Below are 72,089 nucleotides of genomic sequence, written 5' to 3'. Positions count from 1 at the left end.
GCCACAGTTTCTCAAGTGGGTGGTTTGCCCACTGCTTGGTCCTGGGGAGTGCAAGGTCACAGTCTCTCAAGTGGGTGGTTTGCCCACTGCTTAGTCCTTGGGAGTGCAAAGCCACAGTCTCTCAATTGGGTGGTTTGCCCACTGCTTGGTCCTGGGGAGTGCAAAGCCACAGTCTCTCAAGTAGGTGGTTTGCCCACTGCTTGGTCCTGGGGAGTGCAAAGCCACAGTCTCTCAAGTGGGTGGTTTGCACACTGCTTGGTCCTGGGGTGTGCAAAGCCGCAGTCTTTCAAGTGGATGCCTTTCTTCACTGGTTCTGGAGGGGGCTTTGTGCCCAGTCTGCTTCATCCTGCCAAGGATTGGGTGAGTGGATGCCTTTCCCCACTGGTTCTGGAGGGGGCTTTGTACCCAGTCTGCTTCATCCTGCCAATGATTGTGTGAGTGGATGCCTTTCTCCTCTGGTTCTGGAGGGGGTTTTGTGCCCAATCTGCTTCATCCTATCAAGGATTGGGTGAGTGGATGCATATCTCCAATGGTTCTGGAGGGGGCCTTGTGCCCAGTGATGCAACACTTGGGGTGTAGCAGTTTACAGTCCCTTACATGGGTGTCTGAGGCACAAGATTTGCAGGTACCAGGTTGCATGACAGTCCATGGAGGCGGCGACTAAGGCTGCAAACTGGTGGTAGTGCCGGTGCTGGTGGGGGTGCTGCCAGTGGTGGTGGGAGGCTCCAGCCCTCCTCCTGCAGCCTCGGACAGCTACCCATTTGGGCTGCTGCTGCTGGTACTGGTGCTACTGTCAGTGATGCAGGTGGCGGTGCTAGCGGCGGTGCCTGTGGCGGTGCCTGTGGCGGTTCTAGCAGCGGTGCAGGTGGCGGTGCTGCTGGCAGTGGTGCAGGTGCCGGTGCTGCCAGTGGTGGGTGGAGGCCCCAGCCCTTCTCCTGAAGCCTCGGATGGCTGCCCACTGGGGCTGCTGCTGCTGAAAGTAGTGGTGCTTGCAGCGGTGCAGGTGGCAGTGCAAGTGGCGGTGCTTGCGGCGGCGCTAGCGGCGGGGCTGCTGCCGGTGCTGGCCGCGGTGGCGGTGCTGGTGGTTGTGCTGGTAGCCACCAGGCCTTCACCTACAGCCTCGAACGGCTGAAGTGCCTTGCTTGGTGTTTTGTGCCCCTTCCTCACCTTGGCAGATGGTGGTGTCACCTTAGGTCTGTCAGCTGGAGTTTTTGAGGTGGCCTTGCTGGGTGGTTGGTGCTCCTTCCCCTTGCTGCATGCTGTCCTCCTCGTCACCTTGGCAGGTGGTGGGATGGTTGTGTCCTTGGCAGGTGTTTGTGGCACACTGGCTGGGCTGACGGGTGCCCCCTTTGAGCCTCTGTTAGCTGCAGGAACCACAGCGGAAGTCGACTTGGTGGCTGAGGCGCTGGGCTGGGTTCTGGACACCCTGGCCCAAGGGGAAGGACGGAGGGGAGGATTAGGGAAGAGGTTAATGTTTGCCAGGAAAATATTCTTAGAGACACTGGGGCGGGAAGAGGAAGAAGGTTTGGGAGTGGAGGAAGAGGGAGTGGTTGTAGGAGGTGTCTGTCTGCTGTGATTGGGTGCAGATGCATGGGCTGGATGCTGTTGTGAGGTGGATGGCTGTTGGTTGTGTGGGTGCTTGTGTTTGTGTACTTTTGGAGGAAGGGTCACAGACACACTGGGAGAGGACACAGGGGACATGTGCATGGATGTGGGGGTGGTGACTGCGAGTGAGGGGTGTGTTGTGATGGGCATGATGGTGATGGGGGTAGTGGATGAGGATGTAGTGCATGTAAACTGTAAAAACTGTCAAATGGGAGGTGTGAGTGGAGACACTACTGGGAGGGAGGTGGATGATGAGGAGGAGGGGGACACAGTGGAGGCAGTGGATGTTGGTGTGTCTGCATGTGGATGGTGCTTGTGTGAGTGCCTCTGAGATGAAGTGTGGTGCTTGTCTTTGCCTGAGCCACTTTTGTGTGTTGATTTGGGTGAATGCTGGTCTGAAGGTGTGCTTGGGATAGGCTGGGGTTGAGGAGATTGGGACTGGGTAGAGGAAGTTGGAGGGGGGAGCCTAGAGACCCGGACAAGGGCTGCCATCAGTGCTGAGGCCAGAGCCTGAAATGCTCTCTGTTGGGCCGCCTCGCCAGAGTGAATGCCCTCCAGGTATGCAAGTGTTTGTTGCAAATGCCTATCGACACCCTGGATGGCATTCAGAATGGTTGACTGCCCAACAGTGAGGGATCTCAGGAGGTCAACAGCCTCCTCACTGAGGGCAGCAGGGCAGACTGGGGCAGGGCCTGACGTGCCTGGGGTGAAGGAGATGCCCACCCTCCTGGGTGAGCGGACACAGGAAACACGCTGAGGGGCTGCTAGGAGGGAGGTGCTGGTAGGGGGGTGGCGGCTGTACCTGTTGTTGCGGTGGGCACAGAGATGTGTGTCACCACCAGGGAGCTTCCATTGCAGGTGGAGTTGCTGTCTTTGGTCTCCCCTCCTGTCCCCATCGTGGTGCTCCCCTAGCCCTCCATCCGACTGGTGCCCTCACCATCAGTGGATTCGGTCTCCAGGCCCATGTGGGATTCAGCTCCCTCCGTCGTTGGTGCCTCTGCTCCTCCACCAGATGATGCTAATGCACACATGGACAGGGTGACAAAACAAAAAGGGGTGGAGAGACAGAGGATACACTTGGTCAATGGCAGCAACACCACTACCGTTGGCTACACAACACACAGGGAGCATCCCTATGCACTAGGCCATGCACTGCCAGTTACTAAGATAGTCACCAGCCCATGGGGTACAAGGCCTACCGCCATTAGCTGCACAACTGAAGCCCACAGGATCCTGCCCAGTAGTAGATGCCCACTAACACCATTCAGAGCCTGCACAACAAGGGACCTACCCTGCCATCTTCGCCCTGGTTTAGGGGTACCCACAGCCCACATCCCCCTCCCAGGTAACCCTTAACATGCGCGAAGTCAGGATTCTGAATATGTACTCACCCCCTTGTGGCTGCTGTGATGCCTTCAAGCGCCCATCCAACTCCGGATAGGCCACCGCCAGGATGCAAAACTTCAGGGGGGTCATGATGCGACGGGCACCCCTTCCTCGTTGGGAGGTCAGCCCCAGCTGGACCTCTGCCATCTTCTTTGCCCAGCGGCGCAGGTCCTCCCACCATTTGCGGCAGTGGGTGCGCCGCCTGTCAAAGACCCCCAGGGTCCTCACCTCCTTGGCGATGGCACAACAAATACCCTTTTTCTGGTGGGCACTGACCTGCATGGAAAAGACAGCAGATAAGGGAATTCGTCAACCGTCCAGACTGTCACACTTATGGCCCACCATATCCCACCCATCTCCTGACGCACATACACTGACAACCATACATGCAGCACTCTGGCCAGGACGCCATGGCCCACGCATCATGCTCACAGTGTACTCACCTGTTTGTCTGGAGGACCGTAGAGTAACGTGTACTGGGGTGAGACCCCATCCACCAGTTTCTCCAACTCCTCCGCAGTAAAGGCAGGGACCCTTTCCCCAGACACATAAGCCATTGTCGCTTCCAGACTCAGGTCACAGCAGCATTTGCAGTGTAGGTCCTTTCGTGTTGAAGATCAGGTAGCAAGTGAGTAAACAGATAGAAAATGGTGGTCACGTCCACTGTGGTGCGTACCGTCACCTCTGGCGTACATCGCCATTGGCTCCTGGAACCCCAAGGGCCCAATGATAACCAATGCAAAGTTGCGCAGTGGTCTTTGACCGCCTACCGCAATGACGCACAACGCCAGTGCAATTACCTCATTTCCACTTGTCCCTCCTCACAGGTCAGGCAGCCGCCATTTCAGAGGGACATAAGGCATGGCACCTAACTGCGTCACAGCAGACATTGGCACAGCAACTGATTTTCAGATTCACATACTGGTTCTGTAAAGGAAACAATTCATCATTACTGCAATAGATGTGTGAATATGACCCTCTGATCACCATTTTCTTCCATAGGCTTCAACCGCTGAGGTTGAATATGAGATAGCGACATCCTGCAGTGTACAAACCCCTGGTGGACCCTCCGACAATGGAGGACAGACACATTATCATAACATACAGATTTGATCGGGCCACAATCCAAGAACTGTGTGCCCAATTGGAGCCAGACCTGATGTCAGCTATCCGTCAGGCCACAGGTATCCCCCCTCTAGTGCAGGTCCTGTCAGTGCTCCATTTCCTGGCAAGTGGTTCTTTTACAAACAACAGTGGCCATGGCGTCAGGGATGTCTCAGCCAATGTTCTCCAACCTGTTGACCAGAGTGTTGCCAGCCCTGCTGAAACACATGCGCAGCTACATCGTATTCCCCCAGGTGGAGGATTTCACCACAGTTATAGTTGACTTTTATGCCCTGGGACATATTCCCAACTTCATTGGTGCCATTGATGGTACACATATGGCATTTGTCCCTCCCCCACGGGAGAAATGAACAAGTTTTTAGGAATAGAAAAAGCTATCACTTTATGAATGTGCAGATGGTGTGTTTGGTGGACCAGTATATCTCCCATGTGAATGCAAAGTATCCTGGCTCCGTGCATGATGCCTTTATCTTGAGGAATAGAAGCATCCCATATGTGATGGGCCAACTCCAGAGGCACCGGGTGTGACTAATAGGTGAGCCCAAGGTACCCACCCAGTATAAGTAGGTGTCTGGTATGGGGTTGTCCCTAGGGGTTAGTGTGTGTCTAACAGTTGTCCCTCGATATTTACAGGTGACTTTGGTTATCCCAACCTCTCATGGCTACTGACCCCAGTGAGGAATCCCAGGACAAGGGCAGAGGAACATTACAATGAGGCACATGGGTGAACAAAGCAGATAATTGAAAGGGCCTTCGGCCTCCTGAAGGCCAGGTTCAGGTGCCTCCATCTGACTGGTGGATCCCTGTACTACTCACCCAAGAAGGTGTGCCAGATCATCTTTGCACATTGCATGTTGCACAACCGGGCCTTGAGACGCCAGGTGACTTTTCTGCAGGGGATGAGCCTGGAGATGGTCTTGTGGCAGCAGTGGAGCCTGTGGACAGTGAGGAAGAGGAGGCAGAGGAAGAAGATGTGGACAACAGAAGTAATATATTACAGCAGTACTTCCAGTGACACACAGGTAAGACACTGTACCTTCACTTTAATTTTCATTTTTCTGTTGGGTATTGTAAATGGCAGCATGATTTCCCTATGTCCATGGCCACTTACTGTACCCTTTGGCATCTCTATTTCAGATCTCTGTGGCCCACTCCGGCTCCTGGTGTGTTTACTGCTGCCCTCTAAATGTCATTCCAATGTAAATTTGACTGTACATATGACTTGCTATGCTTTGATGATGTTGTACTAATACATATTTGAATCATTTGACAGACTCCAGATTTGTATTTGTTCCAAGGCTGTTTATTTCAGTGCTTATAAGTAGAGGAGGATGTGCAATGGGCTGGAGTGATGGTGGAGGAAAGTCTAGGGTAGAGTCCAGTCTCTTGGTATCACAGGTCCAAGGGGGCATAGGAAGTGGAGCAATGGCAGTTCAAGGTGGACAGGGTGACAGAGCGGGACAGAAGGGTGACAATCAGGAGAGTCTTATTTCCTGGCAGGGGTCTTGGCAATGTTCTCTGGCTTCTGCCTGGATCGCAGGGACCGTTTGCAGGGTGGTTCTCCGTCTGCAGGGGGTAGGGTGCTGGTGGCATGTTGTTCCAGTGGTGGGGCCTCCTGTCCACTAGCACCGGCAGAGGTGGAAGGCTGTTCATCGGTGTGGCTAGTGTCAGGGGACCTTTGGTGTGCCACTGCCTCCCTCATGGTCTTGACCATGTCTGCCAGCACCCCTGCAATGGTGACCAGGATGGTGTAGATGTTTTTGAGGTCCTCCCTGAACCCCTGGTACTGTCCCTCCTGCATCCGATGGGTCTCCTGCAACTTGTACAGTATATGGCCCTTGGTCTTTTAGGAATGGTGGTATGCCCCCAGGATACTAGAGAGTGCCTCTTGGAGAGTGGGTTCCCTTGGCCTGTCCTCCCCCAGTCGCACAGCAGTCCTCCTAGTTTCCCTGTTGTCCTGTGCCTCTGTCCCCTGAACCGTGTGCCTACTGCCACTGACCCCAGGTCCCTGATCGTCCTGTGTTTGTGGGGTTGCCTGGTGTCCCTGTAGTGGTGGACACACTGCTGATTGACGTGTCCTGGGGACAGTGGCATGGGCCTGCTGGGTGGGTGCTGTGCTGGTGTTTCCTGAGGTCTGGCGGACTTGTGTGGGTGTCGGTATAGTGGCGGATTTCTCAGTGTGGGTCATAATACCCGTAGCGGAATACTGCTGCGGTCACTGTATGTTGGCGGCCGTCAGCACTGCAGTAGGCAGCATTTACCACCAGGGTTGTAATGAGGGCCTAAGAGTCTTAAATTCTTTAGAAAACAGTGAGAACTTTTAGTGTGCAAAGGTACCTGGGTAGCGTCAAAATAACACCGCAGGGGTGATTGTGCGTCGGAAAAGGCCAGTGATGCATCGATTTCTCACTGGCAAGCAAGACCGTGCATCGTTCCTTCTGCGGTCGGGTTGGCGTGCATCGTTTCTCATCCCCCACAAGAGAGCGAATGTTTTTCTGTGCCCAGTTATGTTGGGTTGAAAATCCAGTCGCACGGAATCACAAAACCGCGTGGATTTCTCACGCATCGTCCATTGAATTTCCGCCAAGTAGGCATTTTCTTACCTAAACCATTATGTGACTCTGTCTGTTTGTGGATTTCCTGTCTGGGTCAGACTGACAGTTGGGCTGTTTATGAATCTCCTCTAGACAGTGACACAAAACGAGCTGGGGTGTAGCCTGGATATCCTGATGAGTCATCTAGGCTAGAGTGGAGGGAGGAGTGGTCACTTACACCTGAATGGGCTGTGTCTGCCCTCACAGAATGCAGTCTCCAACCACCTGGTGTGTGTCTGGAGCCTGGCCTGGGCAAGGCAGGATATTTGTAAACAACAGTGACTTTCCAGTGAAGTTTGCCAACTTCGAAGGCAGAAAGGTGTATAAGTATTGGACCCAGAACCCCAGACTTTAGATCACTTCTAGAACCTTGACGAACTTCTGCCAAGGAGAAGAGCTGAAGAGTTGAGCAGAAGTGCTGCCCCTGCCTGTGACTGTGCTTTCTTGGGCTATACTTCAGTTGCTGCTTCTGCCTGTGAAAGGGGACAAAGACCGGACTTTGTTGTGCATTTCTGCTTGAAGATGAATCTCCAAGCACTTGAACTGAGCTTGCCTCCTGTTATGAAGTCTCAGGGCCATCAAAAATTTCCTCTGGCAGCACCTGGACTCTCTGCTGAGACTCCTACCCTGCCAAGCGGTGCCCTTTCCAGTCCCTGGGCCCTTGAAAGGTGAAGCTGGCAGAACAAGAGCTGAAATCCATGCACAGAACACTGTGTGGGGACATTTTCAACGCACCATGTGCAATGTAGCTGATAAAAGATGTGCCACCAGCTTCGCAGCTGACATCGACGTTCCATCTGCATCGTGGCTGGGAGATCGATGCATCACAGCTGGAGAAACATCACAACACCTGCTTGCGGCTGCTGATAATGACGCAAACAGCATGCAATGCGGTTTCCTAACACCGTGCAACCCTATTTCTCACCCTGGTCACCATTGCAGGGGTGCTGGCAGACATGGCCAGCACTATGAGGGAGGCAGTGACACACCAACGAGCCCCTGACACTAGCCACACCAATGAACAACTTTCCACCTCTGCTATCGCTCGTGGACAGGAGGCCCCGCCACAGGAACAACATGCCACCAGCACTCCACCCCCTGCAGAAGGAGAACCACCCCGCAAATGGTCCCTGCGATACAGGCATAAGGCAGAGAACATTGCCAAGACCCCCGCCAGGAAATTAGACTCCCCTGATTGTCACCCTTGTGTCCCACTCTGTCACTATGTCCACCTTGAACTGACATTGCTCCCCTTCCTATGCCCCCTTGGACAATGCACCTGTGATACCAAGAGGCTCGACTCTACCATGGACTTTTCTCCCCCATCACCCAGCCCATTGCACATTCCCATTTACTTCTCAGCACTGAAATAAACACCCTTGGAAAAAACAAGTATGGAATATGTCAAATGATTTAAGGATATAGTTGTTTAACAATCAGTAGACATTGCAATTAGACTGTACAGTGACGTATACATAGTTATGACCTGTAATGTGCTGCAGTGAACACACCAGGAGCCACAGGAGGGCATCAATATCTGCAAATAGACATGTTAAATGGTACAATAAGTGGCCTTTGTGGTGGGAACAGCAGTCAGCCAGAGAAAATTAATTTCACAAAACAGCAATGGAAGGTGAGGTTACAGTGTCTTCCCTGTGTGTCAATGGAAGTACTGTTGTATTATAGTTGTTCTGTTGTCCACATCCTCTTCCTCTGCCTCCTCTCCGTCACTGTCCACAGGCTCCACCGCTGTCATACAACCATCTCCAGCCTCATCCTCCTGCAGAAAAGGCACCTGGCATCTCAAGGCCAGGTTGTGCAACATGCAACATGCAACAATGATCTGGCAGACCTTCTTGGGTGAGTAGCGCTGTAATCCCCCTATCAGATGGAGGCACCTGAACCTGGCCTTCAGAAGGCCAAAGGTGCGCTCAGTGATCCTCCTTGTTTGCCCATGTATCTCATTGTAATGTTCCTCTGCCCTTGTCCTCGCATTCCTCACTGGGGTTAGTAGCCATGAGAGGTTGGGGTAACCAGAGTCACCTGTAAATATCGAGGGATACCTGTTAGCCAGACAATCACCCTTAGGGCCAACCCCACACCCATATACCAAACAAACACTGGGTGGGGACCTTGGGCTCACCTATTAGACACACCCTGTGCCTCTGGAGTTGAGCCATCACATATGGGATGCTGCTATTCCTCAGGTTAAAGGCATCATGCACAGACCCAGGATACTTTGCATTGACATGGGAGATGTACTGGTCCTCCAGGCACACTATCTGCACATTCTTCGTGTGAAAGCTCTTTCAATTTCTGAACACTTGTTCATTTCTCCGGGGGCTGACAAAGGCAATCTGTGTCCCATCAATAGCACCAAGGACGTTGGGGATATGTCCCAGTGCATAGAAGTCAGCCGTCACTGTGGCCAAATCCTCCACCTGGGAAATACAATGTAGCTGCATATGTGTTTTATCAGGGCAGACAACACTCTGGTCAGCACGTTTGAGAACATAGGCTGTGACATCCCTCCTGCCATGGCCACTGTCGCTTGGAAGGAGCCACTTGCCAAGAATTGAGCACTGATAGGACTTGCACAAGAGGGGGGATCCCAGTGGGGTGACGGATAGCTGAGATCAGGTGTGGCTTCAATTGGGCACACAGCTCTTGGACTGTGGCCCTATCTGTAGGTGAGGATAATGTGCCTGTCCTCCATTGTTGCCAGGTCCACCAGCGGTCTGTACATAGGGGTATGTCTCCATCTCCTATTCATCCTCAGCGGTTGAACTCTAGGGTGAAAAATGGTGAGCAAATGGTCATAGTCAAACCTATCCTCAGAGTAAAATGCCTTGCATGTTGTGACAGAAACAGTATGTGCAGTTCCGTAAATGTGCCTATGTCTGCTGTGACGCAGTTAGGTGCCATGGCTGTTCCCCCCTGAAATGGTGGCCTCCTGACCTGTGTGGAGGGACAAGTGGAAATTAGGTAATTCTGCTGACGTTGTGCGACGTTGTGGGAGGCAGTCGATGACCGCCGTGCAACACCTCATTGGTTATCATCGGGCAATATTGGTTCCTGGACCCAATGGTGATGTACACTGGTGGTGACGGTACCTACCGCCACAGATGTGACCGCCATTTTCAATCTGTTCACTAACTTGCTACCTGAGCTTCAACAGGAGAGGACCTACACTGCAAGTGCTGCTGTGACCTGTGTCTGGAAGCGACCATGGCTCGAGTGTCTGGGGAAAGGGCCCCTGCCTTCACTTCAGAGGAGTTGGAGAGATTGGTGGATGGGGTCCTACCCCAGTACCGTTTACCTTATAGTCCTCCAGACCAACAGGTGAGTACACTGTGAGCACGATGCATGGGGCATGAATGTATGGAGTGCTGTGTGTGTAAGCCTCGTGTAGGGGGGATGGCTGAGGGGTTTTGGGCAGAGTGCTGCATGGATGGTGGTCAATATCTGTGCGTAAGGGGATGGGAGGGATATGGTGGGCCGTGAGAGTAACAGGCCGGACAGTATGACTAATACCTTTCTCTATGTATCTTTTTCTGCAGGTCAGCGCCCATCAGAAAAAGGGTATTTGGCGTGCCATCGCAAAGGATGTGCAGACCCTGGAGGTCTTTGAAAGACGGAGCACCCACTGTTGAAAACAGTGGGAGGACCTGCACTGCAGGGCAAGGAAGACGGCAGAGGCCCAGCTGGGGATGGCCTCCCAAGGAGGAAGGGGTGCCCGTCGTACCCTGACCCCCCCTGAAGTTCTGCATCCTGGCAGTGGGCTATCCAGAGTTGGATGGGCGTTTGAAGGCATTACAACAGCCACAATTGAGCGTGTTGAGGTGTTATCTGGGTGGGGGATGTGGGTCTGTGGGTGCCCCTAGGCCAGGACGAACATGGCAGGGTAGGTTCCATGATGGGCAGGGTCTGATGCATTCCAACCCCAAATATGCTAGTGAGCATCTACTACTGGGCAGGTTCCTGTGGGTTTCAGCTGTGCTGCTATTGGCATTAGGCATTGTACTCCATGGCCTGGTGACTGGCATTGTGACTGGTTGTGTATGGCCTAGTGCATAGGGCTGTTCCCTGTGTGTTGTGTATGCCAACGGTGGTGTGGTTGCTGGCATTGACCAAGTGTATCCTCGGTCTCTTCCACCCCCCCTTTTTGTTTTGTCACCCTGTCCTTGTGTGCACTAGCATCATCTGGCAGAGGAGCAGAGGCACCGGCGATGGAGGGAGCTGCGTCCCACATGGCCCATGAGGCCGAATCCACCGATGGTGAGGGCACCAGTGGGACAGAGGGCGAGGGGAGCACCATGGTGGAGACTGGAGGGGACAGTTCAGACAGTGAAACGTCCTCCGATGGAGCTTCCTGGTGGTGGCGGATACCTCTGTGGCCACCCCAACGACAGGTACAGCTGCCACCCCCCATACCAGCACCACCCTCCCAGCAGCCCCTCAGCGTGTTTCCCATGCCCGCTCACCCAGGAGGGTGGGCATCCCCTTTGCCCAAGGCACCCCAGGCCCTGCCCCAGTCAGCCCTGCTGCCCTCAGTGAATAGTCTATTGACCTCCTGCGATCCATCTCTGTTGGGCAGTCAGCCATACTGAACGCCATCCAGGGGCTGGCAGGGCATTTGCAACAAACAAATGCATTACTGGAGGGCATTCACTCTGGTGTGGCGGCCCAACAGAGATAATTCCAGGCTCTGGCCAACTCCCTGATGGCAGCCATTGTCCCTGTCTCTAGCTTCCCCCTCCAACTTCCTCTATCCAGTCCCATTCCCCTCAACCCCACCCTATCCCAAGCACACCTTCAGACCAGCATGCACCCAGATCAACACACAGAAGTGGCTCAGGCAAACACAAGCACCACACTTCATCCCACAGGCACTCACACAAACACCATCCAGATGCAGACACACCAACATCCCCTGCCTCCACTGTGTCCCCCTCCTCCTTGTCATTTACCTCCCTCCCAGTAGTGTCTCCCCTCACACCTGCATACACTACATCCTCATCCACAACCTCCATCACCATTACGCCTATCACTACACACCCCTCACTGGAGGTCACCACCCCCACATCCATGCACACATCCCGTGTCCTCTCCAACTGTGTCTGTGCCCTCTCCTCCCAAAGTACACAAACGCAAGCACTCAGACACACAACAGCCATCCACCTCACAACAGCATCCAGCCCGTGCACCTGCACCCAAACACAGCAGACACCTCCTACCACCACTCCCTCTTCCTCCACTCCCAAACCTTCACCCTTCCAGCCCCAGTGCCCCTAAAAATCTTTTCCTCTCCACCCTTGACCTATTCCCTGCCCCTCCCCCCGTCCTTCACTTCGGGCCAGGGTGGTCAGGACCCAGGCTAGCACCTCAGCCACCCAGTACACGTCCACTGTTGCTTCTGCTGCCACTGCAGTTCTGAGAGGCACAGTGAAGACACCCGTCCACACAGCCAGTGTGCCTGCACCAGCTGCCAAGGGCAAAAAGGGAGCACCAGCTGGCAAATGTAAGGAGGTACCACCAGCTGGCAGACGCAAGGAGGCACCACCAGCTGGCAAACGCAAGGAGGCACCACAAGCTGGCAGAAGCAAGGAGGCACCACCAGCTGCCAAGGGCAGGCCGGGAACACCAGCTGCCAAGGGCAATTACAAAGGCACAGATGCCACAGGCAGGATGGATATGGAGCCTGGTGCTGGAGCAGAATCTGGGCAAACAACACCAGCCATGCCACTTCAGCCATCCAAGGCTGCAGGGGAAGGGCTGGAGCCTCCCCCCACCACAGGCAGCACTGGCACCAGCACCACCACCAGCACTGCCACCTGCACTTCCACCAGCACCACTGCCACCACCACTGTCAGCAGGAGCAGCCCCAGTGGGCAGCTGTCCGAGACTGCAGGGGAATGGCTGGAGCCTCCCCCCACCGCAGACAGCACCTCCACCAACACTGCCACCTACACCGCCACCAGCACCACTGCCAGCACCACTGCCAGCAGCAGCAGCCACAGTGGGCAGCTGTCTGAGGCTGCTGGGGAAGGGCTAGAGCCTCCCCCCAGCACGGGCAGCACCGCCGCCAGCACTGCCACTGCCACCACTGAGCAGCCGTCACCGCCGGCGGGCAATGTGTAGTCAAGCCTCCATGGGCTGTACTTCGTCCTGGCCCCTGCAAAAACTGTAGGTGTGACACCCAGGTGAGAGACTGTGACCTTGCACCCTCCAAGATCTGCATCACAGGCCACAAGGACCCCTCCAGAACCAGTGGACGAAGGCATCCACTCACCCACTCCTTGCCAGGATGAAGCACACTGGGCACAAGGCCACCTCCAGAACCAGTGGAAGAAGGCATCCATTCATCCCCTCCTTGCCAGGATGAAGCACACTGGGCACACGCGCCCTCCAGAGCAGTGGAAGAAGGCATCCACTCACCCCCTCCTTGCCAGGATGAAGCACACTGGGCACAAGGTCCCCTCCAGAACCAGTGGAAGAAGGCATCCACTCACCCCCTCATTGCCAGGATGAAGCACACTGGGCACAAGGCCCCCTCCAGAACCAGTGGAAGAAGGCATCCATTAGAGAGACGGTGGCCTTGCTCTCCCCAAGACCAAGCAGGGGGCAAACCACCCACTTGAGAGACTCTGGCTTTGCACTCCCCAGGAACAAGCAGTGGGCAAACCACCCACTTGAGAAACTGTGGCCTTGCACTCCCCAGGACCAAGCAGTGGGCAAACCACCCACTTGAGAGACTGTGGCTTTGCACTCCCAAACTACCCACTTGAGGAACTATGGCTTTGCACTCCCCAGGACCAAGCAGTTGGCAACCCACCCACATGAGAGACTGTGGCCTTGCACTCTACAGGACCAAGCAATGGGCAAACCACCCACTTGAGAGACTGTGGCTTTGCACTCCCCAGGATCAAGCAGTGGGCAAACCACTCACTTGAGAGACTGTGGCTTTGTACTCCCCAAGACACCGCAGAGGGCACGTAGCCCCCTCCAGGAGCAGTGGCGTTGTGCCATCTTCTGGCTGAAGTGCCCCCCCTTCCCCTTCCCCCTGAGGTACCTGTGTATTTTCGACCAGAGGTCCCAGCAGTGTTCTCGCCGAATTTAGGCAGGAGTCAAGTGGGGCCTTGGCCAATGTGATAAGGCCCTTTGGGCCACGGACATTTGTCCCTCCATTTGTATATATTGTAGATACTGTTTTGTGCTTTGAGGATGTATTCCTCAAAATTTATATTATTATACTGACTTTACTCACTTCCTGTTGTCCTTGCGTTATTCCTGAGGGGTATTGGGTGGATATGTAATGTTGCATCTGTTTGTGTGTATGGTGTTGGGGTGGGGGTAGGGGTGTTGCATGTTGCGTATGTGTGTCACTCTCTTTTTCCTCCCACCCTCCCTTGTGTGCTAGGTGCGGTACTCACTGTGGTTGTCTTTGCCGTTGTTCGTGTTCCTGGTGTAGGAGGAGGTATACCAACATGGGTAACACCTGTAGTTCATTCTCCATGGCGTTGTGGTTCTTCCTTGAGTGTCCAGAGGTGAGTAGTTTCCCTGCTGTGTACTGTTTGTGCTGCGCTTTTGATGGCATTGGTATTGCCCCAGAAAAGCTGGCGGATTGCCTTGTTGTAATAGGGTGGGCGGTACATTGTTTTCCGCCTGGCTGTTGGCGGTTACCGCTGCAGTGCTTGTTGCGACCACCGAGGCGGTCGGTGTGTTAAAGTGGCTGTCTGTGTGGGCTGTTTCTGCTATGGTCATAATTCAATTTTTTTTACAGCTGGCCTGTTAGCGGTATTACCGCCACTTAATCACCGGCCGCCAGGGTTGGAATGAGGGCCTTATTCTTTGAACAATTCATATCTTGACTTGTGTATGTTGGATTTTTGTTGGTTTGGTCTTGTTTGATATACATAAATATTACCTTTTTTTCTAAACTGGTGTGATGTCCATTTTGCAGTGTTTTCACTGTATTACTGTGTGTGTTGGTACAAATACTTTACACACTGCTTCTGAGATAAGCCTGACTGCTTGTGCTAAGCTTTCAAATGGGTAAACAGCAGTTATATAAGCATGTTTCTCCATTGGCCTGACTAGAGTGAGCATCCCTGTTTGAACAGAGTGCAAAGTGACTGCCAACCAGAGACCACATTTCAAACAGTCTTTGTAACCTTTGGCTTTTTAGTGAATTTGTATGTTTTTTTAGATCTATTTCCTAACTATGGCATCTCTATAACCTTTGTTTTCAGTGAATTTGTATTCTTTTTTAAATTGATGCCCCAACTATAACATCCCTGCAACCTTTTATTTTTCCTATTGGAAATCCTACTTTTTTCCATTCCAGTTTCTTTATGTTACGATCTGTTGATGCAAAGACAGTTGTGACTTGGGTTATTAGGTCTGCTGCACTGAATGTCACCATAAGGAGTATAGTAACCAAAGAATGTTGTGAAACATTGGTGGCATGTACCTCTGTACTGTTATAGATACCCATTTTGACTAATACATTGAGTGCAGAGCTATACTTTTAAAATACGGCAAGCTAGGTGTGTGCAGGCCTTTTATTTCATTGAGCAACATTTCTGCATTCTTTACCATCTCCCATGTAAAGTACCGATTGAAATACAATTTGCACAACATAAACTAAGTGACAAATGATATATGAAAGGGGAGATTAGAGCAATGAGTAATAATTCGGTGTTACTCTGTCCTACATGATATAGGAAATATTCTGAATGTTATGTTAGTGCCATATGCTCAGTTAATAGTTTTTTCCTCTACTATTGATAATATTTTAAGCATTTAAAATATATATATATATTTAAGAGTTGTGTACCATGTGCGAACCTTTGCGCATAGTACAAGACTCCAGCGCGAAATCACAAGTTTGCAAAACATCCATGTACAAACTATATTAAAATGCAATTTTATATTGAAGGTTTACTGATGGTGTTCTGTTAGTTCCACAGTAATATTTAAAATTATTTCAAATGTGTTTGTAGCCCTTTTTTAAAAGTCGCAATGTTGTTGCGCACCATCCCCACACGTATTTCCGAATTTGTGCCCGGTATGCGACTGCGGAGTTTTTTCAAAACGCATTATGTACATATAATGTTTCTATTTCATATAACAAGTGCTTAGAACTAAGTTTTCAGTCAACATATAAGTTTTATTGAACATTTAAACATTTTTTGAGGATTCGCGCTTACTTCGCAGCGGGATTACGGTGGCGTCGTGCATCCCATGTGACGTAGAAAAAGCAATTCAATTGGCTAAGATCATTTCCATGTCTTACAGTGACAGGTCTCACCCATTGCAATTTACTCTGGGAGTGGCTGTGTGTTTTCACACTTGTCTGGCACACCCACTATTCATCCTTGTGGATTTCTACCTGTGCTTCTCTATTTTGAAGTAGATGACAGCGTCTAAAGACCAGCAGGAGCTGGAGGATGCTGTCTTGTTGGAGGAAGAAAAGGAGATTCCACAAAAGAAGGAGGAAAACATTGTGTGTGAATTCTTTACAATTCCAGAGGAGGAGAAAAAAGTTAGTACAAAAAAGGTGACCTGCAGCCTTTGCAAAACAATTCTATCAAGAGGAAGTGACTGGAAATACTCCTGTGGCATTTCAAGTGCTTAAACATCTGACCAGCATGCACTCTACTCGCCTGGCTAGAGCACAAATGCTGAGGCTGGAGAGGGAAAGTGGTGCCAGTATTTCTGGAGGTCAGGCAGGACCTTCATCTGTTGGAGATGTGTTTTCAGACATTCCTCCAAGTGTATCAGAATTTGGGGAAGTAGGCATTTTCTTTAGAAAATGCAAAAAAAATGGTGTTGAGTTTTGGTGAGCAAGTTGTATCTAACCTTAAGCAAACCACCAATACACACAAATGCTGAAGATCTTTTTTCTTTATTTTCCTCGTTCTCTGGTAAATAGAAATTGTTCTGCTTGCTGTTGCAAGTGATTAGAAAAAAAAAAAGTAACACACCAAAAAAAGTTGAAAAAGAACAAAAACAATAAAAATATAAAAAAAAAAAAAAGATTCATTTTAGGACCACATCTTTCTTTAAAAAAAAAAAAATGTGATGACTGGCTTGAAGAGTCAGTGGCTGTATGGTTGACTGACTGGTGGTGTGTCATTGGCTATATGGGTGAGTGACTGGGTGTGTGAATGACTGTATGGGTGACTAAGTGGGCCCATGAGTGATTGTATGGAAGAGTGAATGTGTGCATGAGTGGCTGTATGGGTGATGGAATGGGTGCAAGAGTGACTGCATGGATGACTGACTGGGTGTGTGATTGCCTATATGGGTGAGTGGCCTGGTACGTCTGTGGATGGATGGGTGAGTGAGCGGGTGTGTGAGTGGCTCTACGGGTGACTGACTGGGTGCATGAAAGTCTCTCTGGGTAAGAGAATGGGTGTATCAGTGACTGTGTGGGTGACAGACTGGGTGCATGAGTGTCTGCATGGGTGAATGGGTGCATGAGTGTCTGTATGTGTGAGTGAATGGGTGTGTGATTGCCTATATGGGTGATTGACTGGGTATGTGAGTGGTTGTATGGGTGATTGAGTGGGTGTGTGAGTGGCTCTACATGTGACTGACTGGCTGAATGAGTGCCTGTATGGTGAACGAATGGGTGCATCAATAACTGTGTGGGTGAATGGCTGGGTTTTTGATTGTATATATGGGTGAGTGTGTGGGTGTGTGAGTGCCTATATGGGCGAGTGAATGTGTGAATGAGTGACTGTATGGGTACCTAAGAAGGTATGTGTGTGATTGTATCAGTGAGTGAGTGGGTGTGTAAGTGGCTCTATAGGTGACTGACTGGGTACATGAGTGCCTGTATGGGTGAGTGAAAGGTTGCATGAGTGAATGTATGTGTGAACTTATGGGTGACTAAGTGGGTACATGAGTGGCTGTATGGGTGAGTGGATGGGGAGTGAGTGGGTGTGTGAGTGGCTTTACAGGAGACTGACTGGGTGCATGAGTGCCTGTATGGATGAGTGAAGGGGTACAAACGTGACTGTGTGGGTGACTGACCGGGTGTGTGAGTGACTATATGAGTGAGTGAATGGGTGCATAAGTGGCTTTATGGGTGAGTGAATAGGTGCAAGATTGACTATATGGATGACTGACTGGATGTGTGATTGGTTATATGGGTGAGTGACTCGATATGTGAGTGGTTGTATGGGTGAGTGAGTGCATGTGTGAAAGGTTCTATGAGTGACTGATTGGGTGCAAGAGTGCTTGTATGGTTGAGTGAATGGGTGCATCCGTGACTGTGTGGGTTACTGAATGGGTGCATGAGTTCCTGTATGGGAGAGTGAATGGGTGCAAGAGTGGCTGTATGGGTGAGGAAATGGATGCATGAGTGGCTGTATGGGTTACTGACTGGGTATTTGATTGCCTATATGGGTGAGTGAGTGGTTGAGTAGCTGTATAGATGGCTGACTGGGTAAGTGAATGCCTGTATGAGTGAGTGAATGGGTGCTTGAGTGACTGTATGGGTAACTAGGTGGGTACGTAAGTGGTTGTAAGGGTCAGTGAACAGATGCAGAGTGACTGTATGGATGTCTGACTAGGTGTGTGATTGCCTATATGGGTGAGTGGGTGTGTGAGTGGTTGTATGGGTGAGTGAGTAGGTGTGTGAGTGGCTCTATGGGTGACTGACTGGGTGCATTAGTGTCTGTATGGGTGAGAAAATGGGTGATTCAGTGACTGTGTGGTTGACTGACTGGGTGTATGAGTGCATGCTTGGGTGAGTGAATGTGTGCATGAGTGTATGGGTGAGGGAATGGGTGAATGATTGAATGTATGGGTAACTGGGTATGTGATTGCTTATATGGGTGAGTGAATAGGTACATGACTGGTTGTATGGGTAGGTGAGTGAGTGTGTGTGTGTGAGTGGCTCTATGGGTGACTGACTGGGTGCATGTGTGCCTGTATGGGTGAGTGGAAGGCTGCTTGAGTGAATTTATGGCTGACTAAGTGGGTACATAAGTGGTTGTATGGGTGAGTGAATGGGCCCATGAGTGGCTGTGTGGGTGAGTGAAGAGGTGCATGACTGACTGTATGGATGACTGACTGGGTGTATGATTGCCTATTAAGGTGAGTGACTGGGTACATGAGTGGCTGTATGGGTGAGTGTGTGGGTGTTTGAGTGGCTCTAAAGGTGACTAACTGGGTGCATGAGTGCCTGTATTGATGAGTGAATGGGTACATCAGTGACTGTGTGGGTGACTGACTGGGGGCATAAGTGGCTGTATGAGTAAGTGAATGGGTACATCAGTGACTGTGTGGGTAACTGACTGGGTGCGTGAATGCCTGCATGGGTGAGTGAATGGGTGCGTGAGTGGCTTATGGGTGAGTGAGTGGGTGTGTGAGTGCCTGTATGGGTAAGTGAATGGGTGCATTAGTGACTCTATGGGTAACTAAGTCAGTGTGTGAGTGATTGTATGGGTGAGTAAATGGGTGCATAGTGACTGCATGGATGACTGACTAGGTGTGTGATTGCCGATATGGTTGAGTGACTGGGTATGTGAGTGGTTGTATGGGCAAGTAAGCGGGTGTGTGACTGGTCTACGGGTGACTGACTGGGTTTATGAGTGTCTGTATGGGTGAGAGAATGAGTGCATCAGTGACTGTGTGGGTGACTGACTCAGCGCAAACCCAGCTGGTTCTCCCTCAACCTCCAAGAATCAAAGTGCACCTGCATACGACTCGAGAGAAAGTAGAGAAGCAGCAAGAGCATGACAGACCACAAAGCCTTCAAAGATGCCTTCACATCGCACCACTGACTCATCGGATGAGGTAGAAAATCAGTCATTCAGGAGCGCATTAACACCAACACACACAACAGCAAGGAACTCTTCACCATAGTCAAAGAATTTGCAAAACCTGGCACAGACACCACAGACAATCCCCCCTCCCAACACCTCTGCGATAACCTTGCCACCTTCTTTAACCAAAAAATCCAGAACATCTATGAAGGATTCGCAAGTGAATACCCAACCCCTCCCACCAGTACCACCACGTACTCCAACCCCCCACCGACCCCAAACCACTGGACCCTCCTCACCCTAGAAGACACCCTGAAGTTCATGAGTTCTATCCACTCTGGGGCACCCTTGCACCCAGGCCCCCACAACATCTTTAACCAAGCCAGCATCACTATTGCTCCCAAACTATGCCATACGATCAACCACCCCATTGAGACTGACACCTTCCCGGATGACTGGAAACACGCAGTGATAAACCCCCTACTGGAGAAGCCCTCTGCAGATCTGACAGAGCTGAAAAGCTAAAGACCAATCTCACTGCTCCCTTTCCCAACCAAGGTAATAAAAAAAGCGATCAACACACAGTTCACTGAGTCCATCAAAATAGACACACATTTACAAAACACAACCACATTGGATAATTCAAAATACACACACCTGATAGACATACACACACCACACCCACACACTCACAACACTAAAAAACATACACCCACATTACCCACAACCCCTCACAACGACAATTTTGGAAGAAGCAGAGAGACAGAAAAGCAAAGACAACACCAGCATCCAGAGGCACACAACACCATCACTCAAACACCATCCACGCACCTCAAAGAACACACTCCAACACATCACCCCACACATCACATCAACCATCACCTCACACATCACCCACATGACATCATGGCACCTCAAAGGTACCCCAGGTTCTCTGAGGAGGACCTCAGGGTCATGGTGGAGGAAGTCATCTGAGTAGAGCCACAGCTATTTGGATCACAGGTGCAGCAGACGTCCATTGCCAGGAAGATGGAGGTATGGCGGTGAATTGTCGACAGGGTCAACGCAGTGGGACAGCATCCAAGAACAAGGGATGACATCAGGAAGAGGTGGAACGACCTACGGGGGAAGGTACGTTCCGGGGTATCCAGACACCAGGTAGCCGTATAGAGGACTGGCAGTGGACCCTCACCTCCTCCCCAAAAACTAACAACATGGGAGGAGCAAGTTTTGGTGATCAGGCATCCTGAGGGCCTCGCAGGAGTAGCAGGAGGACTGGACTCTGGTAAGGCAAAGCTTTACTACTATATCCCCCACCCTACCTGCATGCCATCACAAACCCCAACCCCTACCCTCTCACCCATCACCCCAGCACCGCACAGATACCCCACTATCACAACCCACACATCCCAATACCAAGCCCTGCATGTGACAACAATGCATGGACACCCATCACAGACCTGCATGGACACCCATCACCACAGCATGTCCAAGGGAGAGACTCACCCAGGGCACACAATCACCAGTCACACAAGGGCCAAGGCAATAATGCAAGCACAGAAATAGAGGGAAACACACCCATTGCACAAGATGGCATGCACAGATACAATAATAATGCATTTACACTCCAACAGGACCCCTACACAACGTTACTGGACAGGAGGTGCCAGCCATATTCAGTCTCCCCACAGAAGAGGCCCACAGTGATCACAGCAGCTCTGCACACCTGGATCAAGATGGCCAGCCCGTCCCATCAGGGACCTCTGGACTTTCAGTTCCCCTGCCACAGTCCCACCCCATCACAGAACCTCCCCCTTCAGGAAACATCAGCACAGCACCCACCCAGCGGGCCCATGCCACTGTCCCCAGGACACGTTGATCAACAGTGCGTTCACCACTACAGAGACCCCAGGCAAACCCACTAACACAGGCCGATCAGGAACCTGGGGTCAGTGGCAATGGGCACACAGTTCAGGGGACAGAGGCACAGGACAACAGGGAAGCTGGGAGGACTGCTGTGCGACAGGGGGAGGACAGGCCCAGGGCCCGACTCTCCACAAGGCACTCTCCAACATCAAGGGAGCATACCACCATTCCCAGGAGACCATGGGCACGGTACTGGCCAAGTTTCAGGAGACCCAGTGGCTGCAGGAGGAACAGTACCTGGGGATCAGGGAGACATTGAAGTCCATTAACACCACCCTGGTCACCATTGCAGGGGTGCTGGCAGACATGGCCAACACCATGAGGGAGTGGCATAACACCGGGCCCCTGACACCAGCCCAAATGATGAACAGCCTTCCAAATCCACCGGCGCTAGTGGACAGGAGGTCCCGCCACAGGAACAACAGGCTACCAGCACCCCACCTCCTGCAGAAGGAGAACCTTCCCGCAAATGGTCCCTGCGATCCAGACAGAAGACAGAGAAAATTGCCAATACTCCCACCGTGTCCACCTTGAACTGACATTGCTCCACTTCCTATGCCCCATTGGACAATGCACCTGTGATACAAACAGACTGGACTGTACCATGGATATTCTTCCACCATCAATCCAACCCATTGCACATCCCCCTCTACTTATTAGCATTTAAATAAACACCTTTGAATCACAAAACAATCTGGAGTCAGTCTGTACTTTCACAAATGTATTATTACAACCTCTTAGACAAATATCAATGTAAATGTTAATTTGCACATACCAAAGTATGACAGTTGTTGGGCAGCAGTAAACATAGCAGAAAGCAGAATGTGGTACCCAGATCTGTGAAAAGGAAAGCCAAAGTGAACTGTCAGGGTCCATACACAGAGGTAAAAAGACAGACTTATACAATGTCCTACAGTAGTCAGATATGAGATGAGTAGTGCCAGCCTCTTACCTGTGTCTCACTGGAAGTACTGCATCATGATGTTGTTTCGGTTGTCAATATCTTCTTCCTCCTCCTCCTCTTCCTCACTGTCCACAGGGTCAACAGCTGCCACGCGACCAACATCAGGCCCATCCTCCTGCAGAAAAGGCACTGCAGGAGCCTGGCGCTGCAAAGCCAGGTTGTGCAACATACAGCATGCCACGATGATCTGGCACACCTTCTTGGGTGAGTAGTATAGGGAGCCACCTGATAGATGGAGGCACTGGAATCTGGCCTTCAGGAGGCCGAAAGTCCGCTCAATAATTCTCCTAGTTCACCCATGTGCCTCATTGTAGCGTTCCTCTGCCCTTGTCCTGACATTCCTCACTGGGGTCAGTAGCCATGAGAGTTTGGGGTAACCAGAGTCACCTGTAATTGTCGAGGGATATCTGTTAGACATACACCAACCCTTAGGGACTAAACCATACCCAGACACCTATTCCTACTTTGTGGGGACCTTGGGCCCACCTATTAGCCACACACAGTGCCTCTGGAGTTGGCCCATCACATAAGGGATGCTGCTATTCCTCAAAATGTAAGCGTCATGCACAGAGCCAGGATACTTGGCATTCACATGGGAGATGTGCTGGTCTGGCAAACACACCATCTCCACATTCATTGAATGGTAGCTTTTATGATTTCTGTACACCTGTTCATTCCTGCCGGGGGGGGACAAATGCCACATGTGTACCATCAATGGCACCAATGATGTTGGGGATATGTCCCAGAGCATAGAAGTCACCTTTCACTGTGGGTAAATCCTCCACCTGGGTGAAAACGATGTAGCTGCGCATGTGTTTCAGCAGGGCAGATAACACTCTGGACAACACGTTAGAGAACATTGGCTGAGACATCCCTGATGCCATGGACACTGTTGTTTGAAATGAACCACTGGCCAGGAAATGGAGCACTGACAGGACCTGCACTGGAGGGGGATACCTGTGGGATGGAGGATAGCTGACATCAGGTCTGGCTCTAATTGGGCACACAGTTCTTGGATTGTGGCAATCAAGTCTGTAGGTGATAATGATGTGTTTGTCTTCCTGTTGACAGATCCACCAGGGGTCTGTACACCAGAGGATGACGCCAACTCATCATCTGCCCCAGCGGATGTGCCCTATGGAGGAGAATGGTGATCAGAGGGTCATGTACCACATAGTTTGCACAAGGGTTTTTTCACTAATGTGATTAAATCGGTGTGTGGCATTGTCTGTCCGTATTTGAGCCCAAATGTGCTGTGACTCAGTTAGGTGCCCTGCCATGTGCCACCCTGAAATGGCGGCTGCCTGACCTGTAAGGAGGGGACAAGGGGAAATGAGATAACTGTGCTGGTGTTGTGCAGCGTCGCAGTAGGCGGTCGAAGACCGCCACGCAGTTCAGCATTGGTTATCATTGGGCCCTATGGGTTCCAGGAGCCAATGAAAATGTACGCTGGCAGTGACGGTATGAACCGCCGTGGACGTGACCGCCATTTTCTAGCTGTTCACTCACTTGATACGTGACCTTCAACAGGAGAGGACTTACACTGCAAGTGATGATGTGACCTGTGACTGGAAGTGACAATGGCTCGAGTGTCTGGGAATAGGGCCCCTGCCTTCAGTGTGAAGGAGTTGGAGAGACTAGTGGGTGGGGTCCTCCCCCAGTACACGCTACTCTACGGTCCTCCAGACAAACAGGTGAGTAAACTGTGAGCATGATGCGTGGGACATGAATGTATGGAGTGGTCTGGCTGGTAGATACATGTTGCGGGGGCTGAGGCCTGCATGTGAGGATGGTGAGTGTATGTGTGTCAGGGCATGGGGGGGACTGGTGGCCAATCAGTATGACAAACTGGATGGGGGAATAAGTTCCTTTCTTAATTTACCTGTCCTCTAGGTCAGCGTCCACCTGAAAAAGGGTATTTGGCGTGCCATCGCCAAGGAAGTACGGACCCTGGGGGTCTATCATAGACGGAGCAGCCACTGCCGCAAGAGATGGGAGGACCTGCACCGCTAGAGCAAGAAGACGGTGGAGGCCCAGCTGGGGATGGCCTCCCCAACGTGTAAGGGGTGCCCGTCACACCATGACCCCCCTGATGTTCGGGTTCCTGGTGGTGGCCTATCCGGAGTTGGATGGGCGCTTGAGGGCATCACAGCAGCCACAAGGAGGTGAATACAGTCTCATTCAGCTGACTCTGAGCACTTTATGAGGTGTCTGGGTGGGGGATGTGGGCTGTGGGTTCCTGTAGGCCAGGGCGAACTTGGTAGGGTATGTCCCTTGTTAGGCAGGCTCTGTGGCACTCCAACCCCAATAGTGGTAGTGGCCATCTACAACCAGACAGGCTCCTGTGGTTTCCAGGTGTGCAGCAAATGGGGTTAGGCATAGTCCCCCATAGGCAGGTGATTTCCCTACGAACAGTTAGTGCATGGCCTAGTGCATAGGGCTGCTCATTGTGTGTTGTGTCCGCCAATGGTAGTGGTGTTGCTGGCATTGACCATGTGTCTCCTCTGTCTTTCCCCCCCTTTTTTGTTTTGTCACCCTGTCCTTGTGTGCATTAGCATCATCTGGTGGAGGAGCAGTGGCACTGGAGGAGGAGGGAGCTGCAACCCACATTTCCCAGGAGGGTGAATGTACGGAGTCTGAAGGCACCAGTGGGACGGAGGGTGAGGGTAGCTCCACGACGGGGACAGGAGGGGGCACCAGCGACAGCAACTCCTTCTCTGATGGGAGCTCCCTTGTGGTGGCGGGCACCTCTGTGCCCACTGCAGCAACAGGTACAGCCGCCACCACCCCCCTACCAGCACCGCCCTCTCAGCAGCCCCTCAGAGTGTTTCCAGTGCCAACTCACCCAGGAGGGTGGGCATCTCCTTCGCCCCAGGCACCTTAGGCTCTGCCCCAGTTAGCCCTGCTGCCCTCAGTGAAGAGGCTATTGACCTCCTGAGATCCCTCACTGTTGGGCAGTCAACCATTTTGAATGCCATCCAGGGTGTCGAGAGGCATTTGCAGCAAACAAATGCATAACTGGAGGGCATTCATTCTGGTGTGGCAGCCCAACAGAGAGCATTTCAGGCTCTGGCCGCCATTGTTCCTGTGTCCAGCCACCCTCCTCCAACATCCACTACCCAGACCCAATCCCCTCTACCTCAGCCTATCCCAAGCACACCATCAGACCAGCATGAACACACATCAACACACAAAAGTGGCTCAGGCAAACATAAGCACCACAGATCTCACAGGCACTCACACAAGCACCATCCCCTTGCAGACACACCAACATCCATTGCCTCCACTGTGTCCCCCTCCTCCACGTCCTCCACCGCCCTCCCAGTCTCGTCTCCACTCCCACCTGCATGGACTACATCCTCAGCCACAACCTCCATCACCAGCATGCCCATCACTACACACCGCTCACGTGCAATCACCACCCCCACTACCATTCACACGTCCCCTGTATCCTCTCCCAGTGTGTCTGTGAGCCCTCCTGCCAAAGTACACAAACACCAGCACACACCCACTCAACAGCCATCCACCTCACAGCAGCCTCCAACCCGTGCACCTTCACCCAAACTCAGCAGACGTACACCTCCTACAACCACTACCTCTTCCTCCACTCCCAAACCCCCTCCATCTTCCCGTCCCAGTGTGTCTAAAAAACTTTTCCTGTCTTCCATTGACCTCTTCCCTAAACCTCCCCCCGACCTTCCCTTACGGCCAGGTTGTCTAGAGCCCAGACCAGCACTTCAGCCACCAAATCGTCGTCCACTGTGGTCCCTGCAAGTCCGGGAGGATCGGAGGGGGCACCCATCAGGGCTGCCAGTGTCTCACCTACTGAAGCCAAGGACCACCCAATTCCGCCACCTGCCAAGGTAAAGAAGGGGCCAGCATACAGAAGAGAAGAGCCGCACCACCCACCCAGCAAGGCCTCATCCAGAACCAAAGAGGACAGTGCCAAGGACCCAGCAGCGACTTCCAAGGTGAGGAAGGGACACAAGAGCAAAGCAAAGTCACCTCAGGGTACAGAGCCTCTGGGTGAGGGACTGGTGACCCCCATTTCTCGAGACAGCCCAGCAACCTGTACCGTAGTGAGCACCGCCGCAATGACCGCCACCTGCGCCGCCACCTGCACCACCATCTGCACCGCTACCTGCAGGGCAGCTGCCGCTACTACAGTCAACAGTATTATCCCCAGTGGGCAGCCTTCCGAGGCTGCAGGAGACAGCCTGGTGTCTCCATCAACTCCATCAACTACTACAGACACCTGCACCACAGGCACCACCGGCAGCATCTCCGCCGCAGACACCACTGCAGCCACCGCCACCTGCCCCGCGATGTGCCCAGGCAGTGCCACTACAGCAGACATCAGCAGCATCCCCAGTGGGCAGCTGTCCGAGGTTGCATGAGACCTCCTGGACCCTGCACACACTACATGAGGCACCAGCACTGGCACTACCAGTAGTTTGCAGCCTAAGTCGTCGCAAGTTGGAGTGTGTCTCTGCCTCCATGGAGCATCATGCTACCTGTTACCGGAAAATCTCATGGCTCAGACACCCAGGTGAGGGAATGGGAACTGCCACACCCCAGGTGCACCATCACTGCCCACCAAGCCCCCTCCAGAACCAGTGGAGAAAGGCATCCACTAATCCAGTCCTTAGCAGGATGAAGCACTCTGCGCACCAAGCCCCCTCCAGAACCAGTGGAGAATGGCATCCACTAACCCAGTCCTTAGCAGGATGAAGCACTCTGGGCACAAAGCCCCCTCCAGAACCAGTGGAGAAAGGCATCCACTAACGCAGTCCTTAGCAGGATGAAGCACTCTGGGCACCAAGCCCCTTCCAGAGCCAGTGGAAGACGCCACCCACTTGAGAGACTGTGGCTTTGCACTCCCCAGGAGCAAGCAGTGGTCAACCCACCCACTTAAGAGACTTGAGAGACTGTGGCTTTGCACTCCCCAGGTGCAAGCAGTGGGCAACCCACCCACTTGAGAGACTGTGGCTTTGCACTCTCCAGGAGCAAGCAGTGGGCAACCCACCCACTTGAGAGACTTGAGAGACTGTGGCTTTGCACTCCCCAACACCAAACAGTGGGCATGGAGCCCCCTCGATGAGCAGTGGCATCGTCCCATCATCCGACTGAGATGCCCCCCCTCCCCTTCCCCCTGAGGTGCCTGTGTGTTTTCATCCTGATGCCCCTGAAGTGTTCTCTCTGTTTTGAGGCAGGTGTCATATGTGGGCTTTGCCCATGCTTTTTGGGACCAATGGTCCACAGACATTTAATGGGACAGTGTATGGACTTGTGTACTTGCTGTTAATATTTGTATATACTGATGATTATAAGTTATCTTGGCCTATCTTATTGTATGAATATTACACTTGTTAAACTCATTTCATTTGGTCCTTTCGTTCTTCCAGGTGGTGGTGGGGTGTATCTGTGATGTGATTGGATATGTGTGTGTGTGTTGTGGTTGGTGGGGGTGGGGGGGTGGGGTATGCGGGTGTGTGTCACTCTCTTTTCCCTCCTTCCCTCCCCGGTGTGCTAGGTGCAGTACTCACCGTGGTCATTGCCGCCATCTTTGATGTTCCTGGCAGATGAGGAGGTAGACCAGCATTGGCAGGACTTGTAACTCGGGCTCCATGGCGTCCTGGTTGTTCATTGAGTGTCGAGAGGTGAGTGGTTTCCCTTCTGTGTTCTGTTTCTGCCGTGCTTTTGATGGTGTTGGTACCGCCCCAGAAAAGCTGGTGGATTGGTGCCTTGTAATAGTGTGGGCGGTAGATTGTCTTCCGTCTGTCTGTTGGCAGTTACCTCTGTGGTGTTTTTTTCTACCGCTGTGGCGGTCGGAGTGTTAAAGTGGCTGTCTGTGTTGGCGGTTTCTGCCATGGACGTAATTCCATTTCTTTTCCTCTGGCCTGTTGGCGGTGTTACTGCCGCTTTATCACCAACCACCAGGGTTGTAATGAGGGCCATAGTGTAATGTCAAGATGTAATATTAAGGCTTCTATGGAAGATGATAGCCAAAGTGCAGTACATTCTCCCAGATATTGGTATTTGACATGCTTTAAAGTTTGTAATCTCAGTCTCCAATTTTGAGCCATCTGCTCTACATATTTGCCACTTCTCTGTATAAGTAATGAAGGGAAAAGACTTGATTTACAAGTTAGACAGGTCATGTTTTGGTCACTCTTTTTATTAGTTTATCAAAAGACACACTTTTGCAATCTGGCAGAATTAAGTGCTCAGATTGGATTTCAGTGATAGATGAGCAAGTGAAATGTTCACACTCATGGTTCCATCTATAACTCAGTCCAAATATGTAATAAATATTTACCTGTTCTTCTTCAAAAACTCCAAGGATCACCATAATAAATTCCTGTGCATCTTGTTGGGTGTTTACAGCAAATACTACTGATCCACTATATTTGTCTACTAGTTGTCGATGCATTAAGCAGAATGTACTACAATTCTGACATGAGATAAGCATTTTGCTGCACACAATGTGTTCCTTGGTTTGTCTTGGATTGCTTTTATGACGTGTTATATGGAAGAGAACATTGAGAATAACATTAGCATATCAGTTTACACCAGCAGTGTTATCCAACTGGTAACCTACAATATCTCCATCCTTTCACAGTTTCCTTTTCTTGACCCCTTCTTCTTCAGCTTTCTTCTCAGTCGTTTCAATAATTTTCTTTGATTCTTTTGTCAGTTTCCGCTTAGGGCAAAATACCCAATTTTCATGAACAGGAGACTGTCCTAAATGAGGAGCATATTTACTTAATCTGTTGTACTCTCTCACACAATTTGCTTCTGCACTAAGTTTCTTCTCATCAAAATGAATAAGAAACAAATCAGACAATGTTCGAACTCATGAGAATGCCACATACGACATTCCTTCTAAAAAAAATGTCCTTTCAGTTTTAATGAATACAGCATCAACACTTAACCCTTGAGACCTGTGGATCGGTACAGCATACACAAGGAAACAGTTTTTGTCGGACACACAAATCTTTCACAAGCAAAATGCCTACAACACATCATCTAATTTGCTTCATGCCATCAACCTGATCAAAATTTATAGGTAAGTATTCAACCTGATAACGGTTAGGAAAATTAATGAAATCAACAACTGTACACATAGCACCATTTACCAATCATTCTTCTACACTTAAATTACATCTTAAAATTAAGTAACACTTCTCTAGTCCAGCAGTCCTAGATATAGATTTATCCAAAGAGTTTAATTTATCTTGCAATTTTTCACTGAGCAGCACAGTTACTCGTTGGTGTTCCAATTTGTCAAAAACAGAAATTCTTCATTATCAAGTTTTAGTAATTCTTCATTAACTGCAGCACACTGTTGAAACCTTCCTGCACATCAACAATCACACCCCTCAACACAGACATCCTTGTACAATGGTACAAGGGAGCCTGCATTGGCAGCTAAATTTAGCACCAGGGCAGGGGACAACACAGGGGTGCACCGTATTCTATTAAATACGGCGCATCCCTGCATTGTGAAAATGAGGGAGCGCAGCGCTACCAATTTTGTCCCAGCGTCGTGTTCCATCATTTTCCAATAAATATGAGCATATATGTTTTCCCTCTTTACAAAACTTATATATTTGCTCTGCTGCTGTCTTCATGGAAGACAAAGGCCCTCATTACGACCCTGGCGGTATAGAACCGCCAGGGCCGCGGGACGCGGTGGCACCGCCGACAGGCCGGCGGTGCCCCGCGGGGCATTCTGACCGCGGCGGCTTAGCTGCGGTCAGTAAAGGGAAACCGGCGGTCTCCCGCCGGTTTCCCGCTGCCCCCAGGAATCCTCCAAGCCGGCGCAGCTTGCTGCGCCGGCTTGGGGATTCCGACTCCCCCTCCCGCCATCCAGTTCCTGGCGGTTCTCCCGCCGGGAACCGGATGGCGGGAGGGGGAGTCTCGGGGCCCCTGGGGGCCCCTGCAGTGCCCATGCCAATGGCATGGGCACTGCAGGGGCCCCCGTAAGAGGGCCCCTACAAGTATTTCACTGTCTGCTTGGCAGACAGTGAAATACGCGACGGGTGCAAATGCACCCGTCGCACCTTCCCACTCCGCCGGCTCGATTACGAGCCGGCATCCTCGTGGGAAGGTCGTTTTCCCCTGGGCTGGCGGGCGGCCTTTTGGCGGCCGCCCGCCAGCCCAGGGGAAAACTTGAAATACCCGCCGCGGTCTTTTGACCGCGGCGCGGTATTTTGGATGGCGGAATTCTGGCGGGCGGCCTCCGCCGCCCGCCAGAATCAGAATGAGGGCCAAAGTTTCTTAATAAGTGGACTTTCCAACATGAGTTTTCACTCCTCTGTCAGAACTCCTACTCTAATGTCCTTTAGAATGTTGCCATACTCCATCTCAGAAGCTTAACGCATATTTTTCACAAGTTCATTGTTTTGAAAATATTGCCAAATGTTGACAATGCCAATACTTCTCAATGACTTTCAAGTTTCTTCATGTGAACGAGTTTTAAATACAGGCTGTACTTTTACAGGAGTAAGTTGTAGTAGGTCTCCCTAAACAATCAAGTGCTTTCCTCCCAACAAAACGTCATAATCCTTTTTTTAAATCTCTTTCATTCACAGGTGGACAAAAGTAAACATTAGATTTAAAACGGTGCTTACCTCATCAACAATTGAAGCTTCATTTTCTTTAAAACTCTTGCTACCTCATGACAAGCTTCACCAGATAACTTCTGGTATTCCAGTTTATTGTAATGTTCTACCGGTAACATACAAAGCCTGTGTAATGTTCTTCCCTTGATATTATGTGCAGCTAATTCAGTAGATGCATCTAAAGTACCACACTGACCTCTAATATTTAACAGCATTGGCTTGAATGATGACCAATTACATTCCTTTTTCTCATGTTGTAGTCCATGTTCTATTGTATCTTTTACTTCAATATAAATCTCGTTTTGTTCATTGTTGAGCTGTCCAAATAACTGTTCCAGATCTATTGATTTCTGTCTAGCTTGTTTCCTGGCAATTTCCTCTTCATTCATAGCTATTCCAGCTTCATTATCAATAATAGGTTTTCCAGGAGGATCCTGACATGAACGTGCTGAACTTTGGCTGCTTTGAGAACTATCCTTAGCTACCTCAGGAGCAATCATTTCCTCCTGTTGTATCTCATCATTTAACATTTGTAAATAGTTATTGAACACAGGACACTGAATGCTATCTTTGACAGTACTAATAGAATCTTCATAGCACTCATAATCTTCAAGTAATTCTAATTCAGTATGCCAAGCTTTGAACAGTTGAAGAAGTGCTAAATAGAATCATTTTCTTTTCTCAGGAGTTTGACAGCTAAGTTTTCGATTGTTAATTAAATTTTGTTTTTCGTGTTTCACTAAGCATCCATCACATCCTTCAACTGCATATTTTCCTTCTTCTATGTTTTCACTTACATTACTTCTATATCTGTAGTTTTGAAGAACTCCATAAAGGCACTTGTCGTCTAGATGTGGACTTCTTCTTGGATAGTATGTATCCAAGATATTTCACTTTACAATATCTGTACTTTCTGGATCAAACTTTGCCAAGTACTGAATTTCAGGGAAAGGCTTCAATACTTTGTTTCTTGTAGAAGATAGATAAAGACTTGCCCAGAAAATACCTTTTGATTTTGAGAACAAACATGGCAAACTTAATCTGTCACATGCTCCATAGGACCCCATTTCTCTATGGGAAATCATTTTCAAGCTGAAAGAATATAATTTCTTGCTAAGGGACCTTCTCTCAGAAATTTCCTCTCACATCTCTTTCATTTCAGTTTTATCAGGTTCTATGTTATATGATGTAATATACCAAGCCACGGCAATGGAGTTGTCTGCAACAAATTGAATGTCTATGTTAGCATTCCATATTTTTAAAATCACAGGATTGTAGTCACTAATGTATTTGGAAACTTCACTTATTTTTAAGTTGTATGTGTTCTCTAGTGATTTTCATGTTAGTGTATGTCTTACTGAAGACAAGAAGCTGTTCACTCTTCTCTTTGAAATGACAGGTCTTGAAAATACAAATTGACATCTTGTATACATTTTTTCTTTCAACCTGTATTCACAACGACAGTACTTCCCACATCAATTTGCTTGAAAATGCTAACCTTGCTCCCTGAGACCTTTTTCACTAGTCTGTTTTGGTATAGCACATGCAACATATTGTTTTATAAAAGACAACAGAGACTCATCACTTTCTGCTCCAAATATGGGCGTGTCTTTTATCCATAGTAACATGTGAATGTGAGGATCACCTCTTGCCTGGTATTCTTTCCACCAAAAGAAATCACTTACTTCTCCAAGAGGAGGATTGGTTTTGTTGCAAATAAAAGCAAGCATAGCATGAAACCTGTGGTTGAAATATCTACAAACATGAGCAGGATCTAATAAGCACAGTTCTCCAGCTGTCTTCAAATTGATATCTTTTAGATATCTCAAGAATTCAATAAAAGCATCCCATACATACTCTGCACAACTTAATGTCAAAAACAAGGTTGGTGGTCGTAGGTTTCTCAGCATATACTTAAGTTCTCCATGACGATGGTACCAGTATTTGTTAGTACCACATTGGAATATCATCAAATTAATTGTTATTTTCTAAGTTTAAATCCTTTTCTTGAACTTTGCTAATAAAATCTCTTGCAGACATATTTTGAAGATTAACTCCTGTTTTTAGAATTTGATTTACTATAGATGAAAGTCCAGACAAGTCACTCTCAAATACAAAATCACGTATGTATGGGATGCACTGTCTGAATCTTCAATCCTCTGAAGATAATCGTGTTGAACAGGTATTCAGCTGCTGGTATTTGAATGGGCCACTCATCATACTGACCTCCAACCCCAGTGGGAAACAAGTGAGGAAAACAGCACACTCATTGGAGCTCCTCTAGCTTGCCTCATTTGGAAAAAGGTCTATAACATCACCAATTACTTCTTTGTAATGCAATGGATGGATGCTGTAATGCTCATAACTTTTCTCTAATTGGGATGGATCTACTTTGTCTATTTGTCCACTTCCAGGTAAACTTTCATCATCAACATTTGGAATATCAGGTTCCACTTCAACATTTTTAATATAAACACTATTTTGTACCAGGTATAACATTTGCTTAACTTTATTAACATCAACCAACTCTTGCCAAATGGTTCTATTCTTAGTAGGTATACCATTTACCAGAATAATAAGTGGCTCTTCATTGTCTTTGTCTACTCCAACAGGTTCAACATATTTTTTCGGTCTAATTGCAAACTCACTACTCTTCATTTAAGGCCTTTCAATAACTCTGTTGGATGCAATTTACCTGTTTTTAGTTCCAAACATATAATTAATTGAAATGGATGTACAGATTGCAGAAGGATAGATCCATATAAATGTAGGTCTCACAGCTATTCTGGAATACTCACAATTTACCTGTTTTTAGTTCCAAGCATATAATTAATTGAAATGGATGTACAGATTGCAGAAGGATAGATTCATATGAATGTAGGTCTCATAGCTATTCTGGAATACTCACAAGTTCTAACCTGTTACACACTGCTCTCACTGGATTTCTTCTCATCCTCTAACTTATTATAGCACTACTTACATACAACTTGCTGCATGAACAGGTCAAAATGTTCCTAGACAAATAAATGAGCAGAAAATTCTTACTACTTTCTCTGTTTCCCCTTTCAGTCTCAGAAAATGCATGTACATTTTGTGTTTGACTTTTGTAGTGAGTGCACCTATAGTAAGTACTAATTTAGTTTGGTTTTTCAGAACAAGTTGCAATAAACCTTATAATCTCTTCTTCAAAATTGTCAGTTGAAATACCTGTACTCTGCTCCTCAAAACCTGTACCTACAAATTTCTCCTTCTCCCTAAATTCCTCTTCTGGACCAAAGAACCGAAACTCCATATTCTCACAAATATTTTCTACCTCTTGTACAGTACCATGCAAAAGTACTCTTTTTCATCTCTCCAAAGCATAACCCTGGAGTCATCACTAAGTAAAGTCTCTTAACTAGAGTTCATATATTTGAATGGTGTACTGCCAACATTCTAAAGTGATGAAAGGTGCTTTGGAACCTACTCAGCTACCACCTCTTTCACATTTCCGAGAATAATCTCTTCTTTTTTAACGGGACTCCCATCCTTTATCTTATAACATCAAACAGTTGGATCAACTGCATGCACTAATGTGCTCTCTTGTAAATATTCTTCTTCATTAAAGAAAGGCTTTGTACTAGAGGCATGCTTCCATTCACCTCTAATGATTTTGCAAAAATTACTTTTATTAACAAGCCTTTTCCTTTCACTGCATCTCTTTATATATAACTCTGTTTTATAGAGTGCTTGCATTCTATTGAGAATTAAACTAGAAAGCTTCCCCTTTAAGGCAAATACCCTGTAAACTGAAGCCTCAAGACATTCTTTTTGTTTCATGACTCCCCTTCTCCTTTTGTACTACTTCATATTTTTAAAAAGATTCTGAATGACTCTGGCACTGACCATTATAACTCTAATTTCTTTGATCTGTTTCTGCCTTCTGCTTAAGCTATCGGATTTCTTCAATATTTTGTTTCTCTTTATGTCACATGACTTTTCTCCTTTATTGCTAGACTTCAAACTTCCTTTCTTATTTACATCATTTTCCACAGTTTGCAACATGCCACATATAGTTTTAGGAATTTTCCTGCTTCTCTTACCAGTGGCTTTTTACTCTTCAACCACAATCTTCTCGTCTTGCACATTTTGTTTTCGTGTTACAAGTAGATAGAACCTTTCCTCAGTTTATGTTTTTTTTTTAAATGTTGGCATCTTGAAAGACACTTCTCAGAGAAAATAAATATCTGAAACACCCCAAAAAATTTAACTACAGATTTACACGTACAATTACATATGATTACAATATGCTCTTAATAGAATCAGTCACATAACTATTTTGGGGACACCGTATGTCATTTTTTAAATAAAATTGCATGCTGTCTCATCATATCTATGAGTATCTCCTTCCAAGTCTCTTTTTATGCAATATTATGTATTTCTGTTAATTACTGTGTGCATAAGTGTGAAAGTGAACTTGACACTGTATGCATTAGAGCACACCTGATACTATTTGTGTATATATCATTATGCAGCACACATATAAACAATATTATTTTTATATCTTATGCACTAAGGTAAGCCTTCCTGCACAATAACTATTATCCACAGAATGCAAGCACTTTGTACCATATTACAGGGTGCCTGCATTGCCGGTAAGTACTAATTTATGCATCACCACAAGGAGACGCTACAGGAATGCATCATATCTTCTGAAACAGCGCCCTTCTCCCCTTTCCCAGTACCATAAGACAGCACAGCATGACACTTGCTGCACTGCCCTGCACTATCCTGTGCCTCGTTAATAAATCCTATAACTCATATATCATAAACACATAACTCTCTCTCAATAACAAATATACATTCCAATTACAGACTTAACCTCTATGTACTAAAAAAGTAACTGTATGCTTATCTAAGTGGATATAAATGCCAACTCAATTTGCACCAGGCAGTATATGTATAAAATCTATAGTTCGAAACAAAAGGCATGATGTTAAACCTTCTACTGGAAATCATTTTCTAAAACATTAGATCCATTGCTATAAATAGCTATATGAATAAAAGTGACAATTTCTCTCTGGTATAAGTCAGTTAATATAGTTTTCATCTATATGATACACAGTTTTACCACACTTATATACATACGCATTTTTCTTTTAAACTAATACTTTGAGTGAAATAGCTTACGTTGATAAGTAAAATACAATGACAATATCACTTTGGGTCTTTTTTTCATATAGTAATGCAATCTCGGAATAAGATGGTACACTACTCTTAGTCCAAGGAAATGGTAATGACAACCTATTCACCTTTGCTCTTAGTGGTACAATCCTACTTATCGAATTAAAAACTATGTTCACGTTTTCCCACATTTTAATGGCAAGGGACTGTTAAACCTTTTTTGTATTTTTGGTAAGAAGCCCAATTTCCTAGTGTATCCTGCTGGAGTTGCAACTCCTTCGTGTCCTCCTGCGCATGTAACTTTGCGACAGAGTTGGGACTCCAGTCGGGGGGTTGAAAATCTATTTCCTATTATTTTTTTGTACACTTTTGTCAACATTATAATTTAGAGATAATATTAAATCAGAAAAAAATATTTATTTGGAGTTCCTACTCCACCATAACCCCTCTTTAAATAAAAAAAAGAGCTGTTCTTCCCTCCACACTGTATGCCCACAGGTGCCATAGAAACCTCCTGCAGGGCACTCTACTGTACCAGGAGTTCAAAAGTTCATAGCATTATTTTTAGCAGCAGTCTAGCTTATATGGTTGCTGTAGCAGGTGTGGTTAACTACCACTAAATGTAACCATATCCAAAATTAGATTATTTGTTTAAAAAAATTAAGAACCAATCACAAGATTACTATCTTAATTTTTTAAATAACAACATACTTGTATGTATTACTGTTTTCACAACATCCAATCAGACACATGCTTTTTTTTAAATCTGGTGCTGCCTCCATTTTAACCACCTCATTTAGCTGCAACCTTCTCCTGTGTGCAACTGCTCCTTCCTTTCAAAATGTTCAGAGTCTGGATTGTGGGTCACAGCTATGTTTTTGTGCTAGTGAGTATGCTAGAAAGAGTGGCACTGACAGGGTCTTGGGTTTGTCTAATGTGGATATTACTTGATTTGGCCAGAGATGGTTAAAGTGGAACCAGTTGCTTCCATTGGTTGAAAGCATTAGAGATAGCCAACCAATTCACCTCATGATACTGCACTGTGGTGGTAATGACCTTGGCACACTGAGTGGGTTAGGAATCCTACTAAAGAGCACCTTTGTTAAATGAATGCACCTTTTCCCTCACATTGCCCTTGTGTCCACTAACAGATGCCAGAGGCAGAAATGGAAATCGTCAAATCATTTCTGTCCACATATTGACAAAGCCAGGAAATATGTTCATACAACTGTTTCAGCATTCGTCAGAGACCATAACATGAGCTCTATCTACAATAATAACCTCCAGTTTCACATGGAAAGGATGTATAGAAGAGATGGTGTGCACTTCACAGATGAAGGCTACATAGTGTTTCTCAGCAACTTGACACTCTGCATCAGCTCATATGTGCTCTAAAGATATAAACACAATAAACACAAAGGCTCTTTTTTGACCACAATATACCCCAAGCACTCTTCAAATTACAAAGAAAATCTAAATATATTTTTAACAAAAATTTCGAGTTGCGACTCCGTTGCGAATTCACAAACTAAAAGCTCACATTAAATGCACAACACCACAATATTGTTCATATAGTTTTACTCCACTCTCCTCTTATGGCAATACATTTCTCAAAACCTCTTTTTGTCAGTCTAATGAGGTCCCTATGTGGAACAATATGTATTTCAGTGGCTATAAAACTGAGTATGTCACATTCTGAATCAATGTTTGAGTGGGTTGTGATTGGGTGAGTGGTTCCCCGACGGTCAAAGTGAGTGTTTGACTGGGTAAATAAGTGTCTGAGTGGGCCTATGAGTAAGTACCTCAGTCTCTGAGTGAGTCTGTAAGTGGATGCATAAGTGTCTGAGTGGTACTGTAAGTGTGTACATTAAGGTATCAGTGGGTCTCTCATTACGTGCATGAGGGTATGTCTGTGTCTGTAAGTCGATGCCTGAAGGTATTGTAGGTCTGTGAGTGGGAGTATAAGTCACTCAGTGGGTCTCTGAGTGGTTGTCCAAGTGTGTGTGAGTCTCTGGATATGTTTTCAAGTGTCTAAGTGGATCTGTGAGTGAGTTGTGGCTGGATGAGCGTCTGAGTGGATCTAAGAGTTTCTGTATGACAGTGAACATAGGTGTGTGAGTAAGTACATGAGTGTCTGAGTGGGTCTGTGAGTGCGTCAGTGTCTGAGTGAGTCGGTGAGTGGCTGCATAAGTGTCTGTGTCTGAATGTCAGTGCATCAGTGAGAGTCTCAGTGGGTCTGTTAATGAGTGCACAAGGATCTGTGTGGGTCTGTGAGTGGATGCATGAGGGTGACAGTGGGTGTATGACTGGATGTATCAGTTACTCAGTGGGTCTCTAAGTGGGTGTGCAAGTGTCTGTCTGGGTCTGTGGATGAGTGTGCATGTGAGTGAGTGGGTCTGTGAGTATGTGTATTATGGTCAGAGTGGGTTTGTGAGTAGGTGCATGAGTTTGTGACTGGATCAGTGAATGGGTGCATGAAGGTCAAGGTGGGTGTCTGAGTGGATCTCACTGGATCTATCAGTGAGTGCAAGAGGGTCTGTTTGTGTCTGTGAGTCGGTGCATTAGGGTATTAAGGTATCAGTGGGTCTGTGAGTATGTGTATGAGTGACTCAGTGGGTCTCTGAGTGGGTGTGTAAGTGTCTGTCTGGGTGGTGTGCAAGTGTCTGAGTGGGTCTGTGAGTGGATGCATGAGTGTCCGAGTAGGACTGTGAGTGGGTGAGTCAGAGTCTCAGTTGGTCTGTGGGTGAGTGTATGAGGGTCTGTGTCAGTCTGTGAGTGCATGTATGAGGGTATCAGTGGATGTTTGTGGGGTATATCAATGACTCAGTGGGTCTCTGAGTGGGTGTTCAAGTGTCTCTCTGGTCTAGAAATTTGTGTGCAAGTGTGTGACTGTGTCTCTGAGTGAGTGCATTACGGTCACAGTAGGATTTTGAGTGGTGCATGAGTATGTGACTGGATATCTGAGTGAGTGCATGAAGATCAAGGTGGGTGTGTGAGTGGGTCCATGTGTGCCTGAGTGGGTCTGTGAATGACTGCATCAGTGTCTGAGTGGGTCTGTGAGTGGGTGCATGAGTCTCTGAGCAGAACTCTGAGTGGGCGAGTGAAGGTCTCAATGGGTTTGTCAGTGAGTGTATGAGGGTATGTGTGGGTCTGTGAGTGCATGCATGAGGGTATCAGTGCGTGTGTAGGTGCATAAGTGACTCAGTGGGTCACTGAGTTGGTGTTCAAGTGTGTCTCTGGGCTTGTGAATGGGTGTGTAAGTTTCTCAGTGGGCCTGTCAGTGAGTGCATTAGTGTGTGTGCATTTGTGTGTGTCTGTGATTGTATCCTTTTTTTTGTTCTAGTGCCAGGGTTCAGGACTCCATCGAAGTGTTATACAGGGGGCGTGCAGAGGGATGCGATGGCACCTATTTCCATCCCCCGTGGCCAGGCACTAGTTCATAAGATGGTGGCTGTAACTTTCTTCACAGGTTGTGGTCAGCCAATCAAACATAACAAAATGTGCAATACCACAACACTGCAGTTATGGAAGTGCTGGTAAGGTTAAGTAATGTTCACAAAAAAGTATGACTGCAACTTTAGCTCACCGTGATGAATGCAGTGAAAAATGGAGGAATAAAAGCTTCAGCCAAAATGTAGTTTTATTGTTACAAGTTGTTATTGTTCACAGCCTAGTGTTGGAAAACCCCTAAAAGAATAAATAAACAAAGAAATAGCAAAGGAAAACATACCTCTTACCAGTTAACTTGCAAAGAAGCGGATAGTGCTCATCAGTTCAAAAGGTGCTTGGAAAGGCCTGCCCACGTCCTGCGGTTAGGCTTAGTGGTATTGGTTACCTATTGGTTACCTAAAATTGAGAGATCTTGCTACCAGGAATGTTAGAGGATCCAGGCAAGTGCAGGGGCGGCTACCACAAATCTCAAGGGTTTGGGGGAGGGGGGTTGGGGATGGGAAAAGGGATGGAGGAAACATCTTTCAGGCTACAGAGTCATCTCTCAATCGTATTCATTTGCAAACCAGTCAAGTCTTGGAGCACAGGCCATGAAAAACAAAAGAATGCAAATTAAGCAGTATTGAAGTGTGCCTACCTGCAGCGTCACCACTTAGCTAATCTGATCTTGTATTTGTGGATTTCTTGTTCAGTCCTGTTCTGGTCGAGGTTAGAGAGGGCTTCATGGTGCTATATTCAATAATCTGGATTCAGTAGGCTGTCTGGAAGCTTTTACATTGAAAAGGTCAGCAAGAGAATTCAGCATGGCTTCAATCAATAAATCAATCAAAAGAGATTTGTAAAGCACACAGCTGCTTCATCAGAAACGTCTTGGCTCTCGTGGCTTATGAACACTGACATCAAGCAGCATCTAACATTGAAAGCTAACCATTGTCAAAATGAAAAATATTTAACTCTCTTTTGAGGATTGAGACTGACTGCGCACTAAAGAGATTGACTGGGAGAGTGTTCCACAACTTGGCAGTTGGGGCTGTGAAGAAACTGCCTTCCTGTCTCCCCTTAGAAAATTTTCAGACCTGCATCAGACATAGATTATTGGTCCTGAGTGATCTATGTTGCATTTAGGGTCGAGGTCTGTTTCTCAGATAGAGTGGACCTTCCCTTGCAAACGCTATAAATGCCAATGTAAGGGCTTTGAACTTAATACGCTTAGGCCTACATTATGGCATTGGTTGTAAGTACCGCCTACCGCCGCGGCAATGGCCACCAAAAGACCATTGCCGCAGCTAACAGCCACCCGCCAAATTATGACCACAGCCGGATCTCCGCCACAAGAAGGGCGGAAATATGGCTGTGGCCATGCTGGCAGATGGAGTTAAGGTGGCACTGCTACCACCAGCAGCACCATGCCAGTAGACTGCCGCCAGCCGTATTATGATAATATGGCCTGGCTGTTTTCTGCTGGTGCACCAACTCTGCTGGAAGAGCCCCTGGAATCAGGTAAGTTGGGTTTTCTGACAGGCGAGGGGGTGGGCGATGTTGTGTGTGTGTGTGTGTGTGTGTGTGCATGAGTGTGTGAGTGAATGTGAATGTATGTGTAGTGTAGTGTTGTTTGCTTGCATGTATGCATGTGTGTGAATGCCTGTAAGTATGGATATGTGAAAACTTGTCTGCATGTCAGTGTGAATGTGGTGTGGATGTGTGCATGAGTGAATGGATGCATGCCTGTGTGACTGGGTCTGTGTATGCATGGTACGTGTCTGTGTGTGTGTGTGTGTAGGGGTCTGGGGGGCATCTGGAGAGTTGTTGGGGGGAGGGGGCCTCCTATCAGTGACAGGGAAGAAATTCCCTGTCACTGATAGAGCCTACCACAATGGTTTTCGTGGCGTTATGTATGCCATGAAACCCATGGCGGTAGGCAGGGTCAAAATGCCTGAGGTGGTGCAAGAGTTGCCCCGGGCTGGGGATTCTTATCTCCAGCCCGGCGGCTGCTACCGCCACGGCAGTCGGAGTGGTACATTGGATGGTTGGCTTCAGTATATGATACCATCTGCAAACCACAGGATTCAATCAGGTCCACCAAAGGAGCCAAATATAGATTCAACAGAGTCAGGCTCAAAGCTGAACCCTGTGGGACTCCATATAAAAAGGGTGTGGGAGGTGATGAAAAAGGGTGAAGATGCACATGTTGAGTTTCCAACAAGGATTTTATTCACAAGAGAGCCTTGTCTTGAATGCCATATTGTTTCAGTCTGTTCAAAAGGGTGACATGCATGAACATATCAAATGCCAGAGACTGGGCCAGCAGAACCACAATGGCTGAGCGTCCACTATCTAAGTCCTTTTTAATGAACTCCGAGGTCTCCTGTAATGCAGAGTCTGTACTAAAACCTGACCGAAAGCCCAGTTGTGAATCATGAAGGCCATTTGTTTCAACAAAAGAGGATAACTGTTGGTTCACCAGTTTCTCTAGGATATTAGCTAATGCTGGTAAAAGGGAGATAGGTCTGAAATTACTTAAGATGGTAGGATTTGCATTTGTTTTCTTGAGGAGGGGCACAATTAATGCTTGTTGCCAGTCTGTGGGAAATAAGCCAAGTTCTAGGGAGGTATTCCAGATTTAATTAAACACCAGATTAATGGTATCGGCCATCATCCTGAGTATTCGGTGTGGACAAGGACCCGTTGGAGAACCAGATTTGCATTTATTCAATTCATTTAAACATACTACCTCTGAAATCATGATAAAGTTGGTAAGAACGAGTTTTTGAGTATGCAGGGGATTTGCCTGTGCTCATTGAATAGTGGATGCAGGGAAGATATTGTACAGTATCTGAACATTCTCATAAAAAAAGACAAATAATTACGAAGTTCAAGAGAAGGACTGAAACTACTTTGTGCAGCATCTGGAGAGAGAAATGACTTAACAATGCTTGACACTTTGCAAGATATATTAGCAGCTCCCAGGGCGTGGCCAAGATGGCGGCGTGAGCGGACGCGTTTGTCCGTGCTCCGCCGCCCGGGCCATTAATTGTGATGAGGATGCGAAGGCGGCAGGCCGGCGGTGCCCCGTTGTGATGTCCAGGACCGGGGGGCGGCATCGGCGGTTCCTTGGGGACCTGATGACCGAGAGGCAGAGGCTGCGGCAGTTGAGTGCGTGGACCCGGAGGTTCCGAGCCGGCACCTGTGACGTGGAGGCGCGGAGGGCCGCGGGCTCTACCGTGTTGAAAGCCTGGGCCCGACAGCCAGCTGGAAGGAGCGCCGAGGGTGTGATGGCGCCCTAGAAGAGCCGTGCCCCTGCGGTGAGGTGAGGTCCGGTCTGGAGGCCCGATAGAGATTTGGAGTAGGGGCCCTGGTGGCGACTGGGACATTCGTGCTGGGCCCTGCCTGGGGGACCCCAGAGAGGAGAGTGGCTGGACTGTTGGGCCTAGTGGCCAGTTGGAGCTGACGCTGAGGCCCTTGAGCGGCGTGGTGGACCAGTGCTGCAGTTTAGTGGTGAGAGCGGCACGCAAGGGTAATTTCTGGAGCAGAGGCGAGCGCTGTCAGAAGGAGGCCCATGGTCAAGCCTGTGGTGTGTCCTGCCCCCTCCATGGAGCTCCTCCCTACCTGAGCAACTGTTTCCCTATACGGTATGACAGTTAGGTGTCTGAGTTTAAATGTCCGTGGGTTGAATAATCCGACTAAGCGATTAGCGATTCTGTCAGGCCTGGAGAAATCTGGGTGTCAAATATGCTTATTGCAGGAGACACATTTATTACATAAGGACACATATCGCATGCGCACAAGGTGGTTTCCTAGGCAGATTTGGTCTTCAGCAACTACAAAGCATTCAGGGGTGGAGATATTGCTTTCCAGGACCTTTTCCGGGGAGATGATAGGGAAGGTACATGAAGTACAGGGCAGGTTCCTGGCCATCAGAATAAGACTCGGGCCTTTTCTTTCACCATCGCTTCTCTTTATGCGCCAAATGTCCAGCAGGAGGCATTTCTGAGGCAGGCGATCTCCCCAATCCTTAACTCACCAGATAGAGCTATTTTGGTAGGAGGAGATTTTAACTTGGTAGTGAATAACAAGCTTGACCGCTCGGGCCAACGCTTTGGGCAGGCGGGGGCCAGTGGATGGCCGAGTGTGGGTTGGAGGATGTCTAGAGAAAGTTGCATCCTACGCTTCAAGATTATTCCTTTTGCTCGGCTGCAACCGGGATGTACGATCGACTAGATCTTTTCTTGGCCTCGCAGGAATTTGTCTCCCGGGTTAGAGAGGCCACGATTGAGCCCAGAGCCCTAGCTGATCACGCCCCAATTACCATGGAGATTGCTGTGGGGGTGGGCCGAGTGAGTACCCCGAGCTGGCGTTTTAGGGATTCCTTGCTCCAGAGTGAGACAATGATAGAGTCACTTCGACGCGCAATCACGGACTACCTTAGTTTTAATGATGATGGTAGCTCCTCAACCGAGATAGTATGGGAGGCTATGAAGGCAGTGGTGCGAGGAGAGGTGATGGCACTGTCTGCGAAAGATAATAAGACAAGGAGAGGGATAAGGGAGGAGCTGGAGCAGAGGGTGGCTGCACTGGAGTACTCTCACAAGGCTACTGGCGCGCCTCGAACCTGGCGGGAACTAGAGAAGGTGAGGCAACAGTTGAAGAGGCTGGACTGGAATAGAGCGGAATATGCAATAGCGAGACTTAAACACAAATTTTATGTTGGGAGCAATAGGTGCGGAAAGCTACTGGCACACCGGTTGCGAGCACAACATGCAGCGTCTACGATAAAACTGATCCATTCCCCTTCTGGAATGGAGGCGGGTACGAGCGATCAGATTGCAGAGGCTTTTGCGGAGTTCTACCGGGGCTTAAACGCGGCTGCTGAGGGAGATGCCGCGGCATTAGATTTATTCTTAGAGGGCATAGCAATTACGCCACTCGGTGAGAAGGAGGCGTCGCTGTTGGACCAGCCGATAAGGTTGGAAGAGGTTATATCGGCAATTTCTCGACTAAAAGCAGGGAAGTCCCCTGGCCCTGATGGGTTCACAGGCTTATTCTATAAGACTTTCTGCGTGGAACTCGCTCCACTTTTGGTTCGCCTTTTCAACTCCTTTAGGATGACAGGAGCTCTGACACCGACTATGCTGGACGCCACTATTGTAGTTATAATAAGATAATAGCCGAGTTCGTCGGGTCTCGGGATTTCGGGTTAATATGCAGAAGTCGCAGGTCAGACCGGATCATGAGGCAGACCTGAGAGCTAGCTACCCCTATATCTGGTCGTCCTCGAGTCTCCCCTATTTAGGAGTTGAGCTGGCGACCTCGGCCGCTAAGACAGCGAGCTTCAATTACGCGACGCTGATCCGTGAGGTCCAGCAGGACTTGGAATCATGGGGGAGGCATAAACTATCTTGGCTGGGTAGAGTGGCGGCGGTGAAGATGACAATCTTGCCGCGCATCCTTTACGTGTTTCAAGTGCCTCCGCTGAATCCGCCCCCTAGAATGATAGTTACTCTTCAGGCGGCGATTTTGAAGTTTATATGAGGGGGGCGGCCGGCGCGGCTGTCACGACGGGTTCTGTATCGATCCAAGAGCGGGGGAGGTTTGGCGATCCCTTGCCTTCAACGATATTTTCAGGCCACCCAGCTGCGCTTTCTACTGGAGTGGAATCGCCCGCTCACTGAGAAACACTGGTGCTTCATGGACCAGGCAGTAGCGGGCTCGCATATATGGAAGGAGCCTTGGCTCCGACGCCGGCATAGGGCGGCCGGACTCTATTCCTCCCCAGTCACAGGGGTTACAATGCGGACATGGGATGCAGTGGCTGTTAGGTCTGGATTGACATCCTTTCCATCCCCAATGACCCCCATAGGAGCAAACCCTGACTTTGAGCCTGGACTCCGACTGGAGGGTTTGAGACGTTGGTACGAGGGGGGGCTGCAAAAGGGTGGGAGGTCTCTTTGACGAACAGGGGGTCCTCTCCTTTGAACAGATGAGGGAAGTGTACGGCTTAACGGAGGCAGATGGATTGATGTATTATCAGATTCGGCACTGGGCGATGCAGCCGGCGAATAGAGCCTTAATAGATAGGCCTCTCACACCATTTGAGAAATGGCTCCTGTTAAAGAAAGATGATAGAGGAGTCATCTCAGAACTTTATCGGCTTTTGCAGGGGGAACAGCGCCCACCAAGGACCAGAGGACAGATGCGTTGGGAGAGGGAGTTGGGAGGGAGTTTTCAGACGAGGAATGGGACAGTATTTTCTACAGAATACATCACACAGCTTATAACGCAGCAGGACGGAAACATCATATAAGGTGGCCTCCTATTGGTACTATACTCCGGCGCGTATACACACATGGGACCCTGGTAAATCTGACTTATGCTGGAGGGGGTGCGGTGGCACGGGTACACTTGTGCACCTGCTGTGGCGCTGTCCCAAACTTCATCGCTACTGGGAGGGCATAATAGATGAGATTGACATGGCGTTCCACACAAATATTCCCAGATTTCCATCATACATCTTGCTGGGGCTGCCTAATCCACTTACTTTTCCCTTGAGGTCGCTGAGGGGGAGACAGATGGCCCTGGCACTTAAAGCAGCCTTACAGCTGATCCTGGCCATGTGGGGTACGAATAGGGTCCCGACACACAATGCGTGGCTCCAGAAGCTTTGGTTTATACTTGCCATGGAGAAACTCACATTGGCTTCGCAGCAGTGGGTAGTTGAACTGAGTGAACTATTGAAGCCATTTCTGCAGATTCGTTCTGAAGAGTTTACGGAGTTGACATGCCCAGCGTACTTGAGAGTCTTGAGGCTGACCTGAACTTTGACTAGAATGTTGACTGAGATATTTCAATGGGCTGTGACGTGGCGGGAGGAGAGTTGGAGTGGAGGGGAGATGGTAGGTTGACGTGGTCGCTGTAGGGGAGCATTGTTAAAGTGTTTTATTTAATTGTATGTTTGTTAGATTTTTATAAATGGGTCTCGCAGTCTGAAGGATCTCCTGTTGGGCTCCGCTTGTTGAGTCTATTGTCAAGAAGAGATGTGTAGCGAGGTTCTTTGAGCCAGAGCTAGAGCCTAGTCTGGAAGACATCTGCTAGTGGAAATAGAGCGTCTACAACAGAGATGTGCACTATGTATCGAACTGCGATGTACTGTGCTTATATTTTATATTTTGTATTTGCATGTCTCAGTGTTTAAAATAATAATAAACAGATTTGATCCATATTAGTAGCTCCCAATATGCGAGAGAAAACATCCTCCCTCATTGCTCTACAAGATGATCTACAACATTTACTGAATGCAACTTTTATCTACTCTTGGCCTCAGAACCATAAGACTTTTTCCAGTGACGTTCCATTTCTTTACAGTGGCTCTTCTTTTCCGACATTGCAGGGGTGAATCAAGTGGCTAAGGGTTTAGTCCTTTTTGGCATGTGTGCCTTCAGAGGTGCCATGCAATCAAGAGAACTACTGATCTACTGATTAAAGTAAAACACATTTGTATCTAGAATCCCCGTCAGAGGGGGAGGTGTAGAGTTTAAAACTGGGAGAAGGATTCCACTGATATTTTGTGCCAACTTCAGAAGGGGCATTCAGGCAAGGAGGAGACAGACATCTCTCAGCTCAACATTCTTGAAAGTCTAACACAAGCTGAGTTAACACAGGCACTTAAGCAAAGGAGTTCAACAAAGTGAAGGAAGTTCAAGCATACATGTGCAGGTTCAGGTGGTCCCACTGTAGCTAGAGTCAGGCAATCCTCTAGATCAAAGGATTCAGCTGATCAGGCTGCAGCACAGTTTCTCTCCCCAAGGAGGTTTGTGTAAAAGTCCCCTCCCCAAAATGCTTTGCTTCATTGTAATACTGGTGTCCACTTTATGATGGGTTTTTAAATTGAGTAAGGACCACTAGATTTGTTGGTCTTGTGGATCTGGATAGAGCGCCAAAAGAAAAAATAGTGATGAATTAAAGGTTATACTGCTTATTACCTGCGATGGTTTGTTCTGTTATGACTTTTTAAGCATTGTTATGACCCCAATACAGCATTGATTGGTTGGTGAGCCTCATTAAGAAGTGTGGCATCTAAACACCAAGGCTGGCAAGTCAAGTCGGAAAACAAACTGTTAGACCTGTCAGCCTTAGGGTGGTCTTCCCCCCAACTTTGTGCCTTCCTCCTGAACTTTTTCTGATCTTGATTTTGCTGGTATTAGGACTCTGTGCACTTTACCACTGATAATCCGTGCTAAAGTGTTTGCACTCTCTCCTCTAAGCATGGTGATATTGGCTTATCCCCAGTTGGCACACATTTATTTTACTTATAAGTTCCTAGAAAAATGGTACTGCAAATTGAATGCTACTATTGGGCCTGCATCACTGATTGGGCCACCCACTTAAGTAGCCATTTAAACATCTCAGGCCCCACTGCAAAGCCTATGCATGCAGTTTTAAACTGCCACTTCAACCTGGTAAATTAAACCTCTTGCCAGGCCCAAACCTTCCTTTTTAATACATATATGGCACCTCTAGGGTAGGCTCTGGACAGCCTTAAGGGCAGGATGCATTGTATTTAAAACATGGGACATATACCTTTAGGTTTTACATGTCCTGGTAGTGAAAAACTCTTAAATTAATTTATCACTACTGAAATGCCTATCCCTCCCATAGGATAACATTTGAGCTGCCGTGTTACGTTTTATAAGTGTAAGTTCCAAATGGGAAGAGATTGTGTCTTCAAGTTTGGTGTCCCTGGAATCAGAATTTAAAATCCTAACTTGTGGTGAAGTCAGATTTTAAATTACAATTCTAAAAATGATACTTTTAGAAATTTGGCATTTGGTGCCTGCAAGCTTATCTCTGGTCACATGACTGGGTGGAGTTGTTGGATGGCCTTTGTGTATTCCTCCTAGAGAGCCACACACAATGGGAGCTCCGCTGTGACTTAATGGGTCATCACTGGCAGAAGCGAAGGTAGTAGCTGGACACAGCCTCACTTACACCTGAATAGTCTGTGTCCTCTTGTTGTCACTCCAGCCAGCATGAATCCAGGGCAGGAAAGGCAGGGATTCCTTGCACTTCAAAGCCAGTGTATAAAAGCTTCTCCCACCTTTTAGAACCAGGGCACCAGGATATAGAAGATGGACCTCAGACACCAGTCACCATATACTCTGCCAGGAAGAAGGACTGCTGTGCTGCTAACAGACTGCCACTCTGCTGGCTGCTGCCCTCTGCCAGATTCATGCTTTGCTATGCTGAACTTCTGGCTGCTGCCCCCTGCCTGGGTGAGAAGGACTGGACCTGTATCTCTTGAACCCAGAACTCCGAGTGACTCAAAGTGCTAATTGGCTACCTTCTTGATCTGAAGCCTCATGGACATAGCAGGCTTCCAACAACCTTGCATCTGCACCTGAATCTGCCATCTGTGAGTATACCCTGCCAATTGGTGCCACCCCAGTCCTGGACCCTTGAGGTGGGCCTAAGGTGCTTTGCCAGACTGTGGATCCAGTGGATCTGACGCATTAAACCTGTCACAAAGAGTTGCATCGCTGCCGGAAGCACTACTACACGAAGCTTCCTCAGTGCAAACCCTCGCTTATCTCATTGACAGAAGCCTTGACAATTATGCCAGACTCCGCATTGCAGCCTCTCTGCTCTTCTGAACCAATGCATTGCTCTAACTGTCCATCTCATCCCCGACCCTGGACTTTGAATCGCAAGCCCTCGTCAACCAAGTGCTTAATGTCGATGCTACAGGACCTCGAACTGCAGCCTTGCCGCATCTTGGAACCCACACATCACCTTGGCTGCACAACACATCTTCAGCACGGTTCCACTCAACACCCTGCAAACCAGGATTGAAGGTACTTTTGTTCAGTGGGCGTAACTGGGCCCCAGTGGCCTCTCCACACTCCATCACAGTCGGCCTGAACTTGTGACTATGTCCTGATCTGGTGCAACCAGATATCCACAGTTGGAGCTTTAAGCCTTTTGGGACTATTTTTACCTAAAACTTTAAAATGCAATATCTCCGCTTCTACCAATTGGATTTTTGTTGTTCTGGTCTTGCTTTATTTATTAAATTCAGCTCAATGTGTCTAACCCTTTTTACAGGCTCTTTTTGTGGCGTGTTTTCACTATGTTACTGTGTAACGTGTTGCACTAATACTTTACACATTGCCTCCCAGGTAAACCTGGGTGCTCTGTGGCAAGCTACCTTGTAGGTAAGCACAGGTTAATTTGGGAATTGCTTGTGCCGTACTCTGACAAGGATTGTGGTTGCTGCTTGACCAGTGCTCACACCCCAGGCAACCAACAACCCAAATTCTTACACATTCACTTTGGGCCATATTTACCAAATTTTCATGCAACACAGTGAAGCACACAAAAATGTTGCACTGTGGTGCATGAGAAGGAGAGAGCAGTTTAGCCCATATCTACAGAGATATGGCTCTCTCTCCTCCTTTCCAAGCGCTGGCAAAGAATGCGCCTACTGAGTGCCATACACAATCCTCTGCATTATAGTGCAAGTGTGTATACGTGAGTCTAGCATAGGTTTTGTACTAGATGGGTTACCTTCCAGTACAAAATACTATGCCTAGACAATTTTTTTAACTTTTCCTACCTTGCATGTGTACTATACAGTGCAGCACACATGCAATGTTGGAAAAGAAATGAGAAATGAAAATAAATCTCCTTTTAATACCTGCTTTCAAATGGCGTTAATTGTTGACGGAAAACCCTGTCTCAAATATTTAGTAGATAGGGTTTTGCATCAAAAGCATAGTTTGTTGCATGGGGCATGATACTCCCCACATATCACGTCAAAAAAAGGAATAAGATCACAACTAGGTTGCGACTATTGTGGCACAACAGTTCAGGACATGCATGTCCTTCGGCTTCCTTGGATATGAGACCCTACCACCAAATATCTGTATACTGTAAATAACAGCATGAAACATTTATGCATGTAGGACATATTGTCATGGATGCCTAGCCACGCAACAGCCAGTGCATGAAACCCACTGTCTTCTTTCGAGAAAGGGTTTCCCAGTTATCCATACGTCTGTACAACAACACTCATACAGAGGGTCCTATCTAAACTACACAACACAGGAAACTCTCATACCTTCTCCATCATCCAAAAGCAACACACAGATCCCCACAAGGACAGTGCAGTGCACCATGCACAGGCACACAAAACTGCAATCCTGAACTCAAACACACCTTCACCCTTTCATACTAGCTGGTCAAACCATCATAGCTAAGGGCCTGATTTAAAGTTTGGCAGATGGGGTTACTCCATCAAAAATGTGATGGATATTCTGTCTTCTGTATTACAATCCCATTATATGCTATGGGAATCGTAATCAGTCTCTAAATGACTCCTATGGCACAACGGTTCAGGACAAGCATGTCCTTCGACTTCCTTGGATATGAGACCCTATCACCACATGTCTGCATACTGACAATGACAGCATGAAACATCTATACATGTGTGACATGTTGTCATGAATGCCTAGTCACTCAACACCCAGTGCACGGAACCCACTGGCTTCTTTCAAGAATGGTTTTCCCAGCTATCCATGCGTCTATATATTCAAGGCGCAAAATAAAACACAAACTTAGGGCCAGAGTGGTTTGCCTGAATGAGTGCAGTGCGTGTAATGTGAGTGCAGGGTGAGTGCTGTGCATAGGGATTTCAGGGTGAAAGGATTGCTTGCGGGTGTAGAATCAGTGGTGTGCCTGTGTGAGTGTATAATGAGTCCTGTGCCTGTGTGAGGGTAGAATAAGTACTCTGTCCGAGTGTGTGTAAAGTAAATAATGTGCCTGAATGCAGATTTTCTGTGTCTTTATGAATGCATCTGAATGCAGGGTAAGCAAAGTACCTAAATGTAGGGTGAGAAATGTGTGTGAGTGTAGAGTAAGCAGTGAGTTTTTGTGAGTCTAGGGTGAAGGGGGTGCTGTGTGAGTGCACGGTGAGTATGTGCCTGAGTTCTCAGTCTGTAAGGGGACTGCTGAATGAGACGTGTGCCTGTGTAGGTGCACGGTGCAGCACGTTAAAGCCAGACATTTTGGCATTGCCAATGCTCATTAGACAATTTAGCAGGGAAATGTGCTTTCAAGTAACTCTTTAACATTTAAATGTTTTGGAAGGTGTCCTTTCTAATCTCACTAGAAAATAGTATAACCTTTGCTAGTATCACTGAGTTCGTAATACAGAAAAAGATTGTGTGCACCCAAACAGGTCACTGCAGCACAGAGACAGAAATAATTAAAGGGAACACTGCTAAGTGCCTGATTTAGACTTTGGTGGATGGGATTACTCCATCACAAATGTGACGGATATCCAGTGTTCCATATTATAATCCCATTACACCCTATGGGATTCGTAATGCAGTGAATGGGATATGCGTCATGTTTATGACAGAGTAACCTATCCACCAAACTCTTAATCAGGCCCTAAGTATCAGTCAAAGAAAAGCACTTAATCTACACCAAATAACACATCTGCCGGAAAGTGTTACAGAAAAAGTTGGGGAGTTTCCTATCACAATGATAGCAGCCTCGAGGAGACCATACTGAACATTTATTGACACAAAACAGCAATCAAACACTAGCGCAGTCCAGCAAAATTGACACCAAACCACTTCAGCAGATAAAGAAGTACTAACCTGCACCTACAATCCTCTCGAGCTACATCAAACACAAATGTACTGTGTCTGCTGTTTCACGTACCATGAGATCTTTCCATTTGTACAGAATGATGACTGGTCCAAGAGCACACTCAGGCAAAACGTGAGGCCAGCACCCACAACTTCACAGGTTACTACTTTGCCCCATATTTTCTTTTCATAGGGTACTTCTTGCAATCTTTTGTGACATGAGACCTCTCTGAAATGATTAACCGAAGGGTACTCCCTCATGCTTCTCCTCACACTAAGGTACTGCCCTTTCCCAATTTAGCACACTAACATTGTCCTACCAGTATTAGTTATGTAAATGTGGAAAGAAGAATAGTAAATTTACATGTATCTGTTTCTATTTACAGTATCAATATTTTGGTCCTCGATATTTTCACCACCACATTCTGGGAACAATATAATATTTACATGATATTCAGGTGGAATTCTGTTTCGAGATACGGTGTACCTTGATATGTTTGGATTGTGACCAGAATATATTTTTTGTCCATACACAGATGCAGACAGTATTGTCCTTTTATGCATGAAATTTACCATAATATCCATTACTGGAACATTGATAGATTTGTCTTTTGAGTAATTTTAAAATATACATATCGATTGTAGACAACCTTAGTTTATGCCTGCCACTCCTCATTAGTTTGTTGATTGTTAAATGTGGTCTTTCTAATAAGGAAGGTTACAACTAAACAATGGCTAGAGTCGAATAACACCTTTTCTGGTGTATTTTTATCATTCGTTCTTCGAAAAAAAGAAAAAAGAATATGTTTAATAAAATCTGTGGACAGATTATGGTACCAAACAGAGGAGCACAGCGACTTCTCACCCACTCTGGTACTCATACTATTAAATAGATAATGGTGTGCGGGCGGCTCCCTGCCAAATAAATCAACATCAAGCACAGGTATTATTACATTCCATTTGACATATTTAGTGTGTCACTTTCCCTCGTCTTCTCTCTTCGCTCCCTCCTGTCTCCCTTCTGACTTCATTAGCCTTGGGTTCCCTCAGTGAGGCTCTTGGTTTAATCAGAATAAAGAAGGATCAGTAACATGCAAAAGCTTACAGTTGTTTTCTTTTTTTTTTATATTTAAATCCATGTACATCATTTGCTTGATGCCCATTAATCTAATAACATCTCCTGCTTTGAAGAATATTCTAGTTCATTGCACTGGAAGCGCTGATTCCCATAAGATAACCACTAAAATGAGCTCATTATTAAGCAACTAAAATGAAATATGTTTATAAAGCTGTTTCTCAGGCATTATCTAATGGATGTTCACCATCCTGCCAAATCGTTTTATTTTCATTGCAAATTGTTTTGGGGGGTTTGTGAGCAGCATACTCTTTATGAAATGTAATGCGATTCATTCAAAGTAATGAAGAAATTTGCATCCGAAGCACAGTTTCCTTTGGCAGAAGCTTTATATTGCATTGAATATCAACTGATTTTAACCGCATCTAAGCAAGAAGCATGCTGATCGTTTCTTGCAATTTCACTTTTCACTCATTGACAAAAATCTACATGGAAAAAATCTACAAACTAAAAGGATTCAAAAGGCCTAGGATTCGCATTTGGGGATAATAGGGAGCCAATAGAAGTTAGTGGCCAGAGACTTGCTAAAAATGTGCCTAACCATAATGCAGTTTTCCACTATTCTGCATTGTTTTCATATGCAAAGTTTATTTTTTACCGCCACTGAAGATTTGTTAGAATTTCCTAGTTTAGTTGTCCGTTTTCTGTTCCAGGGAGTGGTTGCGCAGCCCTTACTGTTCAGTAAAGTGAGAACTGCACTTTCAAAATGCCCATCATTTCACATCACGGATATAAAAGCAGCAACGCAATCAAATTTGTCACCTGAGTCATTCTCGGCATATGAAATCTCTTGGTGCTCCCTATAAGGTCGAATAGAAAATTGATGCCATCGGCCATTTTCATGACCGCAAAATATGGTGTGTAGAAGGGAGATTTTTGTAAGAATTGCATGTATCTGCTATGAAAGAATAAGGTAGGTTAAAGTGATAGTAAACGGAATTATATGTGGACATATGTCCTTTAAGTCAGACAAAGGCAAATGTTCTAAGTACAGCAACAGCTTACATAATGATTTTCTCACTCTGGATCCACGCACTTTGAATGTAATAGCCTCACTGATAAGAAGAGCAGATCTTCTTTCTAATGTATGTTATGATGTGTTACTTTTTTGTGGTTAAATCTATGGATCCACACAAGTGGACTAGACCTCAGGAACTTTAGAACTTGCTAGCAACTAGCTAGCTTTGTAACAGGTATTAACTGTTGTCACTGGAGACCCAGAGAAAACATACTACTAAAAGACACAGACATCCTTCTCTTGGAGTTTAATATGGGCTTAAATGGTCAGATACAGGGCACACATTAATATTGCACACTAAAGTATAATATCCAGTTTTTATAAAACAAGACAAGTCTTTAATTTACAGACGGATTAAATAGTTGAATAATATTCCCATATTTGAAATAGTTCTTTAAAACCTTGGGGATACTTTGACTTTTTTGCATGTACAGGCTCTCATTTTTGGGGACCTTAACTTATTTTTCATCATCAGACATTTCCCAAGAGCAAGAGAGGGTAAAACACACAAAGCCGAAAAATGAAGGAAGAGACATACGGACAGATAGTCACACAGTAAATAAATAGGAGCCTACAAAGTCATATAAAGATGCTAAAGGCCAGGGCGTGTTTAGCAGAGGATTAAATAGACTGAGGTGGTTGGATTGGGAGCAGCACTTTGGGCACCAGGACTCATTCTTTTACACATTAAGTGCTGTGTGGAACACTGGCATGTTCAAAAGATCTATTGAAGCATACAGGCTGTGAGAAACTGGGTTGTTGGTCGACAGGGGTAGGAGCCCTAGTCAAGCAGCAACCCCAAGTCTTGTCAAGGTAAGGCAGAAGCAAACTCACATTTACCTGTGCTCACTCTCTGGTAGATTGGCACAGAGCAGTTAGGCTTAACTGGAAGGCAATGTGTAAAGTATTTAATGGAAAAGTTCCAACAGTAAAACTGTGAAAATACCACACAAAAGGTTCCATAATAGGTTACAAAAATAGAACTTAATTTAATAAATACGTCTCAGAAGGGGCCTTACAAATATGGGAGCTGAAACTGTTTTGGTACCTGTGCCACATCCTTCAGACAGGTTGAATAGTAGTGCCAGTGTCAGTCTCCTATGGGCAGCTTCCATAACAATGACTGGCTCATCACCCTCCTCTTCCTCTTTCATAATTATAAGGATTTCAGGAACTTTTCTTTTCCCTTGCCTCTCATGGCGTGCCTCAGATTCTGCCAGGGTCCAATAATGTCCAGATCATCATCAAAAGGGATGCTTGGAGAAGTTGGTGGAGTACCCTTCCTTTTTCCTGTTGGAGATCTGGGAGTCAATGATTCTAAAATAGGAGGTTCTTGCTCTGAAGGAAGCTCAATCTCCTGTTCTGCTCTAACTTCAGGAAGATCTAATATTGCTAGCTGCGGCTGTTGTCCACTTTGGTGTGCTTCCTGAAACGATTGGGTACTACTTTGTGAAAGGGACAAATCCAATTCAACTTCACTGCTTGTCGGCATTGCCATGAATGCAGTGGCTGCCTTGCTGACAGACAATGGCTTAGGTTGGGGTGGTGCTGTTCATGCAGGAGTGCTGCTTCCAGCTTCCTCCCCATTGACAAGTAGTGTGGTGGGCACAAGTTTCCAGAAAAGGGTTGTGGTCAGCACACCAGTGGTGGAAAGTTACTTCTTCTTACTGGCCACTTTCATGGCAGCACTTTTCTTTGGGTGCAACTTAAAGCTGACAGTTGGCAGTAGTACTGATCTGCACTAGCAGAAGAGATTGGAGGACTGACATCATGTCTTGTGCAACTAAAAGTAAACAAGCAAGAAATTTTTTTAGTGAAACCTGGCATTGTTGCAGTTTGAATAAGTACAGACAAAGACAATGGGCCTGATTCCCCAAGCTACCGCCGCTGAATGACCGCACCGGCCATTTAGACATTTCCTCTGGGCCGGCGGGCGCTCTCCAAAAGAGCGCCCGCCGGCCCAGAGGAAATGCCCCTGCAACGAGGACGCCGGCTCAGAATTGAGCCGGCGGAGTTGCAGGGGTGCGACGGGTGCAGTTTGCACCCGTCGCGTATTTCAGTGTCTGCTTAGCAGACACTGAAATACTTTGCGGGGCCCTCTTACGGGGGCCCCTGCCGTGCCCATGCCATTGGCATGGGCACGGCAGGGGCCCCTAGGGGCCCCGCAGCACCCCCTACCGCCATCCTGTTCCTGGCGGGCGAACCGCCAGGAACAGGATGGCGGTAGGGGGTGTCAGAATCCCCCATGGCGGCGCAGCAAGCTGCGCCGCCATGGGGGATTCAAAGGGCAGCGGTAAACCGGCGGGAGACCGCCGGTTTGCCTCTTCTGACCGCGGCCGAAGCGCCGCGGTCAGAATGCCCTGCAGGGCACCGCCGGCCTGTCGGCGGTGCTCCCGCCGACCCTGGCCCCGACGGTCTTAGACCGCCGGGGTCAGAATGACCCCCAATATCATTTAGTGTGGTTGGTTACTCAAGTTATTATTCTAAATATTTAACACTTTATATCCAACCATTTTAAAGTCAAACTACACCACCGTAACATAAAATATAATTTCGAATCAGAACAAAAGCATGCAGATATAACTCTTTGCCTTATGTGCATCTGCTCTAAGGGAAACACCTGTGGCAGTCAGGGAGGTGCATGGGAAGATGGAATAATCCTTTGAAAAAAGTAATGCTGCTGTGCGGCTGTTTGCCTATGGCAGTCAGGAGGTGAATGGATGGAGACAAAGTGCAAAAAATAATATTTAAAAAAGAGATAACATTTTAACAATTAAAATTAAAAAAAATGAAACGAAAAAATTTAAATAAAAAAATAAAAAAACAAAAATGAATTGCTGATGTTTGTACTATGGGAGTATGAGAAACCAATTGGGAGGCAAGGAGGTGCGCTAAACAACAACAGCCAGCAAGGAGACATGGAGAACAAAGAACACATGCAAGTCTATAGCAAAGCACACTGGCTGGCTGCACAAAATGGCCACCTTCCACATGGTCGAATAAAAACAGTGAGCAAGGAGGCACAGAGAACAAAGAATACATTCAAGGCTATGGCAAAAGCACACTGATTGGCTGCACAAAATGGCCACAGGCCACATGGTCAAACCAATAACAGAGAGCAAAGAGGTATGGAGTACAAAGAAAACATGCAAGCCTATGGCAAAAGCACACTTGCTGGCTACATAAAATGGTCACCAGCCACATGGTCAACAAACAAGCTAGGAGGCATGGAAAACAAAGAACACTTTCAATCCTATGGACTTCGACCACACAAAATGGCCCATGGCCACATGGCACTGAAAACAAAGACAAATGATGGATTATGGCAAACACACTCACACACACTCTGGCCATACAAGGAGGCATAATAACACAGAAGAAAACACTGTCATTAATTCAGGAATGCCAAACACGAAAATGAACTGAGCTATAAACATTTTACAACAACACACATCCTCCCATGGCATCAATTATTACCCAATGCATACTTTTTGCAGGGAAAAAGTGAAATACAAACAATAAACCACATTTTTAATTTCATTCAAAGCCATCCCAGCCTTAAATATTTAACTCAAGCAACATGTACCACAAAAACAGTACTTTCATGCACTGATGACTAGTACTGGGCCTACTGGCTGGATGACCTGTTGGAAGAATAGGCCACCTAGTAAAATACATTAATATTGCAAACGTAACAAACATGGAGAAAAGGTACCAAAGTGTGCAACATTTTTCATTTACAAAAGATATAAAATGAAATGCAAACAATAACTAAGGCCCTACTGAAACTCCAGGCCACCCACCACAATGAAATTAAAAAAACAAATAAAAGTACAAAGAAATATGGTGCATGCCCTATCATACAAACAGCACACTTATACAATAGTTTTTTTTTAACTTACTTGTGATATCACAAAATCCTTAAATCCAATGGTATGTATGCAGCAGACAAAGAGAGTGATATTTCCACCTTAAAATCCAAGTGAAAAGTGACCAGGTGAAGGACAAAGCACTGGGAGGAGACTGATGGACAGGAACATGAAGTTAGAGTCTTTGGGGCACTTCTTTCCTGTTGAAAAAAAGTTAAAAAAGGCTTCTTGAACTAAAAAACAACTTGAATGGTCTGTTGGTGTAGAATATCCACTCAAAAACATATTTTTTTAGTAGAATCAGCAGCTTCTCAAATAGAGAATCTATGCGAGGTGTAGCCGCGGTCGCTCACGCTCACCAGCAGTCCAATACAGGTGCCGTTGTGGATGGAAGCTGTGCTAGGGGGCGTGAAATCTCACGTGGGTGCTCTCGCAAGTGGCCTGAAAATATCATGGCACTCACCAGAGAGTGCCAAAAAAAGCCCCGCAAATGCTAATGAAAAACAATTCCACCACAAACGTATGGTGGAATTTAGGGAATTCTGCATTACATCGCGTAGCGGGGGTTCCCGAATCCTGCCAACTTCACAAGCAGAGTGATTTGTTTCACCCACCCCTACTTTGAAGTGGGGTAGACTTCTAAGACATGCATTTGACGTACAAAGATTCCCTGTCATTCCTGCCCTGGCTCCAGAGTCACTTCAGAGGGTTGTGCAACCCTTTATGTGTGGACAGTACACAGCCTTTTCAGGTGTAAGTGAGTCTGTGGAAAGCTTCTCCCTTCCATCTTGCCCAGGATAGCCCATCAAGGTCCACAAGGTCACACCTAAGCTCCCATTGTTTGTGGCTGGGTAGGAGTAATACACAAAGCCCAGCTGTCACCCCACCCCAGACATGTGATGAGAGGCAGTCAGTAAGCACCAAATGCCCAAAGTAAAAAAAAGCCAGCTTTCTAAAAGTGGTATTTTCAGAACTGCAAATTAAAATTTGACTTCACCATAAGTTAGGATTTTAAATTGTGATTCCAGGGACACCAAACTTCGGAGGTTGGGATTATCATTTCCCTTTTGTAAATTACACTTACAAGCTCCAATAAGGTAACTCCAATGTTTTCCTACAGGAGAGATAGGCCTTGCAGTAGTGAAAGACAAATGTTAGAGTTTTTCACAACAAGAACATGTGAAACTTAAAAGTGCATGTCCACCTTCTCAAATACACTGCACCCTACCCTTGTGGCTGTCTAGGGCCTACTTAGAGGTGACTTATCTGTACTAAAAAGAAGGTTGGGGCCTGGCAGAGGGTTTACTTTGCCAGGTTGACATGGCAATTTAAAACTGTACACACAGGCTCTGTAATGGCAGGCCTGAGACACTTTTACATGGCTAATTAAGTAAGAGCATAATCAGTGCTGCAAGCTCACTGGTAGCATTTGATTTACAGGCCCTGGTCACATATATTGCACTTTACTAGGGACTTACTACTAAATCAAATATGCCAATCATGGATAAGGCAATGTATACACACAATTTATACAGGGAACACTTACACTTTAGCACTGGTCAGCAGTGGTAAAGTGTCCAGAACCAACACAAACAGCAAAAACAGAGTCCAGCACACTGAGGCAACCTGGGAAGTAGAGGCAAAAAGTTAGGGGAGACCATGCTAATGATGCCAAGTCTAAAAGTGTTGCATTGGATTTTCTGACATGGCACAGGCAATGTGTTGTTTCTATCCATGCTACAAGGGTTTGCGTCGTTTTCAGGCGTGCAGTCTTGGTTCCTCACTGTGATCTCAGGCATGATGTGTTGAAAATCCTTGATGCTCTGGTAGAAGGATCAGGCGCTACATTGATCCAGTATGGGATTTGTCTAATTTTCCATCGTTAAGGAAGTGCTGCTTTGAATTTTCTGTTGGGAAGTCGGAGAGAGGACACAGACTGACTTGAGTGTGAATTCTTACTGGTGAAGAATCTCCAAGGACTTAAACTGAGCTTGCCTCCTGTTGTTGAAATCTCAGGGACAACAAAGACTTTTCTCTGCCAGCACTTGGGCTTTCTGCTGAGTGTCTTGCCTGCCAAGGGGTGCCCTAACCTGTCTCTGGGCCCTTGAAAGGTGTAGCTGGTGGAAAAAGACAGAAATCCATGCAAAACTGCTGTGCAGGGAAACTTTTGATGCACCACCCACTTTGCAGCTGCTAAACGATGCGCCATCGGCCTCATGGATAAAATCAACACTCCACCTGCATTGAGGTTGGGAGATCTACGCAATGTTGCTGGAGAAACGATGCACAACACCCACAGCAGCTGCTGTTAACGATGTAAGCCCCCATGCAGCACAGTTTCTTTCCATCCTTGCGACTGGATTTCAACTCAAGATCTCTGGGCGCAGAAAATAAATGCAAAGCCTGCCAAGACCCGAGGTGCCCATCAGGATTGACACATCGCTTTCTTGTGGGAGAAAAGAAATGGGACCATTTTCCCAGACTTCGTGACTGCGGGGATGCCATTTTTCGCGTGCACTGGACATAGGTCAGTACCTATGTCTAGCTTCACAATGGTAACTCTGAATATGGCCATGTTTGTATCACACATGTTGGAATCATCCCCCAAGGCTTTTGCAAGCATTGGGTGTATGATTCCATGTATTCTGGAGGCTCCTCAGAGAACCCCCAGTACTGCCATTACAGCCTTCTGAGCTTTTCCAGGCAGCCCTAGCGGCTGCCCCCCAAAGACAGGTTTATACCCTCCTGTTGCTCAAGCAGCTCGAGCCCAAGAAGGCAAAATAAAGGATTTCCTTTGGGAGAGGGGTGTTACACCCTCTCCCTTTGGAAATAGGTGTTACAGGCATGGGGGTGGCCTCCCAGAGACCCTGGAAACGCTTTGAAGGGCACAGATGGTGCCCTCCTTATATAATCCACTCTATACCAGTTCAGGGACCCTCAGTCCCTGCTCTGGCGTGAAACTGGACAAAGGAAAGGGGAGTGACCACTCCCCTGTCCATCACTACCCCAGGGGTGGAGCCCAGAGCTCCTCCACAGGGTCCCTGGGTTTTGCCATCTTGGATTCCAAGTTGGCAGGGCACTCTATGAGCATCTGAGTGGCCAGTGCCAGCAGGTGATGTCAGACCCCTCCCCTGGTAGGTGCTTACCTGTTTAGCTGACCAATCCCCTTTCAAGGCTATTTAGTGTCCCTCTCTTGGGTGGTTCTTCAGATTCGGATTGCAAGACTCCAGCAGGAATCCTCTGCATCCTTTACTTCACCTTCTTAGCGAAGAAACTGCATCTGGACCCTCCAGGAACTCTACAAACTGCAACAAAGAAGCAAAGACCACTTCTGCAACTTTGTATCTTCAGCTCCTGCCAGCAACTGCAACTGTTTCTAGGATGTGCATCCTCCGAGGACTGCCTGTCTTCAGCCTGCACCAGAAGAACAAAGGAATCTCCCTTGAAGTGAAGGAGTCACTTCCCTGCTTCAGCAGACACCCCCCTGCAGTGACGACCGGTGGCATTGGTCCCCTCTCCTGAAGAAGTGCATGAATCCAGCAACACAGGTGATGGGCCAAAGTGGTCCTGACGGTCCTGACGCCCAACTGTCCAACTTTGTTGGAGGTAAGAGCTTGCCTCCCCACGCAAAAGAATACCCCTGTGCACTGCGTGTTTTACACTTGGCAAAGCTTGTTGGCATCTTTCCATGAAGTTCTTCGTGCAGCGTGCAGCTCTGACCCCCGGCACTCTATCCTGCGATGCAGAGCTTCCTGATTGGTTCTCCGGCAGCATGGAATCCCTTTGTGTAGTGGTGCATGGGCCTCCTTTTCCATGTTGTTTGTCCCTGTGCTGTGGGACTCCTGTGTGCGCTGCCTGGTCTTCTGAGGGCTCTCTGAGTTGAGGGAGAGCCCCCTCTGACTCCGGCTCCTGGATAGAGTCCGGCAGGTCCCTCCTAGTACCAGGCAGTGCCATTTTCCACTAACCATGAGCTTTGCATGTGCCAAGGCTTGTTGGCGGAATCCAGCAATGCAAACCAGACTGCAATCATCCATCTGGCATGGGACATCATCAGCACCAAACAGGAACCCGCACCCATCTTCTTGGATGCAGTACTGACTGTTGTTCTTCATGGTTCTTCTTTTGCACCTTCTTCCGGGATAGTAGGGGCTGTTGTTCTCCCTGAACTCTTTAGTGCTTCTTGGACTTGGTCCCCTTCTTCCACAGGTCTTCAGGTCCAAGAATCCATTGTTGGTGTCTTGCAGTCTCTTCTGGTTCTTTCATAATCTTCTTTTTCGTGTTCTTGTGTGTTCTAGGAAAGTTACTTTAATTTACTCCTGCTTTCCTGAGCTTTGGGGTAGGTTCTGTTACTTACCTTTGGTGTTTTCTAATACTTACAGTACCCCTCTACATACTACACTTGCCTAGGTGGGAAACCAACATTCACATTCCACTTTTTTAGTATATGGTTTGTGTTCCCCCTAGGCCCATTTCTAATTATTGTGATTTTCACTATTTGCACTGTTTTCTAACAGTTTTTACAGCTATTTCTGCATACTAGTATATATAATGTGTGCATTACTTACCTCCTAAGGGAGTATAGTCTCTATGGTATTTTTGGCATTTTTGTCACCGAAATAAAGTACCTTTATTTTGTAACACTGAGTATTTTCTCTCGTGTGTGAGTACTGTGTGACTACAGTGGTATTGCAGGAGCTTTACATGTCTCCTTGTTAGGCCTTGGCTGCTCATCCACACTACCCCTAGAGAGCCTGGCTTCTAGACACTGTCTACATTTCACTAATAAGGGATAACTGGACCTGGTATAAGGTGTAGGTACCTTAGGTACCCACTACAAACCAGGCCAGCCTCCTGCACAGTTGAGTATGTGTGCGGTATGTGTGCCCCCACCTGTGTCTGACTCACTTATGTCCCCAACATGTGCATGTCACAATGATTAATAAAGTGACTGTGACATGTTTATATCTCCAGTGGTTCCCACCCCCCACACAGTGCCCACCTCAAAGTACCCTGGCAATGGAATGTGGTGTCCCTACCTTGTAGTCCATCGATGGGGGGTTTGTGCTTTTTCCGTGGGTCAGTGGCAACAGTGATGGCAGGTGTTGTTCAGACATGCCCAGTCAAACACGTGTGGAGTGGTAAAAAGGTGGGTTTTCATCCCCTTTCTCCCCCAATCCACCAACAAAGGAGTGGATGTCAGACCTCCACTTTTTCCTTAGCAGTAAAGCACATCTAAATCTATATGGCAAGAAGGCTCGCTGCGGCCCCACTGGCATTCCCTGTTCCCTTTCCTGCCAGCGACACGGCCAGTGTTTCTTGGCAGAGATGGCACCTCGAATGCAGTCTTTTGTCTATGGGACCACCAATATCTAAATACAGTGGACAGACCGTTGCAACGGTGGGTGGGTTTACAGTCAAAAAGTCAATGCAGGACCATTTCTGCCAATATCTAAACCATGCCCTTAGTTATTTCAGCATGAATGAGTCTCCCATTTGTGTTCAGTGCTAGGACACCATTTTCAGGATTGCAGCAATGCTTTATAATACCAAAATAACATAAAATAAAATAAGGTTTGCTTAGATATGCACTCTGTGTGCCTGCCAAGAGTTTGAATTTCGTTCAAAATGAGTGCCAGCAAGTGCTATTTATATACACAGGTTTCTTGAACCTCAATCTCTTAGTAAAATAATCAAAGAGAGTCCCTCATTTGTGCATGGACCCTTGACTGTCAATTTGAAGTGTAAGAAAGGAGATAACATTGGCAATACAATTCAAGTACAGTGAAACCAATGTGGCTCCACAAGAATGACAGGCTTTTATGCTGGCTTTAGGGCTCTATGCAGTTTACCACTGCTAACCAGTACTAGAGTGATTGTGTTAATCCCTAAAACATGATAGAATTGGCTTACACCTGACTGGCATATTTAATTCTTTTAGAAGTCCTTAGTAAAAGTGGTATATGAAATACTGAGGGCCTGTAAATTAAATGCTACTAGTGAACCTGCAGTATTCATTGTGCCAGCCCCTTAAAACATGTCATAGGTCTGCCATTGCAGCACGTATGCAGTTTAATCTGCCAATTAGATTTGAAAATATTACACCCTTGCCAAACCTTAAACACCCCTTTTATTGCACATGTCACCCCTAAGGTAGGCCCTAGGCAGCCCATATGGCATGGTACCTTGTAATTAAAAGGTTACCTTTGTACTTTTAAGTTTTCCATGCCCTGATAGTGAAATACTCCTAAATTCATTTTTCCTACTATGAGGCTTACATCTACCACAGGATAACATTGTGTTGCTCTATTACTTTTACTAAGTGCTAACTTCTGATTGGGAGCAGATACAATTTTATGTTTAGTGTCTGCTGAAATGTATTTTAAGATCCTCTTTAATGGTAAAGGTGTATTTTAAGTTACAATTTTGAAAATGCCACTTCTAAAAAGTGGGTATTTTCCTGTCCTAGTTGGTGCCTGCAGCCTGCTCCTGGGTCACACAACTGGGTGTAGTTGGCAGTTTGTCTTCGTATACCCCCCTACTGAACTTCCACATTCTCAGAGACCTTTTATTGAAATTTCTTCTAAGTACAAAAGTAAATGCCAAGCAGGCCTAATCCACAACTTGTATTCAATTCGTGCTCCATCAGAGTTCACCATATTGTTTGACTTTGACCCAGTCTGACGCAACTAGATGTGTGCGGTTGGTGATTTGATTTTTTTTTTTAAACATATTTTATTGCGTTTTGACAATATCAAAAGGACAGTAACATACAAGATTGTACCATATACAATAATGTAATAAAAACAGAAAATAATATCAATTGTGCACGGGCATAAGCAATCAAGAATTGCACGGAAGTCATGATAAACCGTACAAATAACATGCAGAACACATATGTGAAGAACAAAATTAAGGGAAGAAGCAAAAGAAAGATAACCACTAACCACCAACCACTCACAACAACAAAAAACTGCCATCCTGTGTCAATACTTCGAATAAAGTTGGAGACATAATGGATGAGATCTACCTCCGATTCTGAGTGGGTATAATGGTTGCTGTGCACCCTGCAGAATTAGTCACAGGGAATGACAGGAACCAGGGACATAAAGGCATTGTCCCCATTGTGCGAGCAGAGTTCAGGTGACTTCCTCTTCCTAGGAATTATATTGTTCCAGCAGATCATCCCAAAGCATTGCTATACGTTGTTTGCATAATCCACAATATTCTTCCCAATGCAGTGTATAACTTTCCGCTGTGCCCCAGCGTCAAACCTCCTGCCGCCAGCACGTAACCAGGGGCACAGTAAAGGATTTCCAATGGCGTGTTATCTGACCTTTAGCCAGGAGAAGCGCCAAATCAATAAAACGGGCCATAGTCTTGAACAATGTTAGGCCTAGGATGTAGTGCCTAGGATGCAGTGTCCCAGTGGGTAATCCCTGTGAGCATCGTGATTGAGTCCTCAGCATCTTTCCAACAAGAGGACAATGTGAGACAAGCCCATAACTTGTGCAGTAAGTCTGCCTCATCGGCCCTGCATCTAGGGCAGGAGGATGCAGCTGTGGGGAATATCCTTTAGAGTTTCAATGGTGTCAGATATGCCCTATGCAAAAGTGAAAATTGGAAAGATTCAAAGCGGGCATTGCAGCCTTTCATTCTGGGGAACTCAATAATAAAATGCCATTACTTGTCATTGAAAGTGCGAGTCAGGTCTGCTTCCCACTGTGTTCGAGGCTAAAGAGACTTGTAGATGGATATGCAGCCACTTACAGAGCCAATTGACCAAGTATTTACCATTGTCCATTTCCAAAACTGCTTGAATCAATAAATTTGTGATAGGTTCAGCTCCCGATGGTGACCAGTGTAGACTGACATAGTGTAGTATGTGGGCAAGTGTCAGGAAAAGGGAATTGTAAAGCCCATGTAACTGGGTGAAGACTTAATGTGTCAGTACCCCCCTCAGTGAACAAATCCCCACAGTTGTGATTCCTTGCTTTTCCCATGGCAACAGTCTGGTGGATGTGAGTATGCCCACCGGCATAGGCAGGCCTCTAAGCAGTATATTGGATGTATAATATATGGGTGTGGACGTGTAATGGAGAGCAGTTCTCCAATGTATGATTGCATTGTTAATCAGAAGTGGGAAATGTGGGGGACACCCCACTTCCACCAACAGGAGTCCATGGGCCTGATTTAGAGTTTGGCGGCTGGGGTTACTCAGTCATAAATCTGCCGGATATCCAGGTTCACCATATTAGGATTCCATTATATCCAATGGGAATCATAACACTGCAAACTGGATATCTGTCACATTTGTGATGGAGTAACCCAACTGCCAAGCTCTAAATCAGGACCAAAGCAACATGACAAAAATCAACATACGAAAAGAGAAACCAACTTCTTGCAAATGGAACCACACCAGCCAATAGGACAATCACTCTAACTGGCCAGCCAGGCAGTAAGCCCTATAGTCAGGTGCACCCATTCCTTCCTCTCCAGGTGGTATTTATAATTTAAGTAGGCTAAAGAGATGTCACCATGAACCGCAAATAAGGTCAAGCACCAGGGAATTGAGGGTCTTAAAGATGGCTGCAGGGAAAACAAATAGTAGGTTTAAAATAATAGTCTTAGCAATGAATATGTGACAGAACAATTAGCTCCTAAACAACTATAGCCTAAACCACTACTGCTAAACAACTAAAAAGTCTCTACAACTAGGTACTGAACAACTACTGTCTAAACAACAATTGTGCCTGAATAACAACTAATTTTAAGGTAAGTTTTTCTTTATGATTTTTAAAAAACTTATATATATTTTTATTTATATATCTATATATATATATATATCTATATATATCTATATATATATATATATATATATATATATATATCTCCCCTTCTGTGCCCAGGACGTAATGGTTACGTCCTGAGGCACAGTGCTCGTGCCCTATTTTTATGAGGCCAATCTGCCCCCAAGGGGGACAGAAACCATTAGACATCAGGGAGTTTTTTTTTTTTTCATGAATTTCACGCAAGGGGAGTGACCCCTTAGGCAAGGGTCGTTCCCCTGGGGGGGCAAATTTATTTTAGGCCATTTCTGCCCCCCTGGGGGGCAGATCAGCCTATTTTAATTAGGCCAATCTGCCCCCAAGGGGGACAGAAACCACTAGGCACCGGGGATTTTTTGTTGTTGTTTTACAGATGGGGAGCGACCCCTTAGGCAAGGATCGCTCCCCTGGAGGGGCAAATTGTATTTAGGCCATTTCTGCCCCATTTGGGGGCAGATCGGCCGATTTTAGGTCAATCTGCCCCCAAGGGGGGCAGAAACCACTAGGCACCAGGGATCTTTTTTTTGGCGCCAATGTCACGCAAGGGGAGTGACCCCGTAGGCAAGGGTCGCTCCCCGGGGGGGTGGGAGGGCAAATGTATTTTAGGCCATTTCTGCCCCCCCTGCAGATCGGCCTATTGTTATTAGGCCGATTTGCCCCCGGGGGGGGCAGAAACCTCTAGCGGCCAGGGCTAAAAAAATGTTTTTGTTTTTTTTGTTTTGTTTGTTTGTTTTTTTAGAGGTGGGGAGCAACCCATTAGGCAAGGGTCGCTCCCCTGGGGGGCAAATTGTATTTAGACCATTTGTGCCCCCCCTTGGGGGCAGATCAGCCAATTTTAGATCAATCTGCCCCCAAGGGAGGCAGAAACAACTAGGCACCGGGGAGTTTTTTTTGCGCCAATGTCACGCAAGGGAAGCAACCCCGTAGGCAAGGTTCGCTCCCCGGGGGGGTTGGGGGTCAGGGGGGCTAATTTATTTTAGGCCATTTCTGCCCCCCCTGGGGGCAGATCGATCTATTGTTATTAGGCCGATCTGCCTCCAGGGGGGGCAGAAACCTCTCAGCGCCAGGGCTAATTTTTTTGTGTGTTTTTTTTTGTTTGTTTTTTAGAGATGGGGAGCGACCCATTAGGCAAGGGTCACTCCCCTGGGGGCAAATTGCATTTAGACCATTTCTGCCCCCCTTGGGGGCAGATCAGCCGATTTTAGGTCAATCTACCCCCAAGGGGGGCAGAAACAACTAGGTACCGCAGATCTTTTTTTTTGCGCCAATGTCACGCAAGGGGAGCGACCCCATAGGCAAGGGTCACTCCCCGGGGGGGTTGGGTGGCAAATTTATTTTAGGCCATTTCTGCCCCCCCGGGGACAGATCGGCCTATTGTTATTAGGCCGATTTGCCCCCGGGGGGGCAAAAACCTCTAGGTGCCAGGGGTAATTTTTTTTGTGTGTGTTTTTTTAGAGATGGGGAGCGACCCATTAGGCAAGGGTCGCTCCCCTGGGGGGGCAAATTGTATTTAGACCATTTCTGCCCGCCTTGGTGGCAGATCGGCCGATTTTAGGTCAATCTGCCCCCAAGGGGGGCAGAAACAACTAGGCACCGGGGATCTTCTTTTTTGCGCCAATGTTACGCAAGGGGAGCGACCCCGTAGGCAAGGGTCGCTCCCCGGGGGGTTGGAGGAGGGGGGGCAAATTTATTTTAGGCCATTTCGGCCCCCCCTGGGGGCAGATCAGCCTATTGTTAGGCCGATCTGCCCCCAGTAGGGGCAGAAACCTCTAGGCACAAGGGCAAATTTTTTTTTGTGTTTTTTTTTTGTTACTTTTTCTAAAGATGGGGAGCGACCCATTAGGCAAGGGTCGCTCCCCTGTGGGGCAAATTGTATTTAGACCATTTCTGCCCCCCTGGGGGCAGATCGGCCGATTTTTGTTATGCTAATCTGCCCCCATGGGGGCAGAAACCACTTAGGCACCAGGGATTCGTATGTGTGCATGCATGTGTTTTCTTTAGGAGGGCAGCCCCTTGGGTAAGGGTCGCTCCCCATGGGGGCACATTACTGTTGGCCATATGTGCCCCCCATTGGGGGCAGATGGGCCTATTTATGGAAGGCCCATCTGCCACCAAGGGGGGGCAGAAAGCCCACCAGAGGCCAGGGAAGTTTTTTAAAAAAAATAAGAGGGTGGGGGTATGGCCATACCCCCACCCCAAATAAATGGGGAAAACGTTGTTCTGCCCACCAGTGGGCAGATGGGGCAATTACCCCTGATCCACACCCCGGGGAGGGTCAGAAAGTCTACTAGATGCCAAGGAATTTTTAAAAAACAAAAAATATTGGGGTGGTGGCTACCAACCAGTATGGGCTTGGTTACACCCCCACCTCAACTGAAGGGGGTAACAGTCTTTCAGCTCTCCCCCGCACTCTAAAACATCTTATCCCACAGCAAGCAAGAAGACATTTGATAATTTTGGGTTTTAGTTTTACATTTGGGCCACGAGAACTTGGCTTACTCTCAAAATCATCCCACTTGGAATGGTGAGGGCTGCACTTTATGGACTTAGGGACGCTGCCATGTAGAAACATCCACAAGACCTAGACACATCTGAAAACTAAACATCTGGGTGATTCCAGGGTGGTGTGTTTCACATGCAACCCACACCATTTTTGTACCCACAACCCCCTGCAAACCTCCAACTTTGCTGGAAATCACACATTTTTCCCACGTTTTTGTGATGGAACCTTCCAGAATCTGCAGGAATCCACAAAATTCCTACCACCCAGCATTGTCTCATCTATACCGATAAAAATTCTGCTGCACTTGTCAGCCAAAAATGTTTTTTTTGCAAACTGCCCTTTTGGACCCCTTTTGTTCCCCCTCAATATCAACATGTTTTTGGCTCTTTCCTTTCACAAGCACTTGACCCACCTACACAAATGAGGTATCATTTTTACTGCAAGACTGAGGGGAACATTGGGTGGTATGAAATGTGTCCCAGTGCGGTGATCCCACACAGAAATGTGGGAAAATTAGATTTTTTAGCTAAATTTGAAGTTTTCCTGAAGATTATGGGTAAGAAAACATTGGGGGATCCACGCAAGTCACACCTCACTGGACTCCCTCGGGTGTCTAGTTTTCAGAAATGTCTGGGTTTGGTAGGTTTCCCTAGAAGGCTGCTGAGCCCAGGACCAAAAACGCACATGCCCCCCTGCAAAAAACAGGTAGTTTTGTATTTGATAATTTTGATGTGTCCAGATAGTGTTTTGGGGCATTTCCTTTTGTGGGCGCTAGGCCTACCCACACAAGTGAGGTACCATTTTTATCGGGAGACTTGGCGGAATGCTGGGTGGAAGGAAATTTGTGGCTCCTCTCGGATTCCAGAACTTTCTGTCACCGAAATGAGAGGAAAAAGTGTTTTTTTGGTCAAATTTTGAGGTTTGCAAAGGATTCTGGGTAACAGAACCTGGTCGGAGCCCCACAAGACACCCCATCTTGGATTCCCCTAGGTGTCTAGTTTTCAAAAATGTGCTGGTTTCTTAGGTTTCCCTAGGTGCCGGCTGAGCTAGAGGCCAAAATCCACAGGTAGGCACTTTATAAAAAAACACCTCTGTTTTCTGTGAAAAAATGTGATGTGTCCACGTTGTGTTTTGGGCCATTTCCTTTCGTGGGCACTAGGCCTACCCACACAAGTGAGGTACCATTTGTATCGGGAGACTTGGGGGAACGCTGGGTGGAAGGAAATTTGTGGCTCCTCTCAGATTCCAGAACTTTCTGTCACCAAAATGAGAGGAAAAAGTATTATTGGGTCAAATTTTTAGGTTTGCAAAGGATTCTGGGTAACAGAACCTGGTCAGATCCCCACAAGTCACCCCATCTTAGATTCCCCTAGGTGTCTAGTTTTAAAAAATGTGCTGGTTTGCTAGGTTCCCCAGGTGCCGACTGAGCTAGAGGCCGAAATCCACAGGTAGGCACTTTGCAAAAAACACCTCTGTTTTCTGTGAAAAAATGTGATGTGTCCACATTGTGTTTTGAGCCATTTCCTTTCGTGGGCGCTAGGCCTACCCACACAAGTGAAGTACCATTTGTATCGGGAGACTTGGGGGAACGCTGGGTGGAAGGAAATTTGTGGCTCCTCTCAGATTCCAGAAATTTCTGTCACCGAAATGAGAGGGAAAAGAGTTTTTTGGTCAAATTATGAGGTTTGCACAGGATTCTGGGTAACAGAACCTGGTCAGAGCCCCACAAGTCACCCCATATTGTATTCCCATAGGTGTCTAGTTTTCAAACATGCGCTGGTTTGCTAGGTTTCCCCAGGTGCCGGCTGAGCTAGAGGCTAAAATCCACAGGTAGGCACTTTGTAAAAAACACCTCTCTTTTATATGAAAAAACTGTGATGTGTCCACGTTGTGTTATGGGCCATTTCCTTTCGTGGGCGCTAGGCCTTCCCACAAGAGTGAGGTACCATTTTTATCGGGTGACGTGGGGGAAAGCTGGGTGGAAGGAAATTTGTGGCTCCTCTCGGATTCCAGAACTTTCTGTCACCGAAATGAGAGGAAAAAGTGTTTTTTGGTCAAATTATGAGGTTTGCAAAGGATTCTGGGTAACAGAACCTGGTCAGAGCCCCACAAGTCACCCCATCTTGTATTCCCATAGGTGTCTAGTTTTCAAACATGCGCTGGTTTGCTAGGTTTCCCCAGGTGCCGGCTGAGCTAGAGGCCAAAATCCACAGGTAGGCACTTTGTAAAAAACACCTCTCTTTTATGTAAAAAAGTGCTGTATACCCGGTATAGAATAAATACCCATTGCAAGGTACAGTTTATTTATTGGCTCTGGGTACCTATAGTTTTTGATGAACCTACAAGCCCTATATATCCCCGAAACCAGAAGCATCCAGCTGACGTAACGGTATATTGCTTTCAGAAATCTGACATCGCAGGAAATAGTTACAGAGTAAAACGTGGAGAAAAATGGCTGTTTTTTTACCTC

Source organism: Pleurodeles waltl, chromosome 2_1 (genome assembly GCF_031143425.1).
Source record: "Pleurodeles waltl isolate 20211129_DDA chromosome 2_1, aPleWal1.hap1.20221129, whole genome shotgun sequence".
In the NCBI taxonomy this organism is placed as follows: Eukaryota; Metazoa; Chordata; class Amphibia; order Caudata; family Salamandridae; genus Pleurodeles; species Pleurodeles waltl.
This window is presented reverse-complemented; position numbering follows the sequence as displayed.